Source organism: Centruroides sculpturatus, unplaced genomic scaffold, assembly GCF_000671375.1.
Source record: "Centruroides sculpturatus isolate CEXI.00-Female unplaced genomic scaffold, Cexi_2.0 scaffold348, whole genome shotgun sequence".
Classification (NCBI taxonomy): Eukaryota; Metazoa; Arthropoda; class Arachnida; order Scorpiones; family Buthidae; genus Centruroides; species Centruroides sculpturatus.
This window is the reverse complement of record NW_019384859.1, coordinates 220061-281008: the sequence shown is the minus strand read 5'-3', so window position 1 is coordinate 281008 and position 60948 is coordinate 220061. Positions and strand designations below refer to the sequence as shown.

General features: G+C 29.4%; 3 protein-coding genes across 6 annotated transcripts; all 3 read left to right on the top strand.

Moving 5' to 3' along the window:
• The first annotated feature begins 5767 nt into the window (after positions 1–5767).
• Positions 5768–8055, top strand: LOC111630617. Its single transcript, XM_023374749.1, has 2 exons — positions 5768–7075; positions 7946–8055. Exons 1-2 carry the CDS (start codon positions 6589–6591, stop codon positions 8053–8055), a joined length of 597 nt encoding a protein of 198 aa, XP_023230517.1. The 5' UTR covers positions 5768–6588.
• A 1324-nt stretch (positions 8056–9379) lies between these two features.
• Positions 9380–38380, top strand: LOC111630637 (putative protein tag-278). 2 transcript variants are annotated; one of them, XM_023374776.1, is made up of 9 exons: positions 9380–9520; positions 9622–9726; positions 12078–12133; positions 14079–14184; positions 18852–19024; positions 25609–25728; positions 28262–28359; positions 32426–32571; positions 36401–38380. In XM_023374776.1, exons 1-9 carry the CDS (start codon positions 9475–9477, stop codon positions 37792–37794), a joined length of 2244 nt encoding a protein of 747 aa, XP_023230544.1. In that variant the 5' UTR covers positions 9380–9474; the 3' UTR covers positions 37795–38380. The 2 variants fall into 2 exon arrangements, with proteins under 2 accessions (XP_023230544.1, XP_023230545.1); XM_023374777.1 differs by lacking the exons at positions 9380–9520; positions 9622–9726; positions 12078–12133; positions 14079–14184; positions 18852–19024 and adding an exon at positions 20769–21003.
• Positions 38381–46111: 7731 nt separating this feature from the next.
• Positions 46112–49930, top strand: LOC111630645 (gastrula zinc finger protein XlCGF67.1-like). 3 transcript variants are annotated; one of them, XM_023374783.1, is made up of 3 exons: positions 48154–48531; positions 49290–49448; positions 49533–49930. In XM_023374783.1, exons 1-3 carry the CDS (start codon positions 48408–48410, stop codon positions 49745–49747), a joined length of 498 nt encoding a protein of 165 aa, XP_023230551.1. In that variant the 5' UTR covers positions 48154–48407; the 3' UTR covers positions 49748–49930. The 3 variants fall into 3 exon arrangements, with proteins under 3 accessions (XP_023230550.1, XP_023230551.1, XP_023230549.1); XM_023374782.1 differs by lacking the exon at positions 48154–48531 and adding an exon at positions 46112–47206 and having other exon boundaries at positions 49290–49930; XM_023374781.1 differs by having other exon boundaries at positions 49290–49930.
• Positions 49931–60948: the final 11018 nt, after the last annotated feature.

Sequence of the window (60948 nt, the reverse complement as noted above, 5' to 3'; positions counted from 1 at the left end):
GTAGTATAGAGCTATCATATTTGAATTTACTTGCCAAGGAACTGTTTTTTACATTAAATGTTCTGATGAAATTATAATTTTTACCATTGATAGCATGGATTCTCAGGAATGTTTAAATGCTATCAACATGAAATAGTCTAAAATCATATAAAATATTTCAGAGTAGTTTCCTGCTCTATTATTTCCAAAAAGTTTTTTTTATAGTTTTGAAAAATGCTAAACATGAGTTTGTCTCATTCTGCCAATCTTCAAAATGTTCATTTATAAACTTATGTATTTGAGGACCTATAAATATGCCTTCTTTGATTTTAATATCATTCAGTTTTGGAAATTTATTCTTTAATTACATAAATGGAGCATTAGTTTAATCCATTGTCTTCAAAAATGTTTTGTCATACCATGTTTAATGCACACTGCAAATAGATAGTTTTCCAGGATTAATCAACATCTCTCATACAACAATTCTTTTTCCTAGATAAATGAGTCTGTTGAACACTGTTTTTGCACATAATGACTTTTTTCCTCCTTTTATAGAAAATTTTTCTATAAAAAGTTTTTAATTTCCCAAGCTTCAAATTCAGTATATGATTTTATACTCTTTCTACAAATAGTAAGCATTTTTAAATTTGCAGGAATACTTTTCATACCAAGTACTTATGAAGAGGTGCTTCATATTCTCTTGATTCTTTCATTTTACTAACATGAGCTAAAGGTACAGATGGATATTTATTTCCATTAGAGTCAGATTTTAAGCTAATTTTGGATGAGCCAATGTATTATTCATGTATATTGTGTAGATGATAAATTTGTTATCTCTATTAACAAATAGCAATTTAATGCAAAATTTTCTTATTACACTGTCACATGTATCAGTGACATATCCAGGATTTTGAGAATATGGTACAAGAGGTGTACTAAGGCAAGTTTCCTACCAATTTTTTGGTGAATGTTACTCAATTACCTTAGATACCTAACTTTTTTTACATAATTCTTTTTTCACTAGCTTTTTAAAATTGTTAAATGTAAGATGGAAAATACAGTGGTGCCTCGTATAACGTACTTAATCCGTTCCAGGTGCATGTCCGTTAAGTGAATAGTCCGTTATAAGAAACGCATTTTCCCATAGAAATACATGTTAAAACATATAATTCGTTCTGCAGCATAAAATAACCATACTGTACCATAAAAAAATGAAAATGGAGCAGTCACCAATTATGCCGGGTAGTCAGATGTTGTGAGGAGGAGGTGGAAGAACACTTTCTTCACACATTCATACAGATACAGACTTTTTACTCATTGCAGCGGGTTTTTTTTTTATTGTTTAATCGGATTCAGATTCAGGAGAGGCTACCGGATCTTGCGGGGTCAACTCCTCTTGTTCCATCCTTTGTTTTTTGGTGGCTTGCTTCTTGAAAAACATGTCCAAGGTGGTCTGCTTCTCTCTCTTTTTCAACACCTGTTGGAAATGACGGGCAAGAGTGTCATTGTAGAGATCATTGATCTCGTTGGCCTCAGCTCTGTTTGGATAATGAGTGTTGGTAAACTCCTGAACCTCTCCCCATTGGACAAGGAAGTTTTTGTCAACTTTCACTCCTTCTGATGATTTCTTGCATTGTTTTCTGTTTTTTTAGAAGCCATGATTTGCACAACACTTGAATAAATGTAAATACCCTGCACTGTGTTGATGTACCTAATAAACAAGGGAGCAAGCGTAATCCCAACGCTCTGTACTTTAGATATACTGATAATATATTCTAATAATACTAATATATTATAAAAATAACATATTGTCATTAGCAACTGCAAAAGAGTGGAAACATCATTTGCACTTGTTCGTAGAAAGTCCATTGGTCGCCTCACGTAACTGCCGAACGGAAAGTCCGTTGTCCACAACCAGTCCGTTGCTCGAGTCACGTAACGGCCAAACAGAAAGTCCGTTATTTGCAGCGTACGTTATACGAGGCACCACTGTAGATAATTGATAATTTTGAATTAATTGATTATAAATCATACAAATTACAGTATGATTTTTAATTGGTATGATCCAAAAGGAGAAATAGAAAGAGCATAAAATCATTACATTTTTATTGTCAATAGAAATTATTGAAATTACTTATTTTGAATTTAAATTACAGCATCTTCAGTCTATACTCCACACTTTTTGATATGTTTTCAAGAATTATTAGTTTAGATTTTTCTGCTTTTTTACTGTTTGCAAAATATTACTTTTTGTTATTGACCTTATTCAATATGCATTATTTTATTTATTTTTATTTTAAAGTAATAAAATTGATTGCTTTGGTATCAGGAAGGTGCTGCAGTATCATAAGCACCTCCTGGGTATGCCCTTGATGTGTTTGTGGTTACATATTTTGAAATACCACAGTTATATATATATATATAAATGTATTTTTTTTACATTGAATTACATATATATATATATATATATATATATATATATATATATATATGAAGCATGCAATGCTGTAATGTTATAAATGCCAAAAACAAATTTTTCAGGAGAGAGAGAAAAACACTTTCTAGTGAATGAATTCCTTTAAGTCATGGAGGAATTAATTTCAATTTTACTATAAAATGGTAAAAAAAAACTTATTCCAGAGAATTTGTAACTTACTAACAAAATGGTGTAAACATGAGCCATAATGTTTTCAGTGCCAGAAATCATGTGACTTGCACTTTGGCACTTGAAACATTGAAGTTGAATTTATGTGCAAGCAATAATAGTGGCACTGTAAATGGCAAGCCACTTACAGTGCCACTATTGCCACAATATTTCTTTGCAGCAGAAAACATTGTGTTTAGAATTTATTTCTTCAAGAAAATGCATTTAGAGAAAAATGATATTTACAACATTATGGTATTGCATGCTTCATATATATTTTTATCTATTTAGTTATATCTAGTATTAAAAAAAAAAAACGTTTATTAGTTTATTCACCACTTTAACTGTTTGTACAAAATACAAAAGGTGTCAAAACACTCCAAACTCAGCAGACAAATATTAAAATTTACTAATACAAGTGTTTTCATTCATTTGAAATGATCAGCAGGCAGCATATAATGAAAACCAAACAGAACACTTTTTAAATATCTGAACATAATCAAAATTTAAACAGAGACATGCACAGTTGCATTTGATTACAAAAAGAGATAAAATTTGAAATAACAATAAATATAGCCATCAAACATAAATTTCTTATTTTGTGGGTGTACCACTTATAAGCCCATTACAATGAAACCTTATATCAGATAAAAATCTTAAGCGAGTTCAAGTTTGCCAGTGTTTTATCAAATGACTTCAGGTGATGAAAGAATAAATCAGCAGAAACTTGAATTCTAAGCTAATATACTAAAATATGTTCATATTACCAATAGTACCGATATAAACAGATAAGGATTTAAAAGAAAAAAAACTTTGGAAAGTTGCCTTACAAGTTATCTGTCAGAATCTAAGTAGCTTGCACTAAGAATCAGGTAAGAATAATATATTATAAAACTTTTGTCATAAAATTATGATTTTAAGCCAATTTTAAGTTGAAATTAAAAAAATAATAATAATCTCATCTTTAGTTCATACATAATTAACAGTAATAATTCTAATACAGCATCAGGTTAAATTCTAATACAAACTATAAGCAAAGTCAAATATAACTTTTAAACATTTTCACATATATTCCAAGAAAAAACAAATCTTAAAAAGTTTAAACAATTCAAATTTTATCTAATGAGCTAAATGAGATAAAGTACAGAAATATAGTAACTAAAATATATTAAATTTATTAAATTATTTAGTACATGAACATCATATGAATTTTAAAGTATTTAAAACTATAATTTTTAATTTGTGAAATTACCATATTTTTTGCCTTATAAGACACTTTTTGTATCTAAAATTTATCTGAAAATTAGGATCCTATAGGTCCTCTAAGTCAAATATGTCTTATTCTGTAAATAATATTTTTTTCTCAAAAAGTGACATAAAAAAATGTTGAGTCCCCAATATAAATCACTTTATAAGGCAAAACATATATGATATTACTTATTAGATTTATATTTATTTCACTAAATGATAGTAAATATTGTAGCTGAAAATTGTTTATAGTTAATTGCTTTGCCATTTAAGAAAGAAACTGAACAAATATGACAATACAGTAGAACCTCGAAAACTCGGCCTAATGTGGACCGAAGGGTGGCCGAGTTTGTGAAAATGCCAGGTTATCGGGAATGGGGTTAAAAAAGGATAAGTATGTGTGTTTCCTCAGAAAATATTGTACTGTACTTGTATGTATTGTTTGCTTGAGAATACAACAGAGAATAAACTGCCCAAATACCCTTAAACAAAGGAAAAGTACGTCCTTTATGAAGGCATAGAGCCTTTACTACATGAAAATGAAAATTAATGAATACACTGTGTACAGTAATTTACCTGATAAGACAGACCTCAGAAAAATACTTTGAGAGCTTTTATATTTTTATAAAGCTGTCTATAATGAAAATTAATTAACTAAGGATTTTTTTGCCCTGCCAGGGTGTGGCCGAGTTATCTGGAGTGCCGGGTTATCGAGGTTCTACTGTATTTAAAATTCATAAATATTCATTAAAATTTCAAAATTTAGAATAAATTCAAGTTGTCTTATTTAAAATTTGTTGCATTAATTTTTATTAAGCATTATTTTCAGAAAAACATTAATGTAGAATATTATTTTGTTATATAATTTTGATGATATGGTAGTTACCAGAATAAACAATAAACTTGTGTATAAAAGACAAATTGAGGATTTTTTAGAATTAACATTTGAACAGTTTTAAAACAATAAAGTTACATTTTAATTATTTACATATACGTTAAAAATATATTAAATAATGTGTCATTTTTTGTTATTCATTCATTAAATTTATAATTAATATTTTTTTTATTTGAAAAATAAGGGAGTAAAATGCATGTAAAATGCATGTAAAGAACATAGTTTGATTATTTTGGAGAAAAATTGTTTTACTGTTTCCATTTTTTTTATTTATAGTCTTTCTTTAAAGAATTTATCTGCATATCTTATAAGAGTGATAGTTTCAGCTTATAAGAGTATATTTTATTTATTAGTAGTTTGAGATTTTGTTTCAATAAATGAATATTTCAAATACAACTATTTATTTCTCTATATTAACTTACCAAAAAATCTTAAATTTTCTAAGTTTGAATGAAAAATTTACAGGTAATTTTATTAAGATGTGTTTTATATGTTATCAAATATTCATACTATTACTTTTAATACACCAAATCAAAATTATAGCAATTTATACTAAAAATCAAATGAATTTGAGCAAACATTGAGTTAAATGTATATTTTACAGTATATCTATTAAATAATTTATTTCATTTTATTAAAGTGAAAATTTCAGCTACTGAAATTTTTTTTGTTTATTTTAATTTCAATATATCCTAACTAACCAAATTTTATCTTTTACCTATTCTACACCTAATAATAATTTAAATTAACATATTTGTTTTATCATTTTTTAATAATTATTGCATAAAGCACTAATATAGACTCTCAGATTTCAATATATGAAAAATTATTTCAAAATTGAATTATTAAATATTAATTTAAAACAAAGTTTTGAATTATCAAAATTTTTTATTGTAAATGATTTTAAGATTTATATAAAATTCTTAAAAGTAATTTTTAAATTAAAAATTTTCAAAATGTAAATGAAAAATTTCTATTTTATCAAAATTTCTTTTGATAACAAAAGTCCAAAAGACAAAGGTGTTCAGATAATTATAATCCTTAACTAAAATGCTGTATCGTTGTAGATGCCAGTCAACAAGGAGCTGCTATTTTTTCGATTAGCAAAATATTTACAATACTTTTAAATACTTTAATTGCCTATTGAAATTTTACCGGAGATTTACGTGATCCATTAATTACTTATATATTATCGAACGCAAAAAAAAAACGCGCCACGTTCCATTACGCTTACGATGCGGGCAAAGTGTACTTTCTTTAGTGTTGAATTCTGTTCTATCATTATAAACAAATTTTTTTTAAAATTGTTCTTAACAGAGTATATTATTATTTCTTTTAAAAGTAATTTACACCACAAATTTTCGCTCGATGTGATATAATGTGTCCCGTCGTATCGTATTAAAGATAACGTAGTTAAAGATAGGAAGTCACATTTGAAATGTTCTATTCCTATCGCAAACAATTTATTGTTTAAAAACCATACCAATAACTGAACCTCTTAGCTTGAGATTTAAATTATCGATAGATAGATCTTTCAGATACACCCGAACTTATTCCAAAAACAAAAAAAAAAAAATTATAATCGGTTGATCCGTTAGGTAACATCGTTCAGTGAGATTCCAATCATACAGCGATAAAGAAATAAAAGGATAAAGCGAAAGGTGGAAGCACAACAATCGCCGTATTCAGTAGGACAACCCAGACAGTCAGACAGGCAGGCGTCGATGCACATGACCCTCCTCCCGCATTAATAGTTTAGATCGTGTTATCTTTTGTTGTTTCTATTTGTGAAGCGATCGAAAGTTGCCGTCGACCATTGGCAATGAAAGTGAAGTGGAGCAGACACTTGGATGGATCTTTTCGGATAAAATCGGGTATTCGTTCTCTGGACATCACAACCGAAAAAAAATGCTTAAATTTTTTCCTTCAACTTTTTAAAGTTAGGAGAAAGAATGCTCAGAGTGACAATAGAGTCAACGATGTTAGCCATAGGCGCAAGGAACGGAGAATCGTTCAAAAAAGTTATCAGTATCATACCAGTTTGTTATCTTCCGAGACTAGATTCGAAGAGGATAGTTTAGAAATAACAGAAGCACCAGCTAAATATTGGAACGATGCAAGGCCTCTAACGGGAAGAGATCGGCCGAGGCCGTCCAAAATTAATGCCACTGTTCTGCCTTCTTACAAATTATTATTTGAAGGTGAACATGTGACTTCTACACCTCTTCTAAATCGCGCTATTTCTCGGCAGAGAACTAGTAACAGCGTGGTATCTATAAGCATTAATACAGATATTCGTACAAGTCCTGGTAAGATAACTTTTTAAATTTTATCCATGCCCGTATTTGAAGTCAGTTTTAAATTCTCTCTCTTTTTTCTCTCTCTCTCTCTCTCTCTTTTTCTCTTTTTTAAAAATTACATTGGTAATTTAATAGGCTACTCTGAAAAAAATCGTAATTGTGTAAGTGCATTCATTCAAAGTATTTAAAATTAAATAAATGCGTGTATTAACATAAAATACAGTATAAAAAATTCTATAAATATTTATGAATCTGTTATCGTAATAAATTTTTTTTACTTTTCAATAGTTCGTTTCAATGAAAAAATAGTATGAACAACTGAGATAATGAAATATTTCCATTAGCTATTAAAATATTTACATAATACAAATATTTTATAAGTATTTATAATAAATAGTAATATAATTTAGAAACTTATTTTAATCAATATTAAGTGATTAATTATTTATATTATTTTAATGTAATGAAATATAAATATTTAGTAATAATCGGCTTAAAGAGAAAGCATTTCCTATTAAATTGGAAAAGAAAATAGATATAAAATTCAGCCAGTTGGCAATTAATTTATATATTCCAAACTAAATTTTAGAATATAATTTGTATTAGAAAGAAAGAGATTTATGTTCTGCATTAGATCTATTTAGAAAATAATAATATAATAATAATTTCTAGCTGATAAATACATGATTGTTTGATATGATTATATCAAGCTTCTGCAAGAAATACATCAATATAAATTCATTTGTATTAAAATAAAAATCTCTGAATAATTTTAAAATTATTATTGACAAGTTGGATAGCCATAAATTCCACATTACTTCATTAACGTATCATATTTTACTATTATGTTGTATAAATGTTCGTCATTCTTTTTCCTAGAGGGAACACAAGGAAAGCCACTTATTTCACAGAAGCGACCCATTTTTCCAAATTTGGACATGAGAAGGCCACCTCTCTGGGCCTNTAGATACGGGTTTTTGCGTTTTTGATTGCGTTTTAATAGGGTACGTCAAGAGAATGTACACTAAGAAGAAATTTTTCGTAAAATTTCCCCCCCACAGGGGAAGTGTTATACATTTATAAAAGATACATTTTGAGCCACAACAATGCGTGGCGGGGTCTGCTAGTACTGTATAAATTGAAACAGATGAATATTCCTTAAGAGTTCATGCAAGTGACTTATGGTAATCAATAATAGTTTCAAGTACAAAGACACTGAAAATATCATAAGGTGTTTTCAGTGTCTTTTTATAAGATGTATGGTAATGTTTCTGACTAGAAGGAAAAAACATAGCAGTTACATTTTCTTAAATTTATATAAAGCTCTTACAAAATTTATCTTTGAAATATTTACTTAACTTAATAGATGTTTTAATTAAATTTAGTAATTATTTGTTTGCATCATATTTTAAAATGTAGAAGTTCAAGTAGACAAAAATTTATTTTAGATAGGAAATATTTTCAGCCTTAAGCAATATCATCCTGTACATAGAACGTTACTTAAAAATATTTGAAAATTTGAAATCTGTTTCAAATTTATATTACATTTAAATATTATCTGTCTGTTTATTTTCATTTTCTGTTAGTAGCATAATTTTGTTAATTTTCAGATTATTAATGTTTTTGTGAAAGTTTTCATTATTGATATAATTTTTGATATTACTAATAATTTTATTTTTTAAAGTTAGTTAATATAGCAACTCTTAAAATTTATGAGAATTTACCTATTTTAAGATTTATTTTGTAGATGAACTGTTTAAATATGTGAAAATGTTTAAATATAAAACATAATTTAATATAAAAATGAAACATTTTATAAACTATATGTTCTGAAGATTGAATGAATTGAAATTGATGTATTTAACAGTGCTGATTAAAAATTGTTTGAATTTGAAGAAAATTATATTGGCCTAATCTTAAAGGATCTATAGATAATATAATTGTTCTATATAATATTATTTTAAAATTTTGTTTTTATTATATATAAGACATTTGAATTCTAATTATTGTGAAAAAAATCCAAACAAAAAATTGTAAGTAAACATTTATATATGAGATTACTTTTAAAATATTGTATAACATATTCTGTTAAAAGTATTACTTAGTAAATACATCATTACATGCATCATAAATAATTTATCTTTTACAGTTCATAAAAAATGTTTTTCAAAATTAATATAAAAAGTCATTTCTTTAAAAAAATGCAAAACTTGCATTGTCAAATTAAAAATTAAGTGGAAATTGCAATGAAAAATTAATTGCTATGTATATTATTTTGACTTCATTAATGGATTTATAATTTCTTTTAGTTATGATTCATTACATTATACAAGGTATATTATTAATCAATACTAACAAAGATTTTTTTATAGCTTAATGCTTTTTCTGGACCTAAAGTTGTCTTGGAAATGAAAAAAACAAAGCAAGATTTAAATAAGAATTTGTTACAATTAAGTATGTATTTTAAATTATTTATAAACAGAGTATTTTTTTATATAGAAATAATTTATCAATTCTTTGTTGAAATTTATTATTATTATTTTGTTATCTTATAGAAAATTATCAAGATCAGATAGAAGATTTGAAGGTAAACCATGCCCAAGAAATATCTAATTTAACTGAAAAAGTTTCCAGAATGCATAATGATGAATTATGTGATTGTAAGTAAAATATATTTGTATTATTTATACAAAAGTATCATGCAAAGACATTTTTTCTTTTTAATTAAGCATTTTGATCATCAAATAAATATACTTTCTTCAAGGATAATAACAGAAAACAGTACTTGAAATACAATAATAATAGTATCATTAAATGGTCTTGCCATTAAAATAAATCAAAAAGTTCAAAGTATGTGGCAAATAAGTATTTGGAAGTATTTTTAACTATATATTACATAATCAACTGGGAGATGTTAAGGATAGTATTTTTATAATAACAGGCAAAGTATTGTATAAATGGTTTTATAACTTTAAATATACTGTATTTTTGCAAATACAGTATATTTAATCATACTTTAGATTATATTAGCTCATAGTTATGTAATGTAGAGTTATCATAGTAAATATGGTCTAAAGTAAAAATATTCATATAATAATACTAGTTAGGGTGCATCATAAGTATTAGAGATTGCATTTTAAAATTTTCACATATCTTATAAAAATAAGACATTGAAGTCAGATCAAGCATTAGGATTTTTGTATTGCTAGATGTTTCAAAAATTTATGTTCTTTATATAAAATTTAAACAACAATTTATTATCTTGTCATATGTGACAAAAATGTGATATTAGTTCAGTTTGGATTATGATGTTACTATATGTTTTGTTACTATAGTAGAAACTAGATTTTAACAAAATTCAGAATTTTGAAACTTAACGAGTCCGAGTCAAATATAGATTTCTGAATCCAAGTCCATGTTAAAATATATTGATTTTCATTGAGTGAACTACAGCATCTACAATATGTTCAAACAACGAAAAAATTACATATTTTTCAGTAACTTTAAATAAAATATTTTTTGTCTAGTTTAGTTATTTTCTATTTAAAACTATATATCAAATTTCACATACTGTCAGTGCCGTAACTAGGCAGGTGCAACAGGTGCACCTGCACAGAGCCCACTTGGAAAGGGAATCCAAAATGCATGTATTTGTTTTATTATTTTCCCAAACCTAATTAATTAAGGGGCCTATATGCAAATTCTGGCACAGGAATGGCTAGTTACAGCACTGCATACTGTATTTAGAAAATAAAGATAACTATAGTTTAATTAAAATTCATATTTTATTTGTGAGCACCACTTTAACTATAATTACCAAATTATTATTGTGTGCAACAATAATTTTTCATAGAAGTTTAGGAAGCTTATAACCTAACTTCATTATACTTTCTTGAATAAAATTATCATCAGCCGCAGTCAATTCAGAAACAATTTACTTTAAAGGTTTTTTTTCCCCATTACTTATCAGTAGTTCTAATTTTTTGGAAATAGCATTGTCATCTTGCTTTTGTCATCATTCTGCAAAATAATTTAATGTTTAGTTGATAAATGTTTTATGATCGTTGAAAAATTTCCATTTCTATTTCAAATTTTGTCAAATATTTCATGGATTGAATTTTCAACTTTGTAGCTACATTGAAGAATTTCTTTTGATTTCTTTGGAATTTTTCAATTCTATCTACTAACTTTTTCTTTTAAATCTTCATAAAATAAATAAACAAACTTAACATATATTTACACCTTCTTACTCATATTTTTCAATGCTGTCAGATTTATGAAAAATTGTTTAATTATTTGATTATTTTCTGAATAAGCAGGTGATTTTTTTTTGTAATTTGGGTGATTTTCAAGTTTCTGGACTTTGTAGTTCAGAAACTTGAAAATTATCTAAATTATAAAGATTTGACTTAAAAATTCTGTTGTCAAGCATTAATGTGAATATTGTAGATATGATGACAAAACTAAGCTAAATTAGTAAAAATAAAATACAACTAGCAAATTATTCTTACTAATTATGTTTAGTTTTCTTATATCTTACTAATAATCTTGGATGATCAATGATTTCTATTTAAAGCTGTTAAAATATATAAACTTTGAACTTAGACTCATCAAGTTGTAGACAGAGTATTGAGTCTGAGTAAAAGTGAAAAGACTTGGCAAGTTCAAATACTCAGAACCAAAAATCCATAATAGAAACTATATTATCATATAGCTATTGTGTTAATGTTTGTGCAATTTTATCATGTTTATTCTTAAAGATATCATTAATTTTAATTGGATTATTAATTAGCAACAGTTTAATATTTCAACACTAACCAATTCTAAGGAGATTGCAATTTCCTTAATCTATTAGAGATGGTTAATACAATAAAGCAATTGGTTATGATGGATATTGTATATATAATCAAATAATAACTGAAAGTTTTAATAAAGCAATTGGATTTTCATTATATAGTATATTTAATGCAATTTAATTATTAAAGTATTTAAAAATATTATTTCATTTCAGTAAAAATGAAACATAATTGTGAATTAGAAGAAGCAAAATGTCATCATGAAAAGAAGGTAATACTTTTAATTATTAAGGCATACATAATTTTTGTAAAGCATTTGCTGGCATAATCAATCCAGCTGAAAACTTTAGCATAAAATGTGTATACGTCAAGTGATTTAAATTAAGTAATGAAAGTTTTTAAGACTTTGGAATCTTCCTTTTAAGTTCTATATACTTCTATTGAAGTTCTTATCACATCCTTCCTCAGGATGTCAGAAGGTAAAAAATGTCATTCATAAACCATGCTATGATCAGTTGGAGTCCATTTATCCCCTGAAGTATTTCATATCCAACATTGACATAATATGGGATCTTTAAGAAATTTAAAAGCATTTAAATAACCAGTTGATATAGATTCATGATTTCCTTTGCATTTAGTTATGCAACACTTTTTAGTCATTTTAAATTAAATGAAACACCATTAGGACTAAATGCATGTAGTTAGGCTTTTAATGTATAAATTCAAAACATATTAAGTTCAATAAATAAAATTGATATTTAAAAAAGTAAAGCTTGGAATAGCAACAATGATCAAAAAACAGATAAACTTATATTTACATAAAATATTAACAAAATAATTCTAAAATTAACTATGTGATCAAAAATGAAGGCACAAACAAACTATTGTGTAATAGACAGATATTCTGAAAACTGTCAGGTGAAGGCATTTCAGCTAAACCAGCCCTAAGTGAATTCATTAAAATTCCATTGGTGGGCATGCTTGAAACAAACTGAAGCAAATCCCACTCAGCTTTCTGTGTGGGATTTGCTTCAGCTTGATTTTCAAATCAGTTGTTAAGTTTACTGCTATACCTTAGTATACAGTTTACAGTGGAGGGTAATAGGCAATGAACACCAACCAATTTAAGGACTTTACACTTATTATTTAATGTTCTTATTAAAATATATAATTCAAAACTTCGGGAGTCTTACATGCATATTGATACACCGACAATATATATTCAGTACTGTTACCACACGTCTATATCGGCTCCCGAATCTACTACCTAATTTTTTTAGGGATTGTACAAAAACAGAGAAAAAAAACACAAACAAAATTTCTTACATGAGTTCTTCTGTAAAATTTTGGTCAATGTATATGTGGTTCACTTCGAAGTCCTTATTCTAGGTCCGGATGGAATTGGATTACTGTTCTCTCTCCACACTGTCCATTCTCCTTTCTCTTTCACCACGTGCTTATCCACTCGCGCACTTCACTAATACCACATGTCCAACACAGTCCGAAGAGCAAGACAAAGAGTGAAACACCTCCCTTTATACTTCTTCGTTTTTGACGTCACGAGTCACAAACCAATCAGAGTCCCGCTTTTTACAAAAGTGGTGCCCAGGCACAAACGGAGCATGCGAAACACATACAAAAAAAAAAATTAATCTGAGTGACAGATCACTACACAGTCAATGCATTTAGATAGCATCTTTAATTTTTTTGATAAGTTACTATTGTTGACAATACATGATTTCATATTCTTCATAATCGACAGTTTTATTCTCTTCTAGAAAGTCATTAATTAATTAATCATTATTAAGAAGCTCATATGCACTGTTGTATTGATCAGTTTCCAGCCAGTTCTTTATCACATTTACTTTGGCATTTTCATAATCAGAAATTTGCATAATTACATTTTGTATTAAAGGTAGAATCTCTTGTACCTCATTTTCTATAGAAATTTTATTAGGTCATAAATTATTCCAACACTTCTGTAGAATTGTAGAAAGTATATTATACCAACATTTAACAGTTCAGAAAATAACATCTTTAATACTGAATTTTCTCCAAAATTATCTAAAATCTATAATGCTTTTAAAATCACTTTTCTATGTATTAAATTTTTTTTATCAACTATGCTTTCTGTAGCAGTATATATGTTAAGCTTATATTAACATACTTTTTTCATATTTATTTGTTATAATAAATTATTTTTAATAAAAATATAGGTACTTGAAATGAAAGAACTCTATGAGAAAACAATCTACAAAAATGAAGAACAATATCTTAAAATAATGGAAGAGTTGAAAGATGAATATGTTAAACAAAAACAAGGTAGTATATTATTTTAAATATAGTATGGAATTTAAAATCATGCCTACACAAAATATACAAACAATATTGATCATATATTTATAGAAATTTAACCTAATTAAATGTTAACAGACTTATACATTGAAAGGTTTATTTTACTGTTGAAAAAATGAAATAAAATTGTATATAAAAATATGTAAATACTTATATTGCTCTTAATAGTAAAATTTGATGATTTTTTTTTAAATTGCTTTTCTTAATTCCTTCTTAATACCTAGAATTTGGATTTCTCCAAGAAGAAAAATTGAGATGCAGACAATATACAAATAACAAAATTTAGATTCTGTGATTATTTCATTTTTTTTTTAATTTTCACTTTAAAAGATTTTTTAACTTACAGTAATTTTTTTGTTTGAATGCTTGCTTATAATTTTTTACAATTAATTATCAAACTGAAATCTTGCATACTATCCTACATAGAAATGGCTATGCATTTACTTGAATACAAATGCAACATACATCTAGGAAATTATTTGATAAAGTTTATATATTTAGTTGTAATCAAAAGTTTTATACTAAAGTAGAATTTGGAGAAATATTAAAATAAATAGACAAAACACATCTTTTTTACTCATGTCTTTTACTATTTTAATTGCCCCAATAAATTTTTTCATTTATGATTTGATTTGTATATTACCACTTTTTAGTGGTTATAACAGTGTTTCAAAGTTACAATCTAAACATAATTTCTATCTTCAATTTTCAAAATAAAAAATAATTCATTAAAGATAAGCTTCTTATAATTAATAATTTATTTAAATTAGTTGTAATTAATTAAATTTTTTAATTATAATGTTTTCATTTTTCTGAATATTGTTCTCTTTCAAATTTTCTATTTTTTCTAATTATTTTATTTTACATATTTCATGAAACATTACTTATCTTCAGGCAAAAAGGATTATATAACTTCAGATAGACAAATGTTTAAATACTACTGTAAGGATTCAAATATTCCAGATCATATGAAATACTAGAAAAAAAAAAAAAACAGATAAAGAAAAATGTTCATGAACCTGTATTAAAATATAAAGTTTGATGTTTTAATTTGAGAATGAAATCCTTTGTTGATTTGTACAAAATGTAACCTAAATTAGAATTGATCTTTCCCTTATGTGGTGATTAATTAATTTTTTAATATTACAAGTTGAGATTTTAAATGCAATAAATTCTTGTTTTATTTATTTTTATTCAGTAATTAACAATTACAATAAATAAAATTAATTTTGTACTAAAATATTCAAATAAATTGCTATTGAATTTAAGAAATCAGAATGATGAGAATAATTATGATTGAGATAGTGATTTAAAGCCACTTTCAGAATATTTAGGTATTATAAAAGAGAAAAATTAACTTAGTGATATTTTAAACATTTGGTTAATTGTAATAATAAAACAATAAATATTATTATAAATAAATATATTTTATCAGTTGCTAAACAGAATTTTTTTAGACAATCGGTTGGCTTAAATGATAGTTATTTGCTAACTATTGACATTTTAGGGATCTAAACTTGAATTTGATGGGATTCCCAAGAAGTGTTTTAGATGGTCTGGCTAGATATATTGAGCCACTTTCTCATTATTTTATCTGCCATTGGGACTTGGATGAATTTGTAATGGTCATTAAATAAAAGTTTTTTGAATGCGTACAACAACAAGCAAATAAAAAATTTAGTGATTTTATCTTTTAACTTTTTCTTTAATAAAAAAACTACTATTGGAAATTTCTCCTTGTTATATGGCAAGGTTAAAAAAAAAGAAAATAAATGTTTTAATTCCTTTTTAAGTTGAAAGTTTTAGTAGTTGCCTTTTAATTATTCAGAAACAATTAAATATATTTATATTTTTTAATTAATAATAATTTGTGACTCACTATAATTTTTGAATTATTTTATTTTATTCATGAAAGTTGATTATCATATAATATTTATGGAATGTATTAATTGCAAATCTACATATATGTACCATATACTTTTTTTATAATGAATATTTTAGTAGCACTTATATTCTAGCAGATAAATTCAGATTGTACATGGGTGATTGAAAAAGTAGCCTTAATATGGTCATAAAAAATTTTAAATATGGGGGTGCATATAATTTTGAGACGTGTCATCAAGCAGACAGATTTAGTGTGCACAAGTATGCTATGCATCACATGGACTGTAATATCAACAGACCTTAACAAAAATGGCAGCACTCTTACAGATATGCTCCAAAGGAACAACATGCAGTTATCTGGTTTTTGAATAGTGGAATTGCTGGTGATGAATTATAGATTTATTACTCTCAGCCAGAGACTAAGCAAGCAAGGAGTGGTAACATTCCATATCATCAAAACCAAAAAAATTACATGAATCCTTTGGCCAGCAAGGTAATGCTCACACTTTTCTAGGACAATAAGGGTTCAATTTTGGAACATTTTATGCCCAGACATTATCAATAAACAGTACAACATATTATGATTTGCTTCAGAATCATTTGAAATCTGCAATAAGGTCCAAATATTGTTGTTTGTGCAGTTTTGGTAAACTGTTATAGCATGAAAATGCATAGCCCCACACATCTTGTATGATAATCCAAAAAAATTTCAGATGGAGTTGTCCTCCATATTCCTCCTATTTGTCTGACTTTGCACTGAATGATTATCATATCTTTGTAACACTCAAAGAGATTCTTGGTGGCAAAAAATTGAGTACAAATGATAATATGAAAACGGTGGATGAATGGCTGTGCAGCCAACCAAAAGATTTTTTTTTCTCATGAAATCCAAGCAGTAGTGATATATAGGTGCACATATACTGAACGAAGTGGTGATTATATTGAAAAGGTACAGTGGGTGATCGGTTAACGAACATAATTCGTTCCAAGACTGTTCGTTAACCGATTATTGATTTACCATAGGTTTCTATGAGAATTTGATTAATTCATTCTGGAGACTCCAAAAAATAAAAAATATATTCTTTCTTACTACGTTTATTTATATGTAATAATAAAAAAAAATATATATTCAGTCTTGCATTTTTATTAGTCATGTTTTTTCTATTCTTGGGGGGTAAAGAATCTGTCTAATGTCAATTGCTTNNNAAAAAAAAAAAAAAAAACATAACTACTAAATATGCAAGACTATGTATGTATGTATGTATATATGCATATATGTATGTATATTTTGCATATATGTATATGTATATATATATAAACAGTCTTGCATATTTATTAGTTATGTTTTTTTTTTTGGTTTGTAGGGGTTAAAGAATTTGTCCAATGTCAATTGCTTTTCTCTCTTCTTCAGGATTTTCAGAAGTAATTAATAGCATTGTAATTGTAGAGATCCCCAAGCCTATTAACCTCAACCTGGTTTGTATGCCATTCTAAGATCGTCGATCTGACATCCCCCACTTCTTCAAAAGATCTTTAATCAATAGCAGATATCGGCATTAATCCTCTTTTTCATAATAAAACATATCTCACCGAGTTTCTAGGTGTTCTTCATTGAAGGTTTCTTGGCGTTCTTCATTCAAGAGTTCTTGGCGTTCTTCTGTCGTCAGGTCCATTTCGGGTTTCATTATGAGCTCTTCAATGTTCTTTATTTTTGTTACTCCTTTAGTTGCTTAAGTCTTTTTGATTATACTGTATCTTTCTTAGATAAGATTGAACTGTGCCCTACAGTAGATTTGTTCAAACCATACTGCCCAGCAACATCAGACATCTTCTGCCCAATCTATAACTTTGCTATTATACTTCACCTTTTGAAAATAAAAACTGACGCAAAACTTAACAAGTGCCGCCTGACAGTCTCACAAATACTATAAAAGAATTTCTGTCAAAAAATAAAAGGCTGGAATTACAAGGGAGTATTTCAAAGTTCGAGGAATACTGTCCAATCAGTATATATTGGGTTGAGTGTCGATGTCGATGTCTCCCTCGCTCCGAAAAGTTTCCAATTGTTACCTGAAGACAAGGGAAAGTAATTGCTATTTCCATCGCTTCTTTTTATGTTTGTTCAGTGAACTGTTCGTTGTCCGATCATAAAAATCTTTCGCGTAAGCATTTGTTATCTGATTTGTTCGTTAACTGATCATCTACTGTAATTAGTTTTTGACTCATCCTGATATTTGGCATCAAATTATTTTTTTGATAATTTTTATATTTTCTGGATTTTAAATATTATATTATATATACTGTATGTTAATTTGTTTAAGAAAATAATTACTGACTGACTCATTACTAATTAATACACCATTCAAAGTAAAGCTGGAATTACTTTTTGTAATTTTAATGTTTATTTGACTATAAAATTTATTAATCAACCAATAATGTTGATATTTTTGTTGAGAATAATTAAGGAGTCAGTATATTAAATTATATTTGCATGGCTTATAGTAATAGCAATAATAATAGAATGTTTGAAGTATAATTTTAATATTTTGCAAATATTCAGTTTTGTCACAGTAATAAATTTCTATATAAATATAATATATATATTATCTGTGTGTATGTGTGTATAAATATATATATTACCACAAATTTTAAAATGATATTTTTACTTTTTACATAATGTTTCTGGAAGTTAATTTTTAAAATAATTTATAAATTCTTAATTAATTAATGAAAATATTTCTTTTCTGTAGAATTAGAACAGATGCATAATAAACAGTTATCAAACTCAATAGCTCAGCATGAAAAAACACAAAGTCAATTGATTAGTCAGTTAAATAATCTCCAGCAGCAGTATGAAGAACTCCAAGAACAAGCTAAAGAAATTGAAGAAACGTTGAAAAAGAGTTCTGATGCAAAGATGCAGGTCAGTTTTTTAACTAAATATTTTCTTAGTTTATTTGAATTTTCATTTAAAGTTTAACAGCTATTAATTTATATTATTCCAAATTTAACATAATTTATATATTATTAAGAATTTTAATACATACAAATTGAGCATTGTATTCTTAAAAGTAAAAAGATCTAAATATTGCATTTTTCTAAGTAATCTAAATAAATTAAATTTTTACTGAAACATGCTATAAACTTCATATTTATGCTACCTTTTACATTTTTATATCTATGAAACAGTGAGTTCCATTGGTGATAAAAAGATATATTTTTCTTTATATACTGACTCAGATTATATTTTCAGGAATTATATAAAATCTTGTTGATATTAGTTTAAAAAAAGCTATAAGTTTTTTCTTTAATGATGTTTTTAATTATTTGTAGAAGTTTAGTATTCATCTTTTTAAAACATTTTTTTTAAAAATCGTAACAGTTCAGAAATTAAATTTGTATATTTATTGATATGTATTGTTTAAAAGATTTTAGATAAATATGTTAATTTACTTAAATAACAAAATACTTTTCAAATAGAAAAAATGAGTTAAGTTAAAAAAGTTATAACAGAAAATAAAATGCCAAATTTATTTATAGGAACAATACCAATTGTACTGAAAACTGGAACTGTACATGTAAATAAGAAATTACACCTCATTGCAAAATTTCCAGCAAAGAAATATTAGAATATTGAATTTCTTTGCTGGAAATTTTGCATTGAGGTATAATTTCTTATTTATTTATAGGAATTTAAATTATGATATTTTATTTAATANTTGATTATACTGTATCTTTCTTAGATAAGATTGAACTGTGCCCTACAGTAGATTTGTTCAAACCATACTGCCCAGCAACATCAGACATCTTCTGCCCAATCTATAACTTTGCTATTATACTTCACCTTTTGAAAATAAAAACTGACGCAAAACTTAACAAGTGCCGCCTGACAGTCTCACAAATACTATAAAAGAATTTCTGTCAAAAAATAAAAGGCTGGAATTACAAGGGAGTATTTCAAAGTTCGAGGAATACTGTCCAATCAGTATATATTGGGTTGAGTGTCGATGTCGATGTCTCCCTCGCTCCGAAAAGTTTCCAATTGTTACCTGAAGACAAGGGAAAGTAATTGCTATTTCCATCGCTTCTTTTTATGTTTGTTCAGTGAACTGTTCGTTGTCCGATCATAAAAATCTTTCGCGTAAGCATTTGTTATCTGATTTGTTCGTTAACTGATCATCTACTGTAATTAGTTTTTGACTCATCCTGATATTTGGCATCAAATTATTTTTTTGATAATTTTTATATTTTCTGGATTTTAAATATTATATTATATATACTGTATGTTAATTTGTTTAAGAAAATAATTACTGACTGACTCATTACTAATTAATACACCATTCAAAGTAAAGCTGGAATTACTTTTTGTAATTTTAATGTTTATTTGACTATAAAATTTATTAATCAACCAATAATGTTGATATTTTTGTTGAGAATAATTAAGGAGTCAGTATATTAAATTATATTTGCATGGCTTATAGTAATAGCAATAATAATAGAATGTTTGAAGTATAATTTTAATATTTTGCAAATATTCAGTTTTGTCACAGTAATAAATTTCTATATAAATATAATATATATATTATCTGTGTGTATGTGTGTATAAATATATATATTACCACAAATTTTAAAATGATATTTTTACTTTTTACATAATGTTTCTGGAAGTTAATTTTTAAAATAATTTATAAATTCTTAATTAATTAATGAAAATATTTCTTTTCTGTAGAATTAGAACAGATGCATAATAAACAGTTATCAAACTCAATAGCTCAGCATGAAAAAACACAAAGTCAATTGATTAGTCAGTTAAATAATCTCCAGCAGCAGTATGAAGAACTCCAAGAACAAGCTAAAGAAATTGAAGAAACGTTGAAAAAGAGTTCTGATGCAAAGATGCAGGTCAGTTTTTTAACTAAATATTTTCTTAGTTTATTTGAATTTTCATTTAAAGTTTAACAGCTATTAATTTATATTATTCCAAATTTAACATAATTTATATATTATTAAGAATTTTAATACATACAAATTGAGCATTGTATTCTTAAAAGTAAAAAGATCTAAATATTGCATTTTTCTAAGTAATCTAAATAAATTAAATTTTTACTGAAACATGCTATAAACTTCATATTTATGCTACCTTTTACATTTTTATATCTATGAAACAGTGAGTTCCATTGGTGATAAAAAGATATATTTTTCTTTATATACTGACTCAGATTATATTTTCAGGAATTATATAAAATCTTGTTGATATTAGTTTAAAAAAAGCTATAAGTTTTTTCTTTAATGATGTTTTTAATTATTTGTAGAAGTTTAGTATTCATCTTTTTAAAACATTTTTTTTAAAAATCGTAACAGTTCAGAAATTAAATTTGTATATTTATTGATATGTATTGTTTAAAAGATTTTAGATAAATATGTTAATTTACTTAAATAACAAAATACTTTTCAAATAGAAAAAATGAGTTAAGTTAAAAAAGTTATAACAGAAAATAAAATGCCAAATTTATTTATAGGAACAATACCAATTGTACTGAAAACTGGAACTGTACATGTAAATAAGAAATTACACCTCATTGCAAAATTTCCAGCAAAGAAATATTAGAATATTGAATTTCTTTGCTGGAAATTTTGCATTGAGGTATAATTTCTTATTTATTTATAGGAATTTAAATTATGATATTTTATTTAATATTATGTGATGTTTCCTTAATTTAAAATTTAAAACATATAACATATTTTTTAATATGTTATTGCATTTAAAAAAATGGAGTTTATGATAATTTTAATATGTATTCTATTATATTTCCATAATTATTTCTTATTCCACTTAATGTAATTAATTGAAGATTAAAATTAATTTTTTTAAAATGATTTACCTTTTTTTGAATTATTTATGAATTTTGAAAATATAATTTAATCTAATAAATTCATCAGTATTGTTTATGTATCTAATCTATTAATCACCAAATTTCAAATATTATTAATATAGAAATGAATTAAAAAGAAAATACTAATAGAAAGGATAGCTCTTCAGGTTTACTGTAGATGATAAGAAGGAATAAAATTAATGTTGTTATTTTTATTGATGTGGCTTGGTTGAGCCTTGTTTCTTTTTTTTTTTTTGTTTCTCTTTCTTCCACCATTTTTCTTTCATAAACTTCACTTCAAGCTTTTGTTCTGTTGACCTCACCGTAATTGGTTGACCCAATTCTTCGATGGGTCACTAGAGAAAAGGGGGTGACACTGGATTGGTCAAAGGGGACTGGCATGAGAGGAAAGGGGGAAAATCGTCATTCTTAGAGAAGAGCTTGGAAGAAGACCTAGATGTCAGTGAGTACAGAAAGAAGACCCCTCTGGAACAATGGACTTGAGGTGCATTTTTTTGCCAGTCACTCCCCTTTTGAGCCTTTTCTTTTTCTATCAAAAATCAATACTTCTAATTCTTATCAACCCCATCTTGATCTAGGGCCCTTTATTTTGTAAATTTAGTTAAGTTATCGTTAAGATAGATGTAAATTAGAATAAATTCTTTCATTGGCAGCATGTGGGAATCAACCAGTTGTATTGTTACGGTTGGTCCCAAGGATCTTTGTAATTTCCTAGTTTATAAGTTTTATAATTGTTTCTTCGGAAATTAGCATTATTAACTGCAAATAATAAACTTTTAATTTTACCAACGCCGAGTGATTCTTCGGATCCTGTCATTTGCTCTCGGCTACATTGTTAAATAAATTATAGTGTATTTTGCAGTTAAAAAAGTAATTACTTAGAAACATATAGATAATTGATCTTTTTGAATTTAAGGATATTTTAAAGAATCCATCCACAACACAATTTTTAAGTAATGCCAAAAGACTAATTTAATAATTAGATACAAAGTAATTTGACTAGAGATAGGTGGTTAGGCCACCATCTCATGATAATTTTAATAATTATAATGAATTTATATAATTAAATATTATCATCATGAAATAGTAGCCTAACCATCTACCTTTAGTCAAATTACTTTATATCTAATTATTAAATTAGTCTTATTATAGCCTGATAATTTGGCAAATTGTTTAGCATTGTTCTAAAGAATGTTTTGCTAAGATTTAATAGTTTTGAAGATGAATAACAGTATTCAAATGCATTACACTTTATAGCATAATTTTGTTTAAAATTAGTTCTTGATTTTATCTTTTTTATAACAGTGATCTGAAGAATGAACTAAAGTTTTGAAAATGATTATCTTTTAATAAATTTTTGACTTTCTTATGTTATTTAAACAGGTTTAATTTTTCAATATTTTTGTCTCAAAAAGTAGCATATTTCATAATTATCCTAATGACTGCAATCATTTTTGGCACTTCCATGTAATGTGGGATTTGTTATCATGCATCCATCATCTTAAAAAAAATATATATTTAAGTTTACATTACTAATCAATTGTTCTGTTTGTCACAACAATCAGTTAAGTAGTGTTGATATGCAATGAACATTATTTTAAGTATATATTTATTCACAGTTGTATATTTAAATCTATGAAAAAAATAAGAGTAAAATAAAAAAAATTAAAATTGAATTTCAAAACAAAAGGAAATAAATTCATTGTCATCTAGCCAAACTTTTTATTACAAATTAACAGAATATCTAGTTTACATTTGTCTCAAGCAATTAGTTTTATGGAATGTTAATTATATATTTATTGAATTCAAAATAAATGCAAATTTCATAATTCAAATCTTTATAAACTATTGCAAGCTATATTTGATAAATTAAGGTTTAAAAATTCATTGAATTAAAAGAGGAAAAAATTTTTTTCCACCATAGTACCTTAAAAAAAAAATCTTTATTGAAGCTATTGATAACTACTTTCCAGTATTAGTCTTTCTATAAATATCAGTTATAGAAATTATAATTACTAAATTTACAAAAATATGAGGCTTAAAAAATTATTTTTAATTAACCTTAATAAAGAGAATTTTTAATTAATGTTCTAACAACCTATAATTCAACTATAGCAAAATCTGTAAACACCTGTAGCTGATCATATCAATTAAAACATATCTTGTTAACTTTATATCTTTTTGTATGTACTCTCATTAGTACAGTACATACAAAATATGTATTAGTGATGGTATGTTAATTTAATATAAAATTTTATAAATTTTGTAAACTTTGCAGTATCACACTGAAATGAGTGAATTCATGAATAGTTTACAAATTAAAACCAGTAATCATAATTTTTATATTTTGTGGAATACTATTTTCATTTATCATTGACTTGATTTATGCAATTTGATGTCTCTCTGGGAAGTCTTGAGATTTAACAGAATTAGTTCTCAAAACTTAAGATAACAGAAATAAAGAAAAATAGCATTAGCAATTAAATATAAGTGAAATTTGTCAGATTAAATTGTACTACTTTATTGCTATTATTAATAATTAAACCCTAAGTAATTTGGTACTAGAGGAAGGTGTTAGGTACCATCTCTTAATAAATTTAATAATTAAATTAAATTCTTTAAATAATTGCTGGATTATATTCTTTTCTTCCAGAATATCCTAGAATAATTTAGAATTTGGAATATTCTGAAAGAAAAGAATTTAATCTGACAATCATTTGGCTTATTATTAAAATATCGGGCTTTGGGATGTTAGCAATAAAATATAATTATTCATAATAATCTAATGATTATTCAACTTCTGAGACAGCAAAACAGAGTTCTCAAATGTTTATTTTTTCTTCTACGTTAACGAAGATTTTTATAAATTGAAAGAAAAATACTATAGAACTTTGAAATATGCCTAAAATACATGAAACTAGTTTTGGCTTTAAAGTACTATGTTCTTGTTTATAAAGTCACTGAAATGGGAAGAATTCATATTTTTGCTATGACGTTTCATATACATTCATAAAGAATGTTTGAAAAATGATTTATTAGTTTCAACATCATAAATATTTTATTCAATAATTTCAGTTATGTTAATTAATGAATTAGTTTTTCTATTATTTAAAGAAAATATGTAGAACACAATTTATCAAAACTTTTTTCCATAATTTCCTTTTCATACATTTGAAAATATTCATGGTAATCAGTTTGTTTTGGGAAATTATTTTATTTGAAGATATAAAGTTCAAGTTTTATCCAATACGAATAGTTGTAATAATCTTTGAAGCAATTTGAGCCATTTATTAGTTTTACAATAAAAAAAAAATATCTTTTTAAAAAAAATTTACTATACTGAAAATTAAATTAAAATGTTACATATTAAAATGATAATAAATTTTAATATACTTAATTGAATGAAAAAATCCAAAATAGTTTCTTTCTAGAAATCAGTTATTTTTGATTGATTGCAAAAATTTTATTTTTGATTAGTTAAATTATTATTTAACTATTAACAAAAATTAGTTAGTATTTAAAAATTTATTTTAAATAACTAATTTTGCATAAAATAGTTAAATTTATAAAATATACAATTAATTTAAAAATAAGTCTTGTTTTCTAATTTCAGTGGTTAGTTTCAAAAAAGAATGATTTAGAAAAAGAAGTTGAGAGTTTAAAAACTGTTATGGAAATGAAACAAACAGAAATACGCAGTTTAAGAAAAGAAAATTTAGAAATGAAAAAAGAAGTAAGTTTAAATTTTATCATAAAATTTATTTTTATAAAACTTTATAAATTTTCTGTAAACATCAGATATTTTGATTTCACACCATTTTCAGATTTAATTTTTTTTAGTATAGTTTCATTTTCATTATTAATTGCTCTTCTGTTTTTGTTTCTCTCTCTCTCTCTCTCTCTCTCCAACAAAAACTAACATTATCTCTGATTTATTAATATAACTAAAAATTTTTTTGGTATAGTAATTTCATACTATTTTCTAAACTGTATTTACTGAAATGTTTTCAAGTTTTGCAAATTAATTTGTCATATACATTAGTAGCCAAAAGTAGAGTTACCCTTGACATATGTTTTAAAAATGCAACCTCTATTTTGTTTACCACCTACTACTACATAATCGATATTGTGACAGTTGAAAAGAGCACAAAAAAGAGTCAAAATACTCAATTGAATCAAACATATTTTATTTTAAATCTGATTTTACAAAAGAAAAAACAAAGTTTTTATATTTTACACTGTGACAAAAGTAGAGCTACCAAAGGAAGTATGCAGATTTGTCCAGTATTTTTAGGACAAAATATTAGTTTTTTGTGACATAACCAGAGCTTCTGATCACTGCATCACATCTATGTTCCATTGAATCAACTAAGTTGTCTGGAGGAATACAATTATCAAATGATATCAAAGAATGGTAGATATGTGTTTGAAGGAAAAATAGACCTTTACTGAAATTGGTAAAATCTTTAATGTGCATAAAACTGTTGTTGCAAAAATGATGAATGTTTTCAAATATATGTGACCATTGTTTCTGCCAAAAAGTCAGGTAGACCATGAAAAACAACATCAGAGTTGGATCGTTTGATCAGGTGTACGAGTGCAGCCAACCCTTGTTTGACTGCTTCATATATTAAATGTGAAGTGGTTAACCCAGATATAAGCTTAAGCACTGTATGAAGATGTTTGACTAGTTTTGGCTTACATGGGAGATGACCAGCAAAGAAACCACTCATCTCTGCAAAAAACATAAAGTTGAGATTAGACTTGTCACGAACATGTCACTTGGACTGAACAAAAATGATACAAGGTGTTATGGAGTGATGAATCTAAATTCACTGTCTTCTCTAGTGATGGTATATGATATTCAGGCGACCACTGAACATGAGTGGACCAGTGGTGTATAATGGTATGGGAATGTTTTTCTGCAAAGGGAAATGGTCCAGTTCATAGAATTAATGGAATAATGGATTAATCCGTTTATCAGGATATGTTGCAGAATTAAATGCTTCCTCATGCACAACATTCAATACCAAGGAAATGGATTTTCCAACAGGACAATGACCCAAAACACAGCAAATTTGGTAAAACAATGGTTTTAACAGAAAAGGGTGAATCTTATGACATGGCCAGACCAATCGCCAGACCTAAACCCAATAGAGAATCTTTGGGATGAAATTGAGAGCCGTATATGCCAGAATACATATTCGAATCTGGATGCATTGTGGTCTATCATTCAAAAAGCATGGTATGAGCTCCCAAATCACTGGTTGACAACTTAGTTGATTCAATGGAACACAGATGTGATGCAGTGATCAGAAGCTCTGGTTATGCCACAAAATACTGGACAAATCTGCATACTTCCTTTGGTAGCTTTACTTTGTCACAGTGTAAAATATAAAAACTTTGTTTTTTCTTTTGTAAATCAGATTTAAAATAAAATCTGTTTGATTCAATTGAGTATTTTTACTCTTTTTTTTGTGCTCTTTTCAACTATCACAATATTAATTATATAGTAGCTGGTAAATAAAATAAAGGTTTCATTTTTAAAACATATGTCAAGGGTAGCTCTACTTTTGGTCACTACTGTATATATATTATTATAATTATTATTAATATTATTATTGTTGTTGTTATTAATAAAATTCACATTTTAATAACTCTTCTGTAACTATTCTAATTTATTTAGAACAATACATTTATGTCAGGTTGTTATTTTAATTTATTTCAGTAAAAGTTTACCTTGGTAGTCCCAATGGCTGTGCTTCTGTTAGATTAGGTAGGTTAGGTTAGATGTGGCTACTGCCCCTGAACCCAGCAAACAGAAGAAAGGAATACCTAAAAAGAAAAAAAAAAGAAATGTCTACTAAAAATGTAGTTAACCTAACCTAACCTAGCGAAAGCATGGCCTTTGGGACTATCAATGTAAACTTTTACCTTTATTTCTGATAACATTTTGCAAGTATTGTAAACTTAAAATGCTTCATAATAAGTAAAAAAAAATTCTTTCTTTATTATTTAATTGTGACATGATAAGTAATTAAAATACAGAAACAACCAATAAATTTTTTAAATTACAATAAGGCAAAACATTAAATTCTTCAAACTAAAAATTTTTTTAAATAATTTATGTAACTTAATTGCTGATTAGTATTTGAAAGAAAAAAATTTAAATTTCTTATTTTTATTTAATTTTATATATTTTTTTTATTAGCTATAAATTATGTTGAATAAAATTGTATTGAATATGTATTTAATTCTATTCATAGTTGGAAGAATTACCTATTGCACGAGATAAAATACAGAAATTACGAGCAAGAAAAGAAGAACTTGAAGCTCTAATAGAAGAACGATCTCGTGCTCAAAGGTTAAAGCTAAATTTTTTTCTATACAATAAAAAATTATATTTAGGAATTTTAATGTTGAAAATTTTTATATATACATATATGAATTTATATTTATTTATTATTTTATATTTATTATCTATCTTATAATATAATCAAGATGGGTTGATAATAATAATAATAATAAGCACAGAGCCCAAATGGTTAGGAATTGAAAGTTGAAATTTGGTACACAGTTAGGGTATGTCACGAGAATGTACACTAAGAAGGGATTTTTCAAAAGTCCCCCCATGGGGAAAGGGTGAGGATTAAGTTTTATCCTAAAAAACCCAGCTTCTACTGTCCTATTTTAGATGCAATTTTTTATTTTTAACTGCATTTTAGTAGGGTATGCCATGAGAATGCACCCTAATAAGAAATTTTGGAAAATCACCCCATGGGGAGAGGTAGTAGGTTAAGGATTACCTTGAAGAACTTGGCTTCTATTGTACTATTTTAGATGCGGTTTTTTTGCATTTTTGACTATGATTAAGTAGGGTATGCCATGAGAATGCACATTAAGAAGGGTTTTTGGAAATTTCACCCCCCCAGGGAAGAGGAGGATAAAGTTAGTTTTAGCCAGTATAAAGTGTAAGAAATAAAGAAGGAAAGTAAAAAGTGGCACATATAGTATACATTTTGGTAATTAATAAATATTTTAATCATTTCCACTTTTTGGGTAACTCAAAAACAATATATCTAAAATAAACAAATTCGAACGAACATTCAAATTCATTCTAAATTCCAAAAATTTGGAATATTGAATTTGAAATATAATGTTCCACACAAGTCTTTTTAGATTTTAAAATTTAAAATTAATCATTTTTATTCAAAAAAGGTTATCATCAAGTAAGTTAATTCTCCATTATAATGAAAAATTTTCTGATTTTTTTTATTTTTTAGGTTACTAAAATAAAAAATCTTTTTAAATACTAAGAATTTATTCAGATAAAATTCGATAATGATTTTAATCATTTTTTTTTCTATTGGATATCCGATAAATAGAATAGTGAAAATGAAATTTCCATAAATTTGACTTTAATCTTATAATATAATCAAGATGGGTTGATGATGATGATGATGATAATAACAATAACAACAACATTAATCGCAGAGCCCAAACGGTTAGGAGTTGAAAATTGAAATTTAGTAGGTTAGACTACATCATGAGAATGTAGACAAAGAACAGACTTTCCGAAATTTTCCCTGTGGAGGAGAGGGAGAGGGTAAAGGATTACCCTGAATTCAGATTTTACTGTACATGTTTTCAGACCCATCTAAAAATTCTCTAATTAGTCTCAGAAGAGGGTGAACGTAATTCTTGCACCTGGTAAAAATGGGTAAGATCAGTTATAATCTAATAATCTTAATTTTCAATATCATTACTTTTTGCCTGAGCAATGCCAGGCTCANGTTAATAATAATAATAATAATAAGCACAGAGCCCAAATGGTTAGGAATTGAAAGTTGAAATTTGGTACACAGTTAGGGTATGTCACGAGAATGTACACTAAGAAGGGATTTTTCAAAAGTCCCCCCATGGGGAAAGGGTGAGGATTAAGTTTTATCCTAAAAAACCCAGCTTCTACTGTCCTATTTTAGATGCAATTTTTTATTTTTAACTGCATTTTAGTAGGGTATGCCATGAGAATGCACCCTAATAAGAAATTTTGGAAAATCACCCCATGGGGAGAGGTAGTAGGTTAAGGATTACCTTGAAGAACTTGGCTTCTATTGTACTATTTTAGATGCGGTTTTTTTGCATTTTTGACTATGATTAAGTAGGGTATGCCATGAGAATGCACATTAAGAAGGGTTTTTGGAAATTTCACCCCCCCAGGGAAGAGGAGGATAAAGTTAGTTTTAGCCAGTATAAAGTGTAAGAAATAAAGAAGGAAAGTAAAAAGTGGCACATATAGTATACATTTTGGTAATTAATAAATATTTTAATCATTTCCACTTTTTGGGTAACTCAAAAACAATATATCTAAAATAAACAAATTCGAACGAACATTCAAATTCATTCTAAATTCCAAAAATTTGGAATATTGAATTTGAAATATAATGTTCCACACAAGTCTTTTTAGATTTTAAAATTTAAAATTAATCATTTTTATTCAAAAAAGGTTATCATCAAGTAAGTTAATTCTCCATTATAATGAAAAATTTTCTGATTTTTTTTATTTTTTAGGTTACTAAAATAAAAAATCTTTTTAAATACTAAGAATTTATTCAGATAAAATTCGATAATGATTTTAATCATTTTTTTTTCTATTGGATATCCGATAAATAGAATAGTGAAAATGAAATTTCCATAAATTTGACTTTAATCTTATAATATAATCAAGATGGGTTGATGATGATGATGATGATAATAACAATAACAACAACATTAATCGCAGAGCCCAAACGGTTAGGAGTTGAAAATTGAAATTTAGTAGGTTAGACTACATCATGAGAATGTAGACAAAGAACAGACTTTCCGAAATTTTCCCTGTGGAGGAGAGGGAGAGGGTAAAGGATTACCCTGAATTCAGATTTTACTGTACATGTTTTCAGACCCATCTAAAAATTCTCTAATTAGTCTCAGAAGAGGGTGAACGTAATTCTTGCACCTGGTAAAAATGGGTAAGATCAGTTATAATCTAATAATCTTAATTTTCAATATCATTACTTTTTGCCTGAGCAATGCCAGGCTCATCTGCTAGTATAAACATGCTAAAGCTACAATGGTCTCACTGACTTCTTGACTTCTTATAGAAAAATAAATGGTACAGTTAAAAGTGGAGTCCTTAGTTATTATGTATAATATTATGATCATTTTATAGAATCTATGATATAAAATCAATTTCAAATTGTAAAAAGCATACTATAGAATAGCAGTCATTTTGACCGATGTCAGCAGTTCTAGATATTGTTACAGAAAGTCTCACAGTTCTTATGTTAAGCAGTGTCACTAAGTAGAAAATTGGCAATTTTGATAGCTGTATCTTGAATAATTATAACACGAGTTAATCTGAAGCAACAATAATTTGTCTGTTATCTGAATATGCGATGGGATTAAGTAATTGTTGAGAAAGTCAGTTCACACAATATCAAATACTCTCCAGAGCATAGAATTGGCATTAACCTATCTAGCAAGTGCTCATAGAAAATGCTTATAATGTTGAAATGATATATTTTGATGTTGATGTGCTGATTCGTAACTACAATAATAGTTCTGGTCTATGCAATCACAAATCATGAAATTATTTGCTAGATGTATTTTGTATGCTTTGTTAGTACAGTAGAGCATCGATTATCCAATCCCCGATTAATTAACCGTCACATCGGTTAACCGACTGTTCTAGTCGGCAAATTTCAAATGTCCGCTAGTGATGTGGCATTACAATATTAGGCTATGTCTTGGCTACTTTAATATTATTTTTGTTAAATTTTTGCATGTTTTAGCTGGCAATACTGGCTCGACTATTGAAGGAAGGCCAGTATTTAAACGAGACTTAATTTTCTAATTATGAGTGGTGGTTTGTTTTGTTAGCAATACAATAATTTAAAAATAATTTTTAACGATACAATAGCGACGATTATTATTTTTTAAAGAATTTGTTAGGCTTTAAAGAAATTAGATTAACATCGATGAAAATTCACTGTGAAGTTGGTTAATAGCGATATACTAATATACTATACTAATAATGTATTTTTTCAATATTTTCGGTTATCCGATTTTTCAGTTATCTGACCAATCTGAGTCCCCAATTGAGTTGGATAATCGATGCTCTACTGTATATTTTTTAAAAATCAAAAATGAAACATATTTGACTGATTATTAGATTGTAGTGATTAGTTTTAAGGATGATAGTCTATAGGAATTTTTAAGACAATCTAAAATAAATTTGAGTTTTTTTTGTTTTTTATTTTAAAATAATCCTGAGTTAAAAATTTCATATCTGTTTTTATATGTTTTGCTGATATATTTTTTTTTAATCATCAATTTTTAAGAATGTTTTTAAAAATATAGTCACTATTTTAATAAATATTTTATTTTTACAGTGTTCTTTCAACGGAACATGAGCAATTAAAAGAGCATTTTGAAAAAGAATCTGATATAAACAAGAAACTAGCAATGGAAAAAGAGGAATTGCAATGGAAATTGCAACAATCCATGGAAACTTCAAGCTTTTTAGCTTCCCTATCTGGTTAGTGGTCATTTGGGTATTATCTTTAAAAAGTAATTTTAAAATTATTACAACACATTACTCACAAAAAAACCTTTAACCGGTGCAAAATAAATTTTGCACCGGTTAAAGGTTTTTTTGTGAGAAAAATTGCTTTCAAACCCCTCCTGGGCCCTTCCTTCTTCAGGTAAAGAATCATTTGGAACAATTTTTAAAGATAAAAAAGAATGGAATCACACATTTAACAGCATCTAATGTAAAAGTTTCTACATAGCATCAAATGTTATTTTAAAAAATTATTCTTTATTATCCATATGGTGATCAGAGAGCCTTGCTGCCAAGTGAAACCACACATCATAAACTCCTTTACATGCCTCCCTTTAGGCATAAGATGTAGTTAATCTTCCGGCTGCATTAGGGCCTGCCAAGCCAAGCAAAGCATGATTTTATCTCTAGAATTAATGGATGATGTACTGTAAGCCCTATAGATCTCGATCTGCTCCAACCATTTGGGATGGTCTAAACATGATGTGGTAACAATTAACTTAGCTTTTGAAAAGTCTGCTATGATCTCGAATCAGATGCGTAAGTTGATAATGAAGTGGAGCATTTATTGTGCTGTATGTCACACATATGCTCCTTCGATCTGAGCCCAATAGCACATTTTGTCAAACCTATGTATACTAAGTCTTTATCAAAATGGTAGTCTCTGAGTGGGACCTTATACACCCCTGAAAGTCTTTCCATATTAGACCTGTTTTTTCCATTGCGTAGTATATGAAATATAGAGGGGCATCTTCTGTATGCCAGAGAGATATCCCATTGCATGCGATTCTACTATATAACGATTTCAAAAGTGGGTTGTAGGTAATAGGAATTATCTGCTTATCTTTGGTTTGGTTGCTATTTTTTGAATTATCCTCCATGGAAGAAGGAGCCATCATTCCACTGATCTGTTGTGAAATTTTTTGTATAATGTTGTGATAGCCATGCTGCTTGGCTATGTTATGCAAGTATTGCAGCTCCTCATCTAATGCCTGTTGGTTAGAAGAGTGTGTGTGGGTTCTTTTAACCAGGGCCCTAAATGCAGCCAACTTGTATTGGACTGAGTTTGCCAGAATGTAGGTGGGATGGTCGGATGGTTTCTGGTATATAAAGGTGTGCATGTTCGGTCCCCCAAAGATAATATCCAAATCCAGGAAACGCACTGTTGAGTTGCTATGCTGTACAATCTCCAGGAATAGGCCATATGGATTGTTGTTCATTTCCATCCATAAATCAAGCAATGTTCGGAAGTCCCTCCACATTTGTCGTCCATGTAGTGCTTGTAAAGGATGATGCTTTGGAGGAAATTCAGTAGTATTCTATTCTCCAGTTGCCTGATTACTAACTCACACAAATCCCCAGAGACCGAACTGCCCATGGGGACAACCTTACCCTGCATATAAGTCACTCTGCCGAACTGAAAAATCGAGTTGTAACAAACCAAATGGGTCAACTCCAAAATATGTTGATAGAATTCTTCGTTGTGTATGTTTGTAAAGAGAAAGTCCTCAAGGGTGCAAAAACACTAAAGCAACTCTATCGATGGGTACACCGAGCGAAAATCCAGGACAGTAGAGTTGCCTCTGTTTTTGCACTTTTTATATTTCTTCCTTCTTCATACCTTTGTAATCCAACAATAATCTGATGAGGGCTTCAGTGGATTAGACTTTCTCTTGAGGTTCTTGTCTGCTTCTATACTGTCTGCATGCGAAAACACACTGCTTCTTCAAGGGGAGCATATCCTCTTTACCATCCAATTTGTTTAAATTGTCCCACAGCATGCACAGGACTCTATGACTGATGACTATCAGCAGTCTACTAAGGACGTATTTGCACAGGTGTTGATCCGCAATGACGAGCTGCACAGCAATCCCCTGACTGACAGGATCCTCAGGACCATGCTGGAGAGGTGCCTGAGATTGAGGGAGAGTACATGCTGGAGGTACTGTACTCGAGAACCTTCTCCTGCCCAAACCCTACAGGAGACGAGACCATCTCTACAAACTGCTTGAAAGCTGGAATCTTTCTATCTTCTTATTGAGCACATGAGCCTGATGTCAGCGTAGATGACTCGTTTCGAAATATGAAGTCGACAGTTGCCTTCTTCAATGCCTTTTTCTTGATGAGTCACTGCCCATGTGCATCTTCCACTACTTTGTGAGGAAGGTGGAAGCTGCTGATCTGGTGGATAGTGGGTCAGAGGATGAGATGGGTGTGTACACTGGTCGAGCTCAGAAGCACTCTGTTATACATACATACAAAAAGAAAGTTAAAAGTCTCTCTGGTGATAGTATAATTAAAATAGAATGGATATAGAAATTGAACTATAATATAAAGTAGAAATAAGTTTTGGAAATTTAAATACAAAGTGGAAATAGTTAAAACTGGCTCATTTTTCGTCACCAAATTTCTCATTGAAATAAATTTCAAATTGCGAGATAAAAACTTTCTTAAGATTTTGGCAGATAAAAACTGTTTTGTTATAGGTTTTGAGAATAACTGGATACATTTAATTTGAAGCTAAGACTTTGAAATACAGTAGAGCCTCGAAAACTCGGCACTTGATAATCCAGCACTCCGGATAACTCGGCCATACCCTGGCAGGGCAAAAAAATCCTTAATTAATTAATTTTCATTATAGACAGCTTTATGCCTCATAAAGTATTTTTCTGAGGTCTGTCTTATCAAGTAAATTACTGTACACAGTGTATTCATTAGTTTTCATTTTCATGTAGTAAAGGCTCTATGCCTTCATAAAGGACGTACTTTTCCTTTGTTTAAGGGTATTTGGGCAGTTTATTCTCTGTTGTATTCTCAAGCAAACAATACATACAAGTACAGTACAATATTTTCTGAGGAAACACGCATACTTATCCTTTTTTAACCCCATTCCCGATAACCTGGCATTTTCACAAACTCGGCCACCCTTCGGTCCACTTTTTTTCGAGTTTTTTGAGGCTCTACTGTATTAACATTTTAATTAAATAACTTCTAAATCTATTTTATATGCAATTTTTGTTCTAAATTCTCAAAAACAATAGTAATTGTTAAATTGTAACAAATTCAAAAAAACCTCACTGGCATCCATTTACAAAATAAGCAATTATTTTATTGTGACATCATTACAGTGCATCGCTGCAATTTTTAATTGTGTTTTTAATTTATTTAATTTAAAATATATGCTCTCCACCTCAAATTAGTAGTGTCTTGTCCTTGTATATCAAACTTATCTTGTTAACAATAGAGTTGTGCCAGTCATCTAACTCCTTTAAGGGGAAAGTTTTGAATTTGAAATAATGTGACTTATAGTGCAATATAATTAATAGAGGCCTCCTGCTCCTAAACTTTCCATATCTGCTTTTAATTTTCATCTATCTAACTCCATTCTCAAAATTAAGGAAGGACAGACAGAGAGATGGACAACAGTGGAATTTACGTCTACAATTTTTTTCAAATTGCAGCCCAATGAAATTAACAAATGTTTTTGGACTCCTGAGTCCTGATTAAAATTTTTGATATTTGTTTGTTAATGATTTAATTCTGTAACTGGATGCCAGTGAGGGTTTTTTGAGTTTTTATACTTTATTTTAAGCCCAGTGTGAAGATGAAAGAACTGTTGTAACAAATTTATTATTTTTTTTTAGATCTAATTATTTTCAATATTACTACTTGAAATTTTTTAATATGTTTAATATTTGTAGCAGAAACAGCAAATATTAAATATTAAGAATGGTAATAAATCAATAAAAAAAAAATATAAATATTTTACTTTTAAAATTGTTCAATTAATATTTTTCCTTTTCAGAATCATCTCCAGTGGTTGAGAATAACTCACTTCCTCCAAGACTGTCATCTAGCTTTCATGCATATTATAGTAATGCATCTGAAAAATTAAATTCTCATCATTCATTATCATCTTCATCATACAAATCTTATAGAAGATCATCATCTCTTTCTGAAACTACGCTACCAAGTTGCAAAAAGTTGAAGCAAATTTGGGACAATTCTCCCTTGTCTAGTGAAAATGTAAGAAAAATGGGAATGAGGAGTCATTCCTTTTTAAAAGCACATTCTTCTCAAACTTCCAAACATCCAAAACATCGTAGTTTTACACTTCACTCAGGCAGAAGCTTTGCAGATCATATTAAGTCATTGGACAATAATGAAGAAAGAAAATTCTCAAAAGAGATTTTCAAAGGTGAAAACTCAGAAAAGAAACAAGATTTTGATGAAATAAATAATAAAAAAGATGGTGCAATTTCTCAAAGTTTACCTTGTGATATATCTGATGAAAATGGATCACATTTTGGAAAATCATTAAAGTGGAGGTTCAAACTGCCAAAAACAGAAGAAACATTGCCAATCAAAAAACTATTTGAAAATTCAATTAAAAATAATCATAAAAAGCCAGAATATGATGAGAACCGTTCATTGGAACAAACGGAAAAAAATGAAAAAGAACCAGCCCAAGACTTTGTTGTTGTTTTAGAAGCTTCTGGTAGTGTTGCAGCTTATAAGACAAATTTAGAACAAGATGATACTGTAGAAGAATCATCAAAATTTTCTGATAGTATTGAAGGTAGTTTTATTTCACCTCAGGATGGTTTTGATAACTCTATTAATTTATCTTGTTCCTTACAAAGTAGTGTAATATCAGATGATAGTGCATGGTCAAGCACATCATTCCCACCACAGCCACATACTGACAGGGGTAACCAGGATTTTTCTATTTCCCCTTCATCAGAAGATGATTCCTTCTCTTCAGAGAGTCCAAAACAAGATCAAATTGAATCACTTGGCATAAATGTTGAGCAAGAAGAAAGTTCAAGTTCAGGAGAACAGTCTCAGTGTGTCAGAGAAAATTGCAAGTTTCGTTCTGTATCTCCTAAAAGTCTTGCAGGTGAAGCTATGGTGCAAGATGACAGTCCGATATCTATATCTCAAATGAGTGAAGAATTTTCTATTTCCATGTCTTGTAAAAAACATAAAAGAATTGAAAAACTAGAGATAACTGAAGAAAGTGCAAGCAAAGATTCGTGGGAAGTTTCATGTTGCATCAATAAAGAAAAAGTTCTATCCTCTAATAATGCAGAAACACCATCTATGGAAACAACTAGTCAAGGATTGTTAATGTCAAATTCCAATATTGATGATATCAGTTGGGATTCTGAGGATATGCCATCAGAATCTGAAATATGATGAATTGAAATAATTAAATTATAATTAACTCAATGTGATGAATATCAAAATACTAACTCTATTTGAAAATTAAAAGAAGTCTTAAAACAATTCATAAAATGTAATTTGAATTATTAGCATAAACAGCCTCTATAGTTTTGTTTACATTACAAAAATCTAGTCTTCAAATCAAGATAATTAAAGTCTACATTTCTAATAATGCTTTTTTAGGGGACCATTGATTTCAAATTACAGGAATATATCTACTTAGGTATTTGTTGATAAAAAAAACCAATTTCCATAGGAAAATAAACATCAGTCAACACATAGAGTAAAATTTTCAAGTGGAAATATATTGCTTAGTCATATAATTATTTATAAGCATTTTATGCTTTTATGATATACGTAAAACCAACAGTTTCAGTTTCAAAAGATTTTGTCCTTGCTGTTTAAACTTTTCATACGTAATAGCTGCTTAGCAGAAACTGTTCAAATTATTCAGCACAGCTGATTTACGATAAATTTAAATATTTGCAAATTCTAATATATTAAAGAGAAAAATATATATATATTGTATTTATATCACTTTAATATGTAAATATTTCTCTCACTTTCATAAAGGACGTACTTTTCCTTTGTTTAAGGGTATTTGGGCAGTTTATTCTCTGTTGTATTCTCAAGCAAACAATACATACAAGTACAGTACAATATTTTTTGANTATAATTCTATAAAGACTGTTACACAGTCAATTTAAACAAATTATTTTTTTGAATTATTATATATAGTTTTTAAATATGGTTGCTGTAAATGTGAGGATCAAGTCAAGAATAGCAATTGTTCTTTTATTGCTTTCTGTGAAAAGCACTTTTACTTAGGCTGCTACATGTTTTATGTAGTGATGCTTATTTCAAATATTATGAATGTTATTTAGAAAGAGAATTTACTCTTGAAAGTAATGTCAAAAATGTAATAAATGTTATTGATTATTGTGTATCATGTGTTTGATGTTTGTTCTTTGAAAATTTAAAATAAGTATTTATGATATTTTAATCGTGTGTTTTGTTTAGTGAGGACAGATTAAATTTTATTGTAATATCGATATTAATAAGATATTTTAATTATACTTTCAAGAGTAAATATTTAATTAACGATGTAATATAAATTTGTTGTCAGAGTAAAAACTTATTTGTTTATGACATATTTAAACTTAATTTTTAAAGAAATTATCTTGGCCCGAATTTCATAAATTAAAAAAGAAAAGACTAAATTTAAAGTTGCTTGATTATTTTTCTACTTTGATAAATCAAAAACGTTAAAAAATATCTTCTTAATGTATTCATAAATGTATAGATATTGTGAGAATAAATTAACAGATTAAATAAATGAAGTTACAGGATATTGAATTTTACCTTTACATATAATGTTTACACATTATGAAATAATTACATATTAAGTTAACAGAAATATTGCCACATTATTAGCAACTCATTTATGTTTACAATCAAATATTTTTGGAATTATGACATAAATCCTAAAACTTTTTTTAGTAACCAGTATACAAACTACATTTATCACTATACAGGTAACCCCCGTATAACACGGCACTTCTATAGCACGGATTCACTAACACGGTTCAAGAATTGGTACTACCCCCGTATAACACGGTACTCTTATAGCATGGATTCACTCTGACACGGTTCGAGAATTGGGTAAAACCTCGTACAACATGAAATGTAATAAATTTTTACATACTTAAGTAATAATAGTTCACGAAAATTATTATTTTCGTGAACTATTAGTACTTAAGTATGTAAATTTTCTCTTCTCGCCTTCTGTCGATACACGTGGTCCTTCTCGAAACTTGTTTCAATGTTGCCAGATCGCGACGCTTCTGCTTCTGATGTTGCCGAATGTTTTTCCCTTATTCCATACTTGCTTTATTCTTCATAAGTGCTTAGCACCATATAAGGAAATTTATAAAGACCTTTTAACTAGAAACAAGCAATTTAAAATCACATACTTTTTGCAAAAGGAAAAGCATGGATCTGAAGATAATGCAGAAAAATGCTCAGAGGATAAGGATAACTTGCCGAGAAGAAAACGCTCTCGGTTAATAGTGCTTTTAGCGATGACGAAGAAAACATTGTTTAATTTATATTAATATGTATCACTTAAGAAAATTTTAATAAAGATATTTATATTAATTATGAAAATATAATAGCATGTTTTTAATTTTTGGAACCTAACCCTCCTTATCGTACTAGTTCTTTGCTTCGTATAACACGGCAATTTTTTGGAACGTAACTACCATGTTATACGGGGGTTACCTGTATATTAATAGGTAAGAAATTTACACAGGGTCAATTTTATTTCATGCAAGTGTATTTAAACATTTAAATTTGACACAGGCTTGTCTAATTTTAGGTTAGAAACATTTTTTTGAAAAAATCAAGTAACTGAATTACTTGACAAGCAATTATTGACTTGAAGGAAATGAATTTGGAATTGTTATACAGTTGAACTTGTCCATCTCAAATCTCACAGGAACAAGAAAAAAGTTTGAGGTAGGGTTCAAGATAGAAGTTCCTACACAGCAAACAGTAATAGGCAGTGGCGTGCCGTCATTAGAAGCGGTGGAAGCGCCGCTTCCCTTGTATTTTATAAAAAATAAATACATATTAATTTTAATTATATGAAAATAATCGCACAATATTTTATTATAACCGCATTATGTATCCTATTACAAATTTCTATACTACACGTGAAAAAAAAGATTGCTATTGTATATTCGAATATTAGTGGCGGAGTGGAATCTCTGTATTGTCAGATTCCAAAAAGCCAGATTTGCGCACGCGCTTTACAGATCACCAACCTCACCCAGTTTAGCCGGTGGAAGCCTAAGACCTTGAGTTGATGCTACACATTCCAACGCTTCCAATTCTATCCGGGACCGGTTCTGGGCTGTTAGCCGCCCGCCCGCTAGATATTTGGCCGATTACGTGAATAACGAGTAGATTTATAACTTAACCCAACCGATAAGAATTTACTGGTATGTTTTTACGATAGTTCTGTATAGTTGACAGGAGTTTAAAAAATCCATTAAAATATTTGATATATTTATTCCGCTCTCCGATTTTATATTACTCACGGATTTCGATGTTAAACCAGTGATATTACGATTTCGTACATCCCATCTTTAAGGGGATGTAGAAAAAAACGTATACAATTCTTGTATAATATTAAAAAATTAACCGTTACTTCGACAGCGTCATTTACAACTAAATTTAATGAATGAGAGAGATGCACCAGGTACAGAAAAAGCCCTAGAATTTATTTTCTTTAAATTTACGATTTATGTATCCGTTTGTCATAAAAATTTGTCTTCCCACTTTTTCCCCGAGACTACAAATATTCGAGTACAAAGTAACCGGTTTCGACTTATTTCTACTTAAGAAGTAGTTAAATAATTAAGCGATTAGGGAATTGGGGACATATAGGAATTGGGGACATATAGGAATTGGGGACATCTATAGCCGAGTACAGTGGGGACCGATTTCTTCGAAATACTGTATTAGATGTAATAAAGACAGAAATTTTTCCAGTTCGACGAGAGTGACCGAAAAGTTGTAAATTTTGGAAATTTCCGTGGACAACACCTTGGTCCTAAAACGAATTAGTTAGAAAACAAAAGACGGACAATCTATTAAGTTTAACGTATTTAGATTTTTACAGCTATGACGAGAAACGTTTAAAATTTACAACAACACTGTTGCTTCCTTTGAGATATACTAGTGATTAGACAAAAGAGACATTAACCGGTATCGGCACCCTCGGGATTTGGCACGCATGCACGCACCGCACACCTACCAAGATCGTCTCTGATTCACATCCACTTTTAACTAAGTGGATTGTTTCAATATTTAAAAAGTAAAGAATATCTTATGCTATTTTTATGTACGTTTCTTCACAAAACTATATTCATACAATCGAATATTTCATCACACATTTTATTTTAACAAGTAAGTTTTTATAATTTTATTTTTAATTTTAGCCCTTATATTATAGCTAGCAATTTAGAATGTAATTGTGATATTGAAAATTTATTTCAAAAAGTTTTGGCTCGAGACCTTATAATGAAAAAGAAAACATTATTAAAAGAGAAAGANTTTTTTTTTTTTTTTTTTTTTTTTTTTTTTTTTTTTTTTTTTTTTTTTTTTTTTTTTTTTTTTTTTTTTTTTTTTTTTTTTTTTTTTTTTTTTTTTTTTTTTTTTTTTTTTTTTTTTTTTTTTTTTTTTTTTTTTTTTTTTTTTTTTTTTTTTTTTTTTTTTTTTTTTTTTTTTTTTTTTTTTTTTTTTTTTTTTTTTTTTTTTTTTTTTTTTTTTTTTTTTTTTTTTTTTTTTTTTTTTTTTTTTTTTTTTTTTTTTTTTTTTTTTTTTTTTTTTTTTTTTTTTTTTTTTTTTTTTTTTTTTTTTTTTTTTTTTTTTTTTTTTTTTTTTTTTTTTTTTTTTTTTTTTTTTTTTTTTTTTTTTTTTTTTTTTTTTTTTTTTTTTTTTTTTTTTTTTTTTTTTTTTTTTTTTTTTTTTTTTTTTTTTTTTTTTTTTTTTTTTTTTTTTTTTTTTTTTTTTTTTTTTTTTTTTTTTTTTTTTTTTTTTTTTTTTTTTTTTTTTTTTTTTTTTTTTTTTTTTTTTTTTTTTTTTTTTTTTTTTTTTTTTTTTTTTTTTTTTTTTTTTTTTTTTTTTTTTTTTTTTTTTTTTTTTTTTTTTTTTTTTTTTTTTTTTTTTTTTTTTTTTTTTTTTTTTTTTTTTTTTTTTTTTTTTTTTTTTTTTTTTTTTTTTTTTTTTTTTTTTTTTTTTTTTTTTTTTTTTTTTTTTTTTTTTTTTTTTTTTTTTTTTTTTTTTTTTTTTTTTTTTTTTTTTTTTTTTTTTTTTTTTTTTTTTTTTTTTTTTTTTTTTTTTTTTTTTTTTTTTTTTTTTTTGCTTCTACGATTCACGATACATTCGCAATCGTGTATGCCACTAATGTCAAACGGGACTATTTTGTACGGGTAACTACACCACCACCGCATTTTTTATTAATTTTTTTTCACACAACTGAATTTTGATCTTTTAAATTGAAATACCTGATTAAAGGGTGGCCGAAATTTTTCTCCGCCCCGGGCGGCTAACACCCACGGTACGCCACTGCGCATCTGAACTCGTCTATCAAAAAATTGGCGCATGGTATGCAAAAGGTTGGCCACCCCTGGCGTAGAGAATCAATTAAATCTAATATAACAGAGTTAATTATATTGAACTTGCTTATTTATTAAGTGCGTTAGATAATCTATTAATTAAAAATACATTTAAAGAAGTCTACGGTTTTTACTGGCTTATCGAATACGAATGGACCCTAAACCATCACTGACTGATTGCCCCTGGAAGTCGGCTTCTTACAGAAACACAGCTTCCCTATCATCAAATGTAACGGCACGCCCCTGGTAATGGGTTTGATTTATTTTATTAATACAACAGCAAATACAGCACATACCTGTATTAGGTATAAATAAAACGTTTTTGACATACCTTCTGATGCCTGACTTTTTTCAACCAATAAGACACGAGCCAAACACAGAAAAGCAGCATTAATTGCAACTATGTACTATATTTAAGAGATGTTTCTCCATCATAATTTATGCTATCAAAATATAGTTGCTGAGCTTTGAATATGTAATTGGCACTTCAGTCCATAATTTGAGATAGAGGTTTTAGAGAGAAAATTATTTGAAATAAATGGAAAATATATTGAATTCAGGTTGAAAATGCATGGGGAAAAATTTTGAGATAACTAATTTCTGAGTCCTTATATTAAAAGTAAGGTTTTATCAAAAAAATTAAGATATAAAATAGTCTTTATTATTTCATACATTAAAGTTACAACTTTTTGAAATAAGTATTGCAATGAATTCGAAATGAGTGAAATGTGAATTTGTACTCAATTTGCTGGAATTCTAAAATTGAGACTTCATTTCATTATCTAAATACAGTTTATAAAACTAGCTGTTACCCGCGACTTCGCCCGCGCATATTTTGCAAGCAAACCCCATTTATATTCAGTATTTCAACAACCATAGTAATTGTTATATAACACCTACCTGTTGAAGAATTGCTGAGAACCAAACGAACTGTTTTTAATTTGATCAATTTTCTGGAACGTTTACAATCGTTCTATAATCGAACCAATGTGCAATAACAAATTCGAATTTAAAACGATTCGAACATTATGTTTAAAAAATCGAAATATATTAAAAATACAGTATTTATAACAATGTATGAAATGTTGTCAATTTAATACACCTAAGTACTCAATGAAGACTAAACGTAGTTGAAAACAAAAAATCGTATCTAAAATAGTATAGTAGAAGCCATTCTTCAGGTTAAGCCTTAATCCTCTCCCTCTCCCCACGGGGGGAATTTCGAAAAATCCCTTCTTAGCTTGCGTTTTCATAACGTATCCTAACTGTGTACCAAATTTCACCACTAGGTCAGCTCTGGGCGATGATGAATCAATCAGTCAGTCAGGACAAATAATTTTATATATTTAGATTACTTGTCCTGACTCACTGATTGATTCATCATCGCCCAGAGCAAACCGCTAAACCTAAAGAGGTGCAATTTCCAATGCAATACGTGATTAAATGCTCCCTGGTTGCTTATAGCTACATGTTATAGAACATTCTTTTTTTCAGTCATTACTAGGAAAAAGTTTGAAATGTCTAAATTTCATCTTTACAACCTGATAAAAGTATTAGAAATTTTAGAAAATACTTTCAAATTATAATAGAGAGATTGCGGCCGACGTTTTCAACACGAAAATGTGTACGTCGGACGTTCAGCGCCGACTTCCTGTAAGCCTATAAGTTTGACAATAGCGTTTGGAACGTCAGTGGAATCATGCTCGACGTTCCAAACGCCATGGTCAAACTTCTAGGCTTACGGGAAGGCGACGCTGAACGTCCGACGTACACGTTTTCGTGTTGAAAACATCGGCCACAACCTCACTATTATCTTTCTAAGACGAAGAAAGCATGGATGGACCAACATACGCATCGTCTTCCTCATCTTTGCTTGCCTGAAATATGAGTTATGAAGTGGTTCCGTCATATGCCTCTTGGGCATGTAGAGAAAAAGTGAATATCCGACGCCGAAGACGAGTCAAATCCCGACTCAGCAAACTGACATAATATTAATAAAAATTTATGATTACATGCGATAGACGGTGTCTCTAAAAGATGCGAGAAGAAGAGAAAGGACATAATGGTGATATTGAAAGAGGAAATGCCGACAGTGGCAAGAGAAGAGGGACGCGCGAATGCGAAACATTAAAAAACCAAGCGCGCACGATTTTTTGGCCTTAAAGCCTTTCCTCACACCCATAGACCGAGCGTTCTTTATAATATAGCGTTCTTTGAGAGTATGGGGTCAGATAACCAGAAACGTCGTCGTGGACCCTTTGAAGGCGAAGGTTGGCATGTACAGGTACGATTCCGTTGACATTTTTGCTAGTACAGGGAGTATACGATTCCGGTCTGGGGGGAGAAATCCTTATTCTGAGTTCACATCTTACAGTTATATGCTCGTGTTTCCGTCCTCAGTTCTCAAAATTTCAGTTGCGCGAAAATTCAAAATTTGATTAATTAAATAAATGTATTATATTCCCGTTGACCGATCTTTGCTTTTTTAAAATCCATTTCATTTTTCTCTTGTATTTTGCGGCGGCCCTTCTGTTTGCTTGCTTTAGGGTCGATATGTTCTGTTCGTATAGAACATTTTCTACTTTGATTAGTCACAATAGACCAGGGGTCGCCAAAGTGGTCGATATCGACCCCCAGTGGTCGATGCAACATCATTGGGGGTCGATGCGGCTAGGGGGTCACAACTTTCTATTTTGTTTTTCTTTGCTCATACACCTACACTTGTGATAAAACTTTACCTTGGGGGTCAATGTGAGGTTTTGGAAAGTGGTTGGCGGTCTACAGTTATAAATGTTTGGCGACCCCTGCAATAGACTAATATTGGTAAAATAATATGTAAAAAATTAGAAATATTAATTATACGATCGGAACATTTTAGACCCAGGCAAGAGACTCGGAGGACATCGGAGTGGAGAAACTGCATTTTGGCACGTAGACGAATTAACGAGACGAACTCATATTACATTCAAAAGCACTTATTTGCAGTAAATTTTTATTACGATTTTATTCGTCGTAACCGTATTCGAGTAAAATATCATTCGAAGTTTTACTCTCAAACATTTCGTTTTCGAAAATAATAGTAAAAAATTGAAACTTTATATTTTAAATTGAAGACGGCGCCACGCGATTCATTCGAATTTGAAAAATGTTCCGTTGCAACTCGCAACTGCGTCTCCAAAAGTCGTTCGAGTCAACGGCCGGGAGGAAGTTAAAGTATATTTGTGTAATAAGAATTGAAGGTGTTAAAGGGCAACAGTGGACCTCGATGGATTTTTTCGTTATTTAGAATCGGATGTTGATAAAAGAATTTCGTCACATGTTAAATTTGCCATAAAGTTAGGTTTACAACCTGTAGATGAAATGCGAAGGTCGTTGTATATTAATTTATAGGAAGGATGGTGATTTCAATTTTATTTCGATGTCACGAATGCATGATGAACTGTTCGCCGTTCAAAGGAACCTTTAAAGATAAATTCGGAAAAATTTCATGGGGAACCTATTTTTTCCTTCGTATGGCATCTAATCTGCATAGAGTGTACAGTACGTTGAGCACGAGCTGTTTGGTTGTGGACGTGAGTTATCATACAGCTGTCGACTGGGCGAACTCCGTAAGACCACGTTGTGATAATTTCCTTGTATAATTTATTCCAAATGAAAATTGGTGGACCCCGAAAGATTGTCGAGATGATAATTCATGTTTCGTATATTAAGTAAATAACAAGTCAGAAGTTAGTCTTAACTGGGTTATTAGTAAATTCAAGAAGCATTTATAATTTGTACCAAGCTTCAATATTTATATAACTAATTAGAGTCGGCACAGGCGAATGGAAAGGATATACATAGTCATATCGATGATTTAGGAGGAGTCGATATTAAACGAAATTGAAACGCGCAGAAAGTTTCGTCGATCCGGTTACGGTGTCCATACACAAAAAATTGAAAGATTGTGGCTTTGTTTGAAAAACAAAGAACTTGCCAATTCATCCCATTCGTATTTATATGCCTTTATATATAAGAAGATTCTGAGATGGGAAAAAACCAGAACGTTTCGAGTTGTTTCTTTGGCATTTGAGTAAGGTTTTCCAGGAGCGGGCCACGCACCAATATGAGAAGAGCCGGAAACTGTTCCTTCTGTCCCGACAGCAATCCCAAGAATAATAATGAAAATCGAAAGAGGAAGAAAGAAGAAACGTGTGTTAAAAGTACGGAAAAAGTGTCAAGTAAGATAAGACGTAGTCACTAAAGATGTTGCAGATTCATAATTCATTTCGAAGAAATGGAAGAAAAACAAATAAAACTATATTAATCGTTAGTACAATTTTATTTATAATACGGTTTTGTTAGTATTTGTGTTGTTTGCCATCTTGTTTGTGGGCATAGCGTTCACAAACAAGATGGCGACCGGAAGTTCCGCCATTGTGTGTACTGTACCTAACTGCACATTTATACCTTCATGAATTTGTATATTGCCAGTTTGTTGAATTTATCTGCGGATCCCTACGACAATCCAAAGTAATTATTTATAGTGACTTTTAATTAGGATAATATTAATTCAAAGCAAATTTCCAGCCAAAAATCATTTAAAAAATATATATCTGATTGAACAGAAAGTTCTCTCACTTTTGGACGCATTTCATTTAGCCAAGAAAATTTTATGTACAGAATTGACTTCAATTATTAATGTAATCACCGTTGTTGTTGACCACTTCCTGCCAACACTTATGCAAGGAATGGATGCCATCTCGATAAAACTGTGGCGGCTGCGACTCGAAGAAGTTGGTCAGGCTGGCCTCCAAATCGGCTTCATTGTTGAACTCCTTGCCAGCCAGGAGACGGTCGAGTGCGGCGAACAGGTGGTAATCCGAAGGTGCAATGTCAGGGCTATACGGCGGGTGGGGCAAGAACATCCCAGTTCAGGTCCAAAAGCTTCTAGCAGGTCTGCCTAGCCGTATGTGGCCGTGCATTATCATGAGCAGGATAGTGTTCCGGGCGGGTCTCCGCCAGTTTCTGCTGCAGACGTCGAGTTGTTCGCAGTAGAAAGTTGCGTTGATGGTTATACTGTATTTTGCGGCAGCAACTCGAACATGATGATTCCTTTAGAATCCCAGAAGATAGAGAGCATGATCAAAAATTGGGTTTAGGATCTTTGGGTTAGGGATCTTTACTTTTGAAGCGTTCGTACCAGTCGTATGCAGTTCTTCTAGCGACAGTGTCCGGCCCTAACGCAGCATCGATGTCAGTGATAGAATTGGCTGCTTTTTTTGGAACAGTAGTCATAAACGAGGAGCAGCGAACTTGCTCTTTGGTTAGCGGTTAGCTTTGGTTTGTCATGGTAAAGTAAAATGAGAGGACTGGATTTGGTATTTTCTTATAGCACGTATCCCAACCTGTTTATAAACTGTCATGGAACATTCTAGAATGTTTCAGAAAAGATTCCAGAAAGTTCCAAAAAGTGCGAGAACTTTCTGTTCAATCAGATACTTGTTCCTAAAAATCGCATGCAAAATTGATGTCACTTACGAATTCGGTTAATTAATGCGTATTCCTTAGTGAGAAAAATTAATTGGATTTCTTTTTCTTTCAGATTTTGAGCGAAGACGAAATTTTGCGATTAAAATGTAGAAAGTGGAATTTGTATAATTATTACTGTTTTTAATTTTGAAATATTCAATTAGAGTTACAAAATAATTGTTCGATGTTATTCTCGTATTTTGTTTCATACATAACTTTGTTATTTGCAGATTCGCCGTCGACCAAAAGAAGACATTTCTGTGTAATAACTGACGAATTGTTTAAGAAAAGTGGAAGGATGTGTGTAATACAGTACTTTCTTTTGTGGAAGAAAAAAAAATTAAAACGGCCATTAGAAATGACACGAGAATATATCGAAGAAGAAAACATTTTTTGTGCAAATGAAGGGGAAAAGAAGATCGAATGATGTTTTAAAATTATTTTTGAACTATTTTATTTTGCAACGTTGCATATAAATTGTTTTGAGAAAAAATATGTAAATTATATTAATTTGTGATAGTGATTATGCTTGTCGGAAATATTTGTCAATGCTGGTCTAAGTATAATAATTAGTATATATGATTTAATGATATGATTGGAGTACAGTACATTTTCGTTAAGAAAACTTATGAGGAAGATGCAAATTACATTTATATCTGCACACAAAACTTTGTCAATTCTTTAAAAATACTTTTTTTTTATTGATTTAAGAAATATATAAATGTACATTAGAGTTTCAATATTTTTATTAATTGTATTTTTCATATTTTACAGGTTTATCACAGCGTAAAAGAATGAACAGGAAATATCAATGTGAAACTTGCAAGAAAGAACTTACTTCGAGATATGGATTTAAATGTCACCAGAAGATTCATACCGGAGAGAGATTATTTACATGTGATGATTGCAAACGAAGTTTCATACGAAAACAACATCTGATAAACCATCTCCGAATTCATACAGGGGAGAAGCCTTTCACTTGTGATGATTGCAAACGAAGTTTCACACGAAAACAACATCTGATAAACCATCTCCGAATTCATACAGGGGAGAAGCCTTTCACTTGTGAGGATTGCAAACGAAGTTTCACACAAAAACACCACCTGATAGACCATCTCCGTATTCATACAGGAGAGAAGCCGTTCTCTTGTAATTATTGCACACACAAATTCACTTTCAGATCGCATTTATATGATCATATTATGAGACATCATAATAATAATCGTGAATAATGTCTTTTGCGAAGCAAAATGTGGAAAAGAAAAGTGGATAAAAATGATTGGCAGGCTGCATATATTTAAAAAACATTTAATACTCGTAATTATATTTTATTGAAAACAACAAATTAGTTTCATTTTCTTGATTTGTAATTTTTACATTTTAGATTTTTTAAAAAAATCGATTTTATGGACTAAACGGGAAATGTGTTGTAAAATTATAAATAAATGGAAGTTAAATTAGTAAAAATACACTATTTAAAGTACTTGTATGATTTACTGAGTGTGGACGAATTTATTTTTTATTTTAATTAGTAATAACTCGTTTAACATTTGAATATGCGTATACAGAAACACGAGAAAATTTACAATACTGTTTACTTAATGATCCGTTGCCGTTATTTTTCTGGGTTTTCCCACGTCTGTAACGCCTAAATAGGGGCCAGTTTTCCTTAAAAAGACCTCCCGGAAGGCATCTCCTAGGCCAGGGGTCGGCAACCTTTTGAGTCGGAAGAGCCAAAAATTACAATTTACAAAATTTCGAAGTTTTTAAAGAGCCACAAAATTTTTTCTTGCCAACAATAAATAGTACTCGCATAAATAAAGTTTTTGATAAAAAAACTAATCTATTCAGAATTGTCTTGCGTCGAAAGCGAATTAAACCTCATAGAAACATCCGACGACGGCGTCATTCGAGAGCTTCCGACGGACTGACGACAGTGACGACGCGTGTCAGGGGGAGGAGTGCGATGAAAAGCGAGTACAAGTGGCTGAGAGATAGAATCGGTGCCTAATCCTCGTTAATCGATTCAAAACGATTTTTAAATGTTTTTTTTTTATAAAATAAATAATATTTGCGTATGGAACTAAAGAGCCGCAGCTTCACATCCAAAGAGCCGCAGGTTGCCGACACCTGTCCTAGGCAGATCGCCCAAGTGTTGCGTTGCCATAACAAACTGCCGTTTTACTTCATCAGTAGAACAGTCCGAGGAACAAATCTAAATACTGTGACCCTCTCGCCCCAAACTTGAATAAAAAAAGTTATTGTCTTTCAAGTTTAGAGGAACCGGCAACACTTAAATTATTTTGGAAAGTATTATTAACAGTAGACTCTTCAGTATTGAAAACATCAATAGTTAGTCAACGCTCTGACAGGAAAGAAGGGAAAGAAAGTAACCTAACATCCCTGCTACAGAATATATAGAATGTACGGTACATTGAGCACATCAAGTAACTAACAGGTGGTAAAATAAATTTTTCAGCAATCAATTGTGAAAATTTGACTCTAAATAATGTGTCACACGACCCTCTTCCCATTTACGGTTTCGGAATTGCATTCAAGATGGCGGAGTGTAACACACCAATCAGTTTCCTCATTTGTCGAATGGGTTTTTGATATGAGCGAATTAACTTTGGGTGCATTCTATATTCGGTAGCAAGAGTGTTAAGTGACTTGTTCTCCCACTCTGTATATACAGGACCCAATCGAATATCAATGTACAGACTACGCATGATGAACTCACCTGATAATACATACAATCACGTGACAAACGCAGTCGCTATCTTAAGAGTATTTATTGTTTACTTGTGAAATTGGACGAGAGTGAGAACGAACGTTCCGGAAGGCATCCTAGTGCTGTGGATGACCCAAAATAAACGACATCGTTGAAAAATAATATGTATAAAAAATTAAATTAAATTGTAATAATTCATTTTATTAGTACTTTGTCATTCAATCCTACTGATGTTTAGATCTAACATTAAGCAGGCAAACACGAACAGTAACAAAAAAGAACTTTATTAGAAAAGGTTAGAACTGTCACAGACATCCTCGGGCAACACCCGGACAAAATCCAACGAACTTTCGCGCCTTTTCTTCTTTGACGTTGCCAGCCACTCTTGTTGGCAAGTGTTGCCAGACAGAGTTCGTGATCTTGGCAAGTGTTGCCAGACAGAGTTCGTGATCTTGGCAAGTGTTGCCAGACAGTGTTCAGGATCTCTGGCGCTGGCGGCCACAGTACAATTAAACTTCGGTTTTCGAACTTAATTTGTTCCTAAACTTGTTGGAAAATCGATTTGTTCTAAACCCGAAACAAATTTTTTCATAAGAAACAATATAAAATAAATTAATCCGTTCTCGACCCTTAAAACAAAATAATTTTTTACACATTATGCATGAAATACAGATAAAAAGGCCGTATTTCATGCATAATGCCTGCAAATGCAATAATCTAAATTTATTCTATACATACTGTATATTAAAAGCAAAATGTTCCGTCATCGCCAATCGAAACCTAACACTGAACAAAAAACTGAACCTAACACTTTACAAAGAAGTGCAATAAATAGAAACTCAACTCTGCCTGGATGAAATGTATAACCATAGTATAAGCGACAAGTACCGTGTTTCCCCGAAAATAAGACATCCGCAGAAAATAAGACCTAGCACAGATTTTGCTGAATTGCGAAATATAAGACCTCCCCCTGAAAGTAAGACCTAGCGAAGTTTTTTTTAGTCGTAACGGTCTTCGTTAGATGGTTGAAAGTGGCCGTTGGCTTTTTGAAAGTACAGCCACTGATTGGTCAGCAGACAATTACGCCACACGGCATGATTTGCATAAGACTATGGCTTGGGAATCACAGATTTGCATAACGTTACGGCTGGTGATGGCTAATTGGTCGGCCGGGAATAACGCCACATGACATTTGCCTAGTTCTGCGGTTCAGTAAGTACTAATTGGTCTTCGAGTCCGATGTTGACGCTATAAAAAGGCGACAGTTCGGCACACCGGATATACGTCACTCTCGTCTAAGTTCGACTTAGGAAATTTTTTGTTCTATAATAAATGTGAATTCTTCTTCCTGGAAAAAATAAAACATTCTCTGAAAATAAGACCTACCGCATTTTTCAGAGCAAAAATTAATATAAGACACTGTCTTATTTTCGGGGAAACACGGTAGTTTCATGTGAAGAAACGGTTTGCCCCTTAAGTTAATCTGCACATATGCGACTTTGTAGTAGACGCTAGAATTGGCAAAACGGTTTAGGAACGTTAATTGTTAACAATTAACTGTTATTTGGGAAAATTCATTATGACTAACAACACTCTAAATTTTTGGATATACTTCTTACATTTTTTGCAGGCTCGTACGTTTACGAACCTTGTACAATTATCTGCATTTGTTCTTTGTACATCCTGATTATTGATGAAATGTAAACAGCATTCATAATTTCATATTCCAAGTTGTAACTTTTTCTACTATGTTTACAGTTTATGGATTTTATTACGTATTTAATTTTACAAAAAAATGTAGTTTTTATAATTAAAAGTGTAGTACAATACAAACAGAATCTCATTTCTAGTCCTAAAAGATAATATTGCATTTTAGAAACGCTGGATAAGAGTACACAACTGGACGACCATCAACTGAGAACCGGTTAATTGGGTTGCAATTTGAAAAAAAAAAATTGTCCACAAATTCCCACTGTTGTCTGTCCGTCCGACTGTCTTTACTTAATCTCGAGAACGGCGTTAATAGATGAAGGACGAGACTAGATATAGAAATTATAGAAACAGGGGACCCCGATTAACTATATACGAACGTCCGTTGCGAAACGATTCACGTTATTTTAATCCAAATATTTTCTCCGGAAAGGGGTTACATAGATGACCAGCACGACTCCAAAGTATGATGTATAGGAGCAGCAAGCCAGTACTAATTTGTGGTGGAGAGCATATATTTTAAATGAAATAAATTTAAAATATGATTAAAAATTGGAACACGGCATTGCGATGATGTCACAATAAAATAATTGCTCGTAACTCAAAAATGTTTGCACGCATATCAAACATACGATTTAGCATTTTTTAAAAATATTGGTGAAATATGTATTAATGTGATTGACTTACGAGGTATGAGTTATAAATTATCAACTAAGAGTTACAAGTTCTTAGGAAAAGGGAATGTTTCGGAAATCGTTAATTATTACATCTCAAAAACGGTTAACAAATAAAATCAAATACCAGTTCTTCGAAAACAAATTCGTCAAATTAATAAATTTAAAATAAAAATATTTTGAATTTCATATACTGTTTTCTTTTTTTTAAATGTATATACGGTATGTAACGCGTTTAAATATGTTTGTTAATTACAGAATAATATCGGTTGGAAAATAAACAACCACTTTCTTAAGAATTGAAGACAAGTGCAAAAAGATGCAGTTCTACTTTTTATCGATATCGAGGTTTCTAGTGAAACATGTTGACCAGTGCTGCCGTTTCTAGGGTAATTTCCCTTTTCTTAGATAATTTCAACGTCTCAGGGTAATATTTAGGGTAAATATAGGGGAAAACTGTCCGGTGATCTGATGCTATTACATATCGCGCCACAAGTTTCACCGGAAAATATTTCAGCCTAAAACCGTTTTGTTTTTTAGGATAGGACAACAGAAGCTAAAGAAATAAAGCAGATTGGTGCTAGGTATACGGGTGTACACTGTATATTAAACCCGAGTAGGATTTCGCTTTTCTCAACCTTCATGCCATTGGACCATTGGCACTCTCCATATCAGATGTAAATTAAGAAACACAAAAACTGTGATAAAAATATATAAATAAAACTTGAAATTAACAGAATATGTAAAAGTTCACGTCACACCTTTCACCATGTGACGGCACCTCATGCTAAGCTGAGGTGCCCACTAGCTAAGTCCTAGTGGGCGCCTCAGTGGTAAAGAAAATTAAAGGGTATAAATTACAGGCAACCAAGGGAGGCGCCATAATAGGATCTCGCTCCATCCTAAAACTTTCCTCGGGCCGGCAGTGCTTTGAGCAAGCAATTAACAGCGTATCGGGCGATACGTATCGTACAGGTACTGTACAGTACATTACCATATCTTCAATCGTCCCGATTGTTCATGGACTTCGCGTCAAGCTCTAGAAAATTCTGTTAATAAAGAATGTAGTAAAAAGTTATTGCAATCATTAAAAGAAGGAGTAATCAAAAGATTAAATTATTACGAAACACGAACTGTATGTGGCATTTCAACAATTTTACATCCTAGATTCAAAAGTCCCGCTTTTTGACTCAAGGAGAACTACATAAATTTTTCAAAAGCAATAACGAATGAACTTGCAAATATAATAAATTCAACTTCAATGGATGCCGAACCATCTGGACTCGAAAATGAACAAGAAAATAAAGAAATAAGCCTAAATAATGCACCCGATCCTTTTGATTTTTTAAAAAAGAGTAGACATTTACCAATACAAATAATTCAACATCGGACGCAATTATTGCTTTCCGGTAGTACCTATCGAGCCTTCGGATTCCTACCCGCTTCAAATTTGGGTCAACAACGATCCTTGTTTCGATAATCTGAAAACGATTTATCACAAATATGGTTGTATTTGTGGTTCCTCTGTCAGCTCCGAGAGAGCCTTCTCGACAGCCGGAGACATTACCTCTGAGAAGAGAATCCGAATAAAGCTGAGAAATATAAACTATTTAATATTTCTTTTAAAAAAATAATTTTTTAATTGAAGTGTAGTTTGTTATTTTATTAATAAATCTGACTGCTATCTGTCTTTATTTGACATTAGTGATGTAACGAATATTCGGTTACTATTCGGCCGAGTAGAAACAGAAGTAAGAAATAACAAAAAATCAGTAAATTAATAATTTTGGTAATAGGATTAAATGTTATAGGGATAGTGATGTTTGTTTATATTTATTTATAACTTATAACATGCACAAAATAAAAAACAAAATAATATTAGTCACACGTATTCATAATTTATAATTACAAAGATCAGCACACGTACACACCTATTCGTTCGAGAGTCGTCGCACATCTGAGGTCTGACCCTGCCTATCCTTTTTAAGCGGTCCTCTTTGCTCTCCCCTTTCTCTTTCCTCTATCGCTCTAGTCCACGTATGCCTATACATACATCATAATACGCGCTCAAGATACTTTCGATTCGTCACTTTTCCGTCGTAGATTTCCCATTTTACAATTACATGACTCATAGCCTGGTGATAACGGAGAAAAGAGACAGATTCGAGACAGCTTGGTAGCCCGAACGGCTCCAGGCTTTCGCCCGTGCACGTTAAGTGACTTTCATTACAAGCATTTAGCTTTCCGAAGTCTTTGAAAACAATTGTTTGGCATTGACGGCCGCGAATTTCGCGCCAATAAGCTGCCTCGACTTGTTCGATTATGTTATCAACTCAATTTCATATTTATTTTCACATTTTCACTTCGCGGTCCTTCTCTGTTCTTTTTCCGTTATTTACACGTGTAGGTCATTTCATTGTTTGTCATTTCATCATATTTGATATCATCACTTATCACATACTGCCATGACGCTCATGTCTGTCAGCTACAACTGTCAAGAATTAACGCGATTGGCGAAGCATAGTGACAGCGGGCCAATAGAGAGCAGGGTCCTTGCCATAATGCGGTTTGCGCGCCAATTTTCATACGTGCGTTAATTAAGCCGAATAGTTTGGCCGAATATTCGGTATTCGGCCTGAGGCCGAATATACTATTCATTGCAACACCATTTGACATCCATTTTACATAGGTTAGCAACCGATAGTATCGATACTATCGATGACATTAACAGTGCTCAGCAAGTAAACACCCATAAATTAAAACACCTTAATTTGTTGCTGAGAAATATATTTTAAAAACAAACGTTTTCAACCTGATTAACAGGCCATCCTCAGGTCTAAAAAACGAAAATGGAACAGATACGTTCCATGTATAGAATATAAATATTTAAATCAAAATTTAAAACAAAAATTTTCTTCCGTTTCTCTTGTATATTTTTAAAAAATTTTTGTTCTTTTGTTTTTAAAATATATTTCTCAGCAACAAATTAAGGTGTTTTAATTTATGGGTGTTTACTTGCTGAGCACTGTTAATGTCATCGATAGTATCGATACTATCGGTTGCTAACCTATGTAAAATGGATGTCAAATGGTGTTGCAATGAATAGTATATTCGGCCTCAGGCCGAATACCGAATATTCGGCCAAACTATTCGGCTTAATTAACGCACGTATGAAAATTGGCGCGCAAACCGCATTATGGCAAGGATCCTGCTCTCTATTGGCCCGCTGTCACTATGCTTCGCCAATCGCGTTAATTCTTGACAGTTGTAGCTGACAGACATGAGCGTCATGGCAGTATGTGATAAGTGATGATATCAAATATGATGAAATGACAAACAATGAAATGACCTACACGTGTAAATAACGGAAAAAGAACAGAGAAGGACCGCGAAGTGAAAATGTGAAAATAAATATGAAATTGAGTTGATAACATAATCGAACAAGTCGAGGCAGCTNAGTAAATACATAAATTAAAACACCTTAATTTGTTGCTGAGAAATATATTTTAAAAACAAACGTTTTCAACCTGATTAACAGGCCATCCTCAGGTCTAAAAAACGAAAATGGAACAGATACGTTCCATGTATAGAATATAAATATTTAAATCAAAATTTAGAACAAAAATTTTTTAAAAATATACAAGAGAAACGGAAGAAAATTTTTGTTCTAAATTTTGATTTAAATATTTATATTCTATACATGGAACGTATCTGTTCCATTTTCGTTTTTTAGACCTGAGGATGGCCTGTTAATCAGGTTGAAAACGTTTGTTTTTAAAATATATTTCTCAGCAACAAATTAAGGTGTTTTAATTTATAGATACTATCGATGTTTTGTATAAAAATATCGATGGACATCACTATCGATAGTATCCGACCAATAGTGCACACTGCCCAAATCTAACGATTAAGATTGAACGATGATTGAAATTAAGAAATAATTACACAGATTTAAGATTTTTGTTATTGTCTTTATTTTCCATTCGTGTCTTTTAGAACAGCTTATTAACACTAGGATTTATCGGCTTGGCCAAAATAAAACTAATATTTGTGCAGTAGGAAAAGAACGTTAGAATAAGACCTGCTTGGATTTTTTAAGCGAATTGCTTCTTATCCGATGCTCTATTAAGTGAAGTTGACTGAATAGTCTATGCATCAATTACAAATATAAGAAATATAAAATATTTATAGAAAATCACTCTTTAAATATGTGTCTGTAAACGAAATACAGTTTTGAGATTTATGAAGTAGCCTATNTTTATAGAACTATAGTTTTGTATGTTTTGAAAAGAAGTTATAGATGTATTTCCTTTCGGTTACGTACTGAGAATTATATTTTTAAAATAATTTGAATAATAGTTAAATTACATAATTGATTTTTATAAAATATCAGTCAATGGTTTTAATACTAAATCAAAAAATTAAAAAAGTTGTCGTAGTTAAAAGGAAAAATTGGTTTTGATCGTGATAAAATTTATTTATGTCTCGCAAATAAACTTATATAAAATTCAAAGGAAAAACATGTTTATTTCTTACTGTAAATCTAATTTTAGAAATCGAGAAATATGGATGACAATATTACAAAAAATAAAATAATTGAATAATCATTTTATCAAGAATATAATAAGCTTAGAAAAGAGCAGCAATAATTCGAAGAGTTAAAAATATAATTCTAATAATAATAATAATTTATAGAATGCAGGTAGATAAATTTTTAATTAAAGTTTTCAATAAATAAATAAGTGATATATCTTTTTAAAAGAAAATGCTATGTATCATCCCACAACCTACATACTTTTGCTTTTTACAATTTTAATAATAGCATATCAGAATGTTTTTGAATAATTAAAATTATTGAATTTTTTAGAAATACATTTAAATGGCATGTGTTTTGTTATATTAATATTATATATGATACAAACCCTCTGATAATTACTTATCTGTTGAATATGATATTAAAAAGTTTGAATGGAAAATTTAAACATTATCTAATTTATTCACGATAAGATTTTAAAAATATTTAATTGGTATATTATATTTAGCATAGAGTAAGTAAATGAATTTTCATATTTACAATTTTAAAATAATATGGCAGTGATAACTTTTTGATAAATTTATTTATGTCATTTAAAAATCTAATAAATAAATCACCTTTTGATTTTAGAAAAATGGCAAATACAAATGAATTATAAAAAAGAATGAATACATTGGAAAATATTAAAAAAGATGAATTGAATTTTTGAACTCAAAGTAAGTAAATGAATTTTCATATTTACAATTTTAAAATAATATGGCAGTGATAACTTTTTGATAAATTTATTTATGTCATTTAAAAATCTAATAAATAAATCACCTTTTGATTTTAGAAAAATGGCAAATACAAATGAATTATAAAAAAGAATGAATACATTGGAAAATATTAAAAAAGATGAATTGAATTTTTGAACTCAAAATGAGTTCAAAATCCAAAATGTGGACAAATTATGGATTTAATAAAAATTTATTGTTGGGACAATAAGTATGAACTTGGAAAAATTACAGAATATTCACTATGGACAAACTTTAAAAGTACAGTGGTACCTCGGTATACGTTTGCTTTAGAATACGTCCAATTCGGAATATGTCCTGTTTGGATGAAACAAATTTTGCTCGGTATACAACTTAATTCAATTGTACGCGCCATCTATGAACAAGTAGCACTATCGATGTATTAGACCAGACTAGACGTTCGCGATGCCACGGTTTATAACTTTGTTAAATTTCTTCTGATTTTAATTTGTACGTAAAATTTTATTATTTTTATTAATCATGAATTGCAAAAAGGCAAATGAAAAGCAACAGAAAACTAAAAAAATGACTAGAATCACAATGGAACTGAAAAAAGAGATCGTTGAGAAATATGAAGGTGGTATGCGTGTTTGAGATTTAACTGTTGCATACCATATTCCGAGAATGACGATATTGACAATCATGAAAAATAAAGACATTATTAAATCTGCTAACGTTGCAAAAGGAGTTAATCATTTTTATATTACTTCTTATGGGAAAGGTTGGTTTGGTATACATCCAATTCAGTATAAGTACAAGCATCAGGAACGGATTAAGGTCGTATACCGAGGTTTTACTGTACATTGTAATGTTTTGCATGCTGAGGCAGAGGAGAAGCCTCCAAGTAAAGGTCGACTTTGCCATAAAATTATTTTTTAGTGGTGTATGAAGGGACTTAAAAAGAGAAAGGACACTTTTTAAGTTTGTCCATAGGAAATATTTTGTAATTTTTTCAAGTTCAAAATTATGGATTTTTTCAAATACAGATTAATCTTTTAAGCAACCTGCTTATTTTTTAAGTACAGATTTACATAGTCATATTTACAGTAGTTTTACATAAAAGATACAAACAAACATATTTTATAAATGATTAATAATAATTTCTAAATATTTAAAGGTTGTAAATTGACTTGACAAAGTAAAACATTTTCATTTGTAGAAACAAGCAACTATTTATTGTGACATTGTCACAATGCTGGGCTGCAATTTTTAGTCATATTTTTAATTTATTTTATTTAAAATATGTACTCTCCACCTCAAATTATTAGTGTCTTGTCAATGTACTGTACATCATACTTTTCCTTTAACAGTAGAGTTGTGATGATCATCTATTATTTGCTTTCAGGAGAAAAGTTTTGAATTGAAATAACATAACTTCTGGTTGTATCATAAGTTCATATATAGTTAATCGGGACCTGCTGCACCTAAGGTTTCCATATCTGGTCTCACCTTTCATCTAACTCTGTTCTCGAGATTAAGAAAAATGGACAGATGACAGTGGGAATTTATAGGTCTACAATTTATTCAAATTGCAGACCAATTTAAGTAAAGGACTACTGTTTGAGATATTACTTTCAAATATCTTCATAAATATATATGAGGCATGTTCAAAAAGTAAGTGTACTGTGACCATAATGGGCTGTGATTTTTTTGTTTTGAGGGTTGGCAACACTAAGTGATAGAGAGAGATCTCCTGACAGTGAGCATCACAGGAACACGGTAGTACGTAAACTGACATTGTAGTGTCCAGTTGCATGAAAGATGCTGGTAAGAAATCTGCCAAGTGCGAGCCATGTGCTGTGATCCACTTCCTACTCACAGAAGGAATAACATCTACAGAAATTTTTTTGCAAATCAAAAAGGTTTACGGCAAAGGTGTTATGAACAGAACGAGTGTGTTTAATTGGTGTAGGAAGTTTAGTGAAGGCAGAACAAATGTTCATGACAAAAAGGAGTGGAAGACCTTCCATTTTGACTGATGAGTTGGTGC

What these genes read in the sequence shown, in the direction of transcription:
- LOC111630637 (XM_023374776.1), top strand. Translation starts at nt 9,475, where the DNA reads ATGAAAAAAACAAAGCAAGATTTAAATAAGAATTTGTTACAATTAA. An exon ending in TAATGATGAATTATGTGATT is followed by an intron (nt 9,727 to 12,077) that starts GTAAGTAAAATA and finishes ATTTCATTTCAG; the next exon opens with TAAAAATGAAACATAATTGT. An exon ending in AATGTCATCATGAAAAGAAG is followed by an intron (nt 12,134 to 14,078) that starts GTAATACTTTTA and finishes ATAAAAATATAG; the next exon opens with GTACTTGAAATGAAAGAACT.
- LOC111630645 (XM_023374781.1), top strand. Translation starts at nt 48,408, where the DNA reads ATGGAACATTCTAGAATGTTTCAGAAAAGATTCCAGAAAGTTCCAAAA. An exon ending in TGATGTCACTTACGAATTCG is followed by an intron (nt 48,532 to 49,289) that starts GTTAATTAATGC and finishes CATATTTTACAG; the next exon opens with GTTTATCACAGCGTAAAAGA.